General features: G+C 50.4%; 1 protein-coding gene, 2 long non-coding RNA genes and 4 pseudogenes across 3 annotated transcripts in view; 5 read left to right on the forward strand and 2 right to left on the reverse strand.

Moving 5' to 3' along the window:
* Nucleotides 1-2,691: 2,691 nt before the first annotated feature.
* LOC137160091 (olfactory receptor 10AG1-like) lies at nt 2,692-3,655 on the forward strand (annotated as a pseudogene).
* Nucleotides 3,656-19,749: 16,094 nt separating this feature from the next.
* On the forward strand, nt 19,750-20,682 carry LOC137160079 (olfactory receptor 4N2-like; annotated as a pseudogene).
* Nucleotides 20,683-34,847: 14,165 nt separating this feature from the next.
* LOC137160080 (immunoglobulin lambda-1 light chain-like) lies at nt 34,848-37,004 on the forward strand (annotated as a pseudogene).
* Nucleotides 37,005-37,106: 102 nt separating this feature from the next.
* Nucleotides 37,107-45,744, forward strand: LOC137160092 (lysophospholipid acyltransferase LPCAT4-like; annotated as a pseudogene).
* A 4,407-nt stretch (nt 45,745-50,151) lies between these two features.
* Nucleotides 50,152-52,257, reverse strand: LOC137160081 (uncharacterized). The gene is made up of 2 exons (XR_010921780.1): nt 51,248-52,257; nt 50,152-50,828 (listed from the first exon to the last, which is right to left on the reverse strand). It is a non-coding gene; the product is annotated as an uncharacterized lncRNA (long non-coding RNA).
* A 749-nt stretch (nt 52,258-53,006) lies between these two features.
* On the forward strand, nt 53,007-54,506 carry LOC137160082 (uncharacterized). Its single transcript, XR_010921781.1, has 2 exons — nt 53,007-53,250; nt 53,494-54,506. It is a non-coding gene; the product is annotated as an uncharacterized lncRNA (long non-coding RNA).
* A 15,421-nt stretch (nt 54,507-69,927) lies between these two features.
* LOC137160083 (duodenase-1-like) overlaps nt 69,928-71,290 on the reverse strand; it is a 2,393-nt gene continuing 1,030 nt past the window's right edge. The window contains exons 3-5 of the mRNA XM_067558534.1: nt 70,839-70,974; nt 70,336-70,608; nt 69,928-70,077 (exon numbers count right to left, since the gene is read on the reverse strand). Coding sequence (XP_067414635.1) covers nt 69,928-70,077; nt 70,336-70,608; nt 70,839-70,974 — 559 coding nt within the window. The remainder of the gene's footprint in view (nt 70,078-70,335; nt 70,609-70,838; nt 70,975-71,290) is intronic.

The raw sequence follows: 71,290 nt of genomic DNA on the forward strand, positions 1-71,290 counted from the left end.
GCCTCTGTTTGCATGGAAAGTGCAACGTCTTCTCCCCAGAATTGCAGCATACGCGCTCTTAAAAGAAGTCCAGCACCTGATTCCTAGCTTAGCTCCGTCTCAGTCCACGGCCCAATCCCCAACCGGTATAAACTAGCATCACTCCATCAGAGTCAGGGGCCAGATCCGCCCCTGGTGTGAAGCAGCATCACTGTCCCGAAGTCAATATAACTATGGTAATTTACCAGAGCAGAGGGTCTGGCTTATAATTTACATTCTGGTGAACGTTCAAAGCTGTGTCAAGGGTTTTGAGGCCCACTTTCCATTAAAATTGTTCTCTACAGCTATTTTCCTTCTTTATTTAATTAGCTTTGGAATTATGCGAGCTCAAATAGCTAGATATAATTATACAATGTAATTAGGACTTGGATTAATTCATTTATTAATAATAGATCAGGATGAATAGTGTAAACGGTTTCCCAGAAATATTTTCTCAGATATTGAACTGAGTTCCCAGCCTCACTGCCTGAATAAAGACTCATTTGGAATGAATTATTGTTGTTTTCCTTTACTATTGTGGACGCTAACAATGGTGCAGCCAGAACTGGGGCCTCGTCCTACTAAGTGTCACCCATGGACCCTGCCCCAGAAGAGCATATTCTCAGCAATGACTTGAATTTGCCTCTAAACAGCTGGCTGGAAGGATGGTGCAATGGTTACCGTCCTACCTTCAGAAGTGGGACATCCAGGTTGAGTGCACTGCTCTACCGTGGATTTTGCAATGGGGCAAATTGCTCTGTCTCTGTGGGACAGATTTTCATGGGTATTTAGGGGCATGGACTGTGTAGATGATTTTTTAAATCCCGCAAGGAGCTATATTCACAAAAGGGTTTAAGCACCTAACTGACACCTTAGGGATCTACTTCAGAAACCAACATTTAACAAGGGCCTCTTCAGTCTAGCAGAGAAAGGCCCAACACCATCCAGTGGCTGGAAGTTGAAGCTGGACAGATTCAGACTGGAAACAAGGCGTACATTTGTAACTGTGAGCATAATAAACCATTGGACCAATTTACCAAGGGGCGTGGAGGATGCTTCATCACTGACAATTTATAAACCCAGATAGAAAAATCCAAACAGCTCTGCTGTAGGCATTGTTTTGGGGCAGTTCCTTGGCGCGTGTCTCACAGGAGGTCAGCCTCAGACCGGGGGTCAGGAGAGGTTGTTACAGGGGGGTCGCGAACTGTCAGCCCCTCACATGCCATGGCTGTGGCTCTCAGCCCTGCGCGTGGCTGACAGCCAGAGCCCGTCAGAGCCGGGTGGTCGGAAAGCATCATCACAGCCTGAAGTATTTTCAAAGGAGGTCCCAGAAAGAAAAGTTTGAGAACATTGGACTAGACGATCACAGTGGTCCCTTCAGGCCTTGGGATCTAGGAATCTGTGAAAGCAGAGAGGTGGCAGATTGCTGTTGAAATCACTGCTCCCCCTGAGGCAGACTTGAACCAGAGTATCCCACACCCCAACTCCAGATCCTAACCACTGGGCTGAAAGTCACGAGGGAGGACGTCCTCTTCCCCCTCTCCAGCCCAGCCTCACTTTGTGTAAGTTCATCTACAAGGGCCCAGTCTGATAGGTGAGCTCTGAGCACGCTTACCAAATTGGGCCCCGCCGGGAGGTTAGGTGGACGAATGGCTATCTCCCCCGGCCTGTGCGTGGCTCTGGGGCTGGCTGGTGTGGGGCTGCAGAGCACATGTCCCGATGCACAAACAGAGGCACCTGGGGAACTTTTACTGCAAAAACGTAGGAGCCCCCTGCTAAGCCCCACCCTATACTGCAGAGTTAGGTTGACATAAGATATCTTACCTCAACCTAACTGTGTAACCAGACACACGACAGTGTTCCTCCCGCTGCTGTAACTCACTGCAGGATGGGTGGCTGTCCCTCCCTATCAGTTTCGGAGGGAGGCCACACCCACTCCCTACTCTGCTCCAGCAGGGGTTGGCCCAACCCAGGGCAGGGGAACAGTCTCCAGGCTCAGGCCAGGCAGCCCAAAGGCGATAGCCCAGGTTCCAATGGGGAGCAAATAGTCCAGCGCCCCAATGGGCAGCGAAGAGTTCAGAGGGCCCAGGCGGGGCAGTACACAGTTCAGAGGCCCCAGGCGGGGCAGTACACAGTGCAGAGGCCCCAGGCGGGGCAGTACACAGTGCAGAGGGCCCAGGCGGGGCAGCAAACAGCCTACACTGTGCAAACGCCTCTGTGAGGAATGTGCCCAGGGGACTGTCTGAAACAACCGAGGCACACCTGTGATGAGGTGGTTGCCAGCAGAGCCCAGCCAGGTGAAAGGTGTGGCTAATATACATTTCTGTTGGACTTTGGGTGAAGGACTGTAAAAAGTAAAAGGCCGGGGCACTCCCATGGCTGGAGGCTCAAGCACAATGGGAGAAATTGAGGCAAAAGTCGCCACAGTGCCACAGCCAGTCAGGAACGAGCGTGTTGAGTCAGCAGCTTCCCCACCCTCCCATACACACAGAAGCCAGAATATACGACTATCACAGTCACAACCATGTGGGTATGTCAGCAGGTTTCTATTGCTGACAGATGAGATGCATGATTTCATGTCTGTGAGAGACAGTTACGTGCCAACATGCTAAGTAAGTGACACGCCCATGTCCTCTGTCTTTATCATCTTTGCAGAGTCAATGTACTCATCCAATGGCGAATGGAAATCACACCACAACACCTGGCTTCAACCTCCTGGGATTCTCCAGCCTCATGAACTTGCAGGGTTTGCTCTTCATGGTCTTCTTGGTCACTTACGTGGTGATCCTGCTAGGGAACGGTGACATCATCTTCGTCACGGTGCTGGACTCTGCCCTGCACACCCCCATGTACTTCTTCCTGAGCAACCTGTCCTTTGTGGAGATCTGCTACTCTTCTGTCACCCTGCCCAAGATGCTGGCGGAGGATGGAAGTATCTCATTCACCGGCTGTGCTGCACAGATGTATTTCTTCCTTTTACTAGCTGGCACAGAGTGTTTCCTTCTGGCGGCCATGGCCTATGACCATTACGTGGCCATATGTTACCCCCTGTGTTACACACTCACCATGACCAGGGGGTCTGTGCTAGGATGGTAGCCGGGTCCTGGCTTGTCAGCATCCTGCTGCATTTCGGGCAGATGTATTTGGTGTTTTCATTGCCCTTCTGTGTGTCTCATGAAATTAACCATTTCTTCTGTGACAATCCCCTTCTGCTGGAGCTGTCCTACATGGACACCTACAGGAATAAAATGGTCATGTTTATGGCAGCCCTCCTATTCCTAATCACCCCTTTTTTTTAACCGTTACTTCTTATATTAAAATTGCTAGCATGATTTTGAAGATGCCGTCAGTCCAGGGCAGACATAAAGCCTTCTCCACCTGCTTCTCCCACCTCGCTGTGGTGACTCTATTCTATTAATCTGGCATGATTGTGTATTTGAGACCCAAGTCAAGGGATTCCATGGACACTGATAAACTGCTCTTGCTGTTCTACACCATCATGACTCCAATGTTTAACTCCTTCATATATAGTCTGAGGAACAAAGACGTGAAAGCTGCCCCAATGAAATTGGTAGGTAGAAAATGTTTCCACAAATTACACCACATGTTCCTCAGAAAATGTTCTAGATTCCTCTAAAGGCAACGCAGAACCCACAAGTTACATTTCTGGTTCCTTAAGGGATGCTCAAGATTTCTGACAATATAATCTAGACTATATGGAGAGTCCGCCAGACATATTACTAATTATTTTTCATTCCAGATTACTCAAGATACATTCTAGATATCCAAACACCCTGAAAAGATTCATTCTGACATTCAATGTGATACATTTCATATTCCTCAAGAAAATGTATCAGTTACAGGCTGGAGGGTCCTGAAAATTTGCACCATGTGTTCTGCTGCCATTGACAGGCAACTGCTCAGCATTGTGAAGAGGGACCGGGGGTCTAGTGGCTGAGAAAATAGTGGCTATACCGTATAATGGGCCCTGGGGGTGGCGAGGGTGGGGCAGGGAAGGGGCGGCTATACTGTATAATGGGCACTAGGGGCAGCAGAGGGTGAGTGGGTGGGAAAATGGAGCTATACAGTAGTGGATGCCGGTTATATAAAGGGTGAGGAAGTGAACTAATTTATTGTGGTTTACACCTGTTTGAGTTCTGGTACTATATATTTAAAATATGTGAATTTACCCTCCTTTGCCAGACCCAGGATGAATTCTATCGATGCACATCTATTTACAATGGTGAAGTCTACTACATTAATGTGAATGGAAAATGAAATCGTAAGAATGATGTGGACTAGTGTGAATGGCTGGGTGGGAAGATGAAAAGCTTCACACGACTGAGTGAAAGCACAGGTGAAATGCATCGTATGAGCCGGTGAATGATTGTTTAGTTGCTGATGTATGTGAAAGGCCCTTTCTTTTCCGTTTTTATTTTGTTAAAAATTTTCCCCGGAATTTATCAGTGTTGACTGGAAAAATTAAAAATCAGGGAGAAAATGTATGCAAAATAATTCACCTTCCATTTCTGGATTGCAAGGACAGAAAAAAGCAACAAATGGGGGGAAATAAGAATCCTGAAAGTAAAAGCAGTTTACTGCCTTGATTTCTTTCATGAAATAGAGATTAACAGGACATACACCTGTGTGCATACATGCGTGCGTGCACATATTCCATTACGGTGCCTTACTTTAAGAGACCTTCTCACTTTTAGGATGTATTTACCTAGGTATAAAATACCCACAGCTGGCCCAGATCAGCTAACATTGACTCACAGGTCTCAGGCTTCAGGACTGAAGAATTGCTGTGTAGAGTTTCAGGCTCAGGCAGGAGCCTCCATCTTCACAGGGATCCAGAGCGCAGCCTCTAACCCCAGCCTGAACGTCTACACAGCAATTTTTAGCTACTGACCCATGAACCCGTCAATTGACCAGGGTCAATAGCAGCCAGGCCTGGGTTTTAATCTCTGTGTAGACACACCTTCTCACTTAGACTCATTTGTTATGAACATAATCTAATCTCCCTAACGTTATGTATGAGAATTTCTTAAGGATCAGTATTTCCATGTACCTGAGTGGATCAAAATAAGGGTGAACATTGGCTAAAAATCCAATAGCTTTTGGAAAAATCTGGGAAATTTTTGGTTAAAAACTCATAAAAAACTGCAGGGGAGCCTTTGTATGCGTCAGCGTGATCGTGTTTGTATATGTGCATGTCTTGTGGTTATCTCTATCTTTGTGTGTGCATATCGTGTGTGTGGATCTTATGTGCGCACCTCCTTATGTAGAATGTGCATGTCTTAATGTGTGTGTGCATATGTCTTCTTTATGTGTATTTTTCTGCACGTGTGTGTATCTGTGTCAGTCTTCCTGTACTTGCATGTGTATCAGTGTGCATGTTGGGAAATGAATGCTTGGTTACTATTGTGTGTGACTGCTCTGGGTGTGCGAGTTGTGATTTGCTGGGTGACAGCCAGCTGAAACCAAATCCTCAGCTCATATTAATACATGAATGGGTCTCTTCTGAAGCCAGCTGAGTCCAAATTTCTCCCTGCAATTGCAATTGACTGATGCTCAATGCACCCCTGCCTGTTATATCTCTGGGGTCATCCGCACCACTGGCAGCAATTGTGCATTGCCAGTTTCCAGGTCTCTGTGAATTGTTTGGTGGTCCCAATTTAATTGATAGCCGCAATGGGCCTGAATGAAGCTACCTGGACTTCAGGACATGAGAAAAAAAATCAGATCCAAACACTGCCAATAAAGTTGGTGAGTCCCAGGAGTAGGACTGAATTTCACAGCTCTAAGCAGGACCAACTCCAACTAAATTATCCCAGCCAGGGCTTGGTCAAGCTGGGCCTTAAAATCCCTAAGGATGGAGATTCCACCACTCTCTAGATAACCCATTCCAGTGCTTCACCACCGTCCTAGTAAACCCTCCTTCTGTATAATAATCTGTCCAGACACCTAATAGTCTTTTTTGTTGTCTCTGTCCATCAGGATGTCTGTCCATTTTTTCCTCCTTCTGCTGTTTGTCCATGCTACCCGTTGGTCTGCCTATCTGCCTGTCCCTGTGTGAATCTGCCTTACAAACTGTTCATCTATCCAAACATCTCTTTGTCCACCTGGCTAAATGTGTTTACACTCCCCTTAGCTACCCATCATAACACTCCCGTCTCTGTGGCAAGTGGACATCAGTGGGCAGGGGCTGCTGCTTGACAACATGTCACAGTCACAGGTGTTACATTCAATGTAAAGCTATAGCCTGACTTTGGGTAACTGAGGAATATTCCTTCTCACTCTGTGTGCAGCTAATTTCACAGGTGAAGCCGATGGGAATTGAAGCCGATAAAGGTATTGCAATGTGAGTGTAACACGCTGCTACCTGCAGCCATGACAAGGGGATAAACTTTAACAAGATCTGTCTGTGTCCCTGGTGGCTGAGCAGAGAAGCGGCAATGAACCATCTGTCCATAACGCGGGAGGTGCTGGACCTTAAGGATGCAGCTGTTTCTATGTGTCTGACCACAGATCTGCAGTGACAGATCCCCAGCGGGGAGGAGCCCTGATCAGTTTCATCTGGAACATGTTCATTTCACTGATGCTTTGCTTAGGAGAAAATAATTTAAAAAACTGAAACAAAACCCTGCTTCATTATGTGCTGGTTAAAACCATCCCATTAGCAACACAGCTAGTACAATGAAATCTCTCCAATCAGCCCCTGTGACACTGTAGAGATTTACAGTAGCAAACACAAAGAGTTATAATGTCATAGGTCTTAATGAGACGCTGCAAAGTCTTCAACCCAGCAGAGACCTGGGCGTTGCCTGGAGATCTGACAAACTTCTCCAGGAATTACCAGGCCAGTGGCAGAAACAAAGTTGCTCTTCATTGTAATGGGTCCCGCGAGGGCCATTAGACTGTAAATGTTGTCTGGAAACGCAGGGCTCAATGGCAGTCCCATCCGGGCTGCTTAGAAAGGAAAGGAAGAGGTACTGATTCAAATTAGACAGAGGAGGGGCTGGGCTTGTCCCTGTCATATACTCCCCTGATGGGGGACGTGAAAGGGGTCAACCAATTCATTCCCAGCCCTGTGAAAGGTCGTCCCTGCCTTCAGACATTCCATCAGAGTCACACCTCTGGAGGCAAGGCCAGGGGGAGAAGGGGCTGCAGTAAAACTGACATGTAAACAAACCTCAGGGTCCCACTTGCTTAGCAGAGGCTGCACATCCCTGGGCAGGGAGCAAAAGGCAGTTCCAAGTTTGTGGGCCTGAGGGACAGTGCTGAGCCAGGGAACCTGGCTTGTGACAGGCTCTGATTTCCTGCTCACACACCTCAGCTCTGCCCACGTCCTGTCCTGCCCCCTAACTCACAGCCCCGTCCATTATTCCATCTCTGGATTCACACCACTTACCTCTGATGATGCCCCTCCAGCCTGACCCACAATCCCGCTGCTGTCCCAGGCTTGGCTCCCTTCCCAGCGCTGCCGGTATATTAATAGGTTCCCAGTCTTTCTGTGGTGTCATATTAATATTCAGAAATACTCACTCCCTTTGCCAACTTGAGATTTCCTAAAACTATTGAGGTGAAGGATTGGAGGTCCCTTCAACTGCAAGACTATTCAGTGCTATTTCTTCTTTGGAAGCTGAGCTTTCTCTTGAACTATTCAGAACTTCTGTTATAACATCGATCCTATCGCTTTGGGGAGCTGAGTCATAGTCTATCTTCCTCTGAGTACATTGGCAGGCAGTGTCTTCCTTTACTTTTAAAATAGACTTTTCCTCTACTAGATTCCTGCCTTCGGACACTGCTTCCTTTTCCTCTTGGCGTTTCGTGCAGCAGCAATTCCTCACCTCGCACCCAAAACTGATAATGACAATAAGCAATAGCAGGCCAAGTCCAAACATGTTTTTTTTTTTTTTAAATGATATGTTAAAACTTATTTGTACCGGACTTTTTCCTTAGGACTCTTCCATATGCCACCAGAAGGGTCTAGAGCAGGGGTGGCCAAACCATGGATTGTGAGCCCCATGCGGCAATTTTACAGTTAAAGTATGGCTCGCGGAGCCCTCTGTGCCTCACCCCTCTTCATTTTTCACCTACCGCACTGGGATTGGGAGCTCAGAGCTTCTGCCCTGCAGCAGGATGGCCAGGCTAGAGGATTCTGCCCAGCAAGGAGGGAGGTCTCAGAGGATCAAAACGTTTGGATATCCCTGGTCTAGACGGTAAGTCCTTTTATTTATATCTAGTTACAATGATCATTATAGAGTTTAGGCCAGAAGGGACCATTGAGTCATCTAGTCTGCCCTCCCCTGTCACCTGCATAAATCGTGGCATCTCAAGTACAAATAGAAAGCCTCTCTATGTAGCACCGGTGTGACAACTCCTATTATATTATGTCCCATTCTGGTGTCCAGAATTCATGAAGGATGTTGATAATTTGAAGTGGGTTCAGAGAAAAGCCACAAAAATGATTAAGGGATTGGAAAACTTGCCTTCTAGTGAAAGAGTCCAGGATCTCCATCTATTTAGATGATCAAAGATAAGGTTAAGGTGTGACTTGATCACACCTTTAAGTACCTATACAGGGAACAACTATTTGATAATGGACTCTTCAATATATCATAGAATCATAGAAGATGAGGGTTGGAAGGGACCTCAGGAAGTTATCTAGTCCAACCACCTACTCAAAGCAGGACCAACCCCAACTAAACCATCCCAGCCAGGGCTTTGTCAAGGTGCACCTTTAAAACCTCTAAGGATGGAGATTCCACCACCTCCCTAGGTAACCCATTCCAGTGCTTCACCACCCGCCTAGGGAAAAACTTTTTCCTAATGTCCAACCTAGACCTTCCCCCTGCAACTTGCGACCGTTGCTCCTTGTTCTGTCATCTGCCACCACCGAGAACAGCCTAGCCCCATCCTCCCTGGAACCCCCCTTCAGGTAGTCAAATTCCCCCTCATTCTTTTATTCTGCAGACTAAAAAAGCCCAGTTCCCTCAGCCTCTCCTCATAAGTCCTGTGCTCCAGCCCCCTAATCATTTTTGTTGCCCTCTTCTGGACTCTCTCCAATTTGTTCACATCCTACCTGTAGTGTGTGTGTGGGGGGGGAAACTGAACACAGTACTCCACATATGGCCTCACCAGTGCCGAATAGTGGGGAATAATCACTTCCCTTGATCTGCTGCCAATGCTCCAGGCAAAGGTGTAACAAGATGCAAAGGCTGGAAATTGAAGCTAGACAAATACACATTGGAAATAAGGCATTGTAACTCCCCTGGAATATGCAAACAGGAGCTGGGCTACAGAGATCTGAGGAAGAGCTCAGCATGATCTTGAACGCTTGGCTCTTTCACCAACAAAAGTTGAACCAATAAAAGACATTACCTCACCCACCTTGCCTTTTCGGGAATCTGGACCTACATTACGTTAAGGTCTCAAACATTTGGGATTGCCCCAGGAGAGGAAAACACACTCTCTTCCCTTTATTAATAGAGACTTTTCCCATCCAGGCAAGAAAAGGAAACCAGTGAAAAAGAATGTTGTATATTTTGTGATACCAGTGAAATGAATTTGGAGAATTCCACTCATTGTCTAGTTTCCACCTCTCAGACACCCCTTAACAATCCTGGCATAAGTACTCTTACGTATATTGTTATTCCATGTCTGAGTTCTACACTCAAGGATGGACATCCTTTTACAAAGGGGAAGAAATAATGAAACCTCAGCTCACACTGTGTAACAACCGGTGGCAGATCCTGGCTTCCTCTAATTTTTTAATACAAACTCTTTTTTTGTGCTGAATATAAAACACAAAAGGCCAAATTCTATCTCAAGTCCAGAAAACAGGATGGAGGGGCAGCAATTTCTAGCAGGCCCTGGTTTTCTCTAATTTTTAATAGAAACAATTTTTCCTGCTGAATTTAAAGCACAAGTAGCAAAATTCTAGAGCAACTCAAGAAAACTGACTGGGTGAATGCAAAATGATTTCATCTCTTAAGGCAGGTAAATCTTACCTGGGAAATCTGATAAAAGTATGTTAATTGGTGTGGTTTTTCTTCTGTGATGTTCCCCTTAAATGATTTATACGGGCACTCAATATATCTTCCATCCAGAAGAAGGACCACTATCCACAACAGAGCAGGTAAAACAACCTTTAAACAACAGTGAATATCACACTTGATGCTGTCTTTACAGGAAGCAAAACATTTGCAGCATGACTCAGAACCGTAGAATTCCTTTGTTTTCTCAGAACAATGTCCATAGTCTATCTGGAAAATTATGCCTAGCATAAACAAAATCAGAGCTGGTATAAAGAGATAGAAGAAGGTGTAAATATGTTTCATCTTCGGCTCTTCTGGGCACTTAAACTCAGATTCTCTTATCTTTTCAATCACTACCAAAACAAGGGAGTATAACGAGGCCAACATAAAAGTATGATTTTCCTGTATTTCACGAAATGTGCTGGCAATTGGTATTTTCATCTGCGATGAGATCGTTGCTAGCTAAAAGGGCTTAGTGAAGTCTTGAGACTCAGTCGTTACGTTCAGATACATGATCGACTACGGACCATGAATACAAATGAAAGAGGAAGTAGTGCTTTCCCAAAATAGCGCATGTTAAGCTCTGCTACTGTGATATCACCTTAGATACACAGTTGTGGGTATATATGTTGAAAAACTGCATAGCTTCAATTTCCAAAGCAGCCTGTTTCAGACAATTCATAGAATCATAGAAGATGGGGTTGGAAGGGACCTCAGAACATCATCTAGTCCAACCTCCTTTAGCCTTCTTGGCAACCAGGGCACACTGATGACTCATATCCAACTTCTTATCCACTGTAACCCCCAGGTCCTTTTCTGCAGAACTGCTGCCTAGCCCGTCGGTCCCCAGTCTGTAGCTGTGCATGGGATTCTTCCATCCTAAGTGCAGGACTCTGCACTTGTCCTTGTTGAACCTCATCTTATTTCTTTTGGCCAATCCTCCAATTTGTCTAGGTCACTCTGTATCCTATCCCTACCCTCCAGTGTATCTACCACTCTCCCCAGCTTAGTGTCATCTGCAAACTTGCTGAGTCCATCCCCATCCTCAGATCATTAATGAAGATGTTGAACAAAACTGGCCCCAGGACTGACCCGGGGGACACTAAGGTCAAGCAATTGGTTCTTGCTTTGCCTTTCTCCACTATATCCGAGGGACCTATTTGCATAAAACCATCTTGACTGACATTAATTATATTGTGATTCTTTATCAATTGAACACTGTATCATCTTTTACATTGTAATACCAGGGATCGATCAGCCTATTTAACTACTTAACTCCTTTAACTACTTCATCTCACTTGTCATTTTGGCATATTGGCACAATACTAGCACTCTTCCAGTCTTTTGGAATGTCCCTTTGTAGGAGAATAAAGAGTTGAAAGCTGGACAAGTAACCAGGCCTAAATTACAGGAAACAGAGTCAAGGCAAGGGCAAACTTTGTTTCTGTGGATTTTAGTTACAATCTGTTATTTCGTTTCTTCTCCTCCCTTCCTGGCCCTCTGCGAAGGGATAAGTTTATCGCCATTCCTGTGCAAGGTCTTTTGGTGGGAAGGAAGTATTATCTTTCTTCTCCCCTGGCATGCCTTTCCTTCAAAGAACGGTAGTGTAAAATGTATAGGTTTTAGGGTGAAGTGACTGACCTCTGTATGGTAATCCTGTAAACAACAAACAGGGGCGGATATAATAATATTCATTATGTGGTTATTAATATTCATTTTATAGTTGTCAATGTAACCAAATAAGGGTCTATGGGGAGTTGCTGAAAATGTATACATTTACAGACTGTTATGGATAAAAGCATTGTAAAGTAACTCCTCGTTGCTCACTCGTGGCGTGGAGGTGGAATGAGCAGGCAATAAAGGGTTCTGTCTCCTCAATCCGCCCCCGGGACAACTTGTTTGATTATTTCTAACACCTTTGTGTTCCAGGATTTATTAATAATTAACATAACTGAGTCAGAGACCTCCTTATCCAATTATTTTAGGACAATGGGTTGCAAGTAATACAAGCCTGCTGATTTAAAAATATTTATCTCTATTAGATATCGTTTAGCATCTCCTTAGTTACTAAAAGATTGGAAAATGTTTCAGCACCCCCACAGAAACATTATCCTCCTTCTTTCCAAGTTCAGAACAGAAATATTGAACATTTCTGCCTTTTCTGCATTATCATTAAGAATTTTACCATCTCCTCTCTAGTAATTATCCTATCCCTGGCTGGGATTATTCAGTTGTTGTTGGTCCTGCTTTGAGCAGAAGTTTGGACTAGATGACCGCCTGAGGTCCTTTCCAACTCTCATCTTCTATGATTCTAGGATTCAGAGGACAACGCCCCAGCATGCCTCCTCGCCCAGGGTCTGGAGCACTCAGCTGCAATGTAGGAGAACCTTGTCCACTTAACTGCTTCCTGGGGGTCTTCCAGACAGCAGTGGTGGAAGAAAAGTCATCTTAAAAAGATCGGTGACTGATGCAATGGCAGAAAGGGGGACTACCTGGGGATGCAAGCCAAACTTGGAACTTTACACGGAGTTGATTTCCAGCTGCCAACGTCCCTTTAAACATTCACATGGCCTGCTTTGTTCTGAGCCCAGCTGGCAAATGTTATAATCGATGAGAAAGACAGAGAAAAGGTGCTCCTGAGATTGTCAACCTTTTGGTGGGGGGACTTTCTCGGAGTTCTGTGTTTGTGCAATGACCAGCACAATGAGATCCTAGGATGCTGAGATGCTACCCCGGAACACACAATAAGCCATAATAAAAGGCCTGAGAAAATACAACACATACAGCAAAAAAATCCCTCGCAAATCACCTTTCATTAGAAGATATCAAAGTTGTTATACAATATAAATGAAGTCTCAGCTGCCAAGCGAAAGCCCCATTTTACAGTTGGAGAAAAGGAGGTACAGAAAAGCAAAAAGGTAGGAATGGAACCAGACGTCACGTGGCATGCTCTAACAACTAGACCATACCATCTAAACCCTGTGCACAAACTGTTGGGAAGTCATTTTAACCAAACACAACATATTTAAGACCTACCCTACCCTCCAGTATGGGACGGCTGAGCAGAACGGTTTTCTTTTCACCGGGGCTAGTAAATTTTCACGCAAAATCCTTGCACTGAAATTTCTCGCCTGGATGAGATCAGTTCCCACCTGACAATACCATGGCTCTGCTTCGTAAAGCCAAACTTTCTGTCAAAAACAATATCGCAATTGCCTAGTGTTGCCGTTCTGAAAACAACGCAACATGAGCAAGGAAATGAAAAGTTACAGGGATCAGCTACTTCTGTCACAAACTTCATCCTCTTCTACACACTGTGCATGTCCTGACATAATTATACTAGTGGGGATGTGATTTTTTTTCCCTGATATAGATATATCAGTACAAACCCTTCATGAGAAGTCAGTTTTACTGGTCTAAAGGAGACTTTCCAGTATGGGAATAGTCTTGGAAAAAATCAATTTTGATTGGTAAATGTTGTTAAAAGTTTATTTTCACCCTGCGCACACACATCTGTGAAAACCTATTTCCATTGACATGAAGCAAAATTGCCAGCTAGGCAAAGAAAGAAAAATGCTGCTTGCAAATGTGTTACACTCCCATGTTCATGTCTGTAAAACCTGTGGCAATGGTCTCTTGCATAAAGCATATATTTACTGCTCTGCTAAAACAGCTGGCTTAGAAGGCTTTATCTTTTTGAATCTCAGCGTCATTACATATTTTTTGTCTCACGTCCCCCATAATTCCCTGGTGATTTAACGAGACAGGGAATTTAAAAATGCTTAAAAGCCATAACTTCACCTGACTGTGAAAATATAAAGTGATAAACATTAAAAGATGCTGACAAAAGCCCATCAATATTATCTGTCAAAGCTATCAAAGAAGAAAAGGAAACCAAATGCTGTCAAGCCTATCACTGTATAACTGCATCCATGCTAGGCAGGCTGTATTGCTTGAACTAACCCAAGATACCTATACACAATGCCCTTAGCGTCACATCAGAGATGCCAGTAGCTGAAAAAGCACCTCAGATTGCTTAAAAATCTGTTATTGTGAGTAAAGTTTCCTAAAACGACAGGGAGAAGGGGGTGAGAAAATGTTAAGTATATTTTACTTTGTGCACTTTCATCACACAGGGAGAAACAGTGTCACTGGCTGAATGGTTAGTCCATTTCCTGTGGTTGTCTGAATCTACTCTCAGGGGAAAAAAGCGGAGTGCTCTGAAAACAACAGGAAATATGGTTGCTAAAGCAAAAAAACTGGCAAGGGGGGCACTCAGGTTTGCAACTTATTTTTTCACTCTTCTTGCTTTTAAACTGCCTGGATCTTAAGTGTGGCATCCGAGGGGCAGGAGCTGATTGGGGTGGGGGGAAAATTGAGACAGTTTTGCTGCACTAGCTGTAAAAAATGAGAAAGATTTTGAGAATAAAGATAAAAGCCAAGCCTCCCTGCGGCCCCCAAACCTCATATTTTAGCTAAAAGGCCTTCCCTTCTCAGAGCCACGGCATCTCTGCATCAACCCACCACCATGCCGGTCCATCATCAAGAGCCAATGGCTTTTATCTTTCCAAGTCCAGCTGAAATGCTTGGTCCAAAGACAGGAACCTGCTTCACCAGCCACAGATCAACCAGAGGAGAGAAACCAAGCGACTCAAGCCTTAGTGGAAAAGTAGCCAGGATAATATAGAGGGACCGGACACAGAGTGGGGATGGGAGGGACAGGACCCAGGGGGAGACCAGGACACACAAGACAGATGGGGTTGGATTCAGGATGCAGTGAGGGTGGGAAAATGGTGGGGGGATTAGGACATGGGGCAGGTGAGAGGGCTAGAAAAATGTGTCAGGGATCAGATAGAGTGAGGTGATAGGACCTGGGGGCAGATGGGGCAGAATACAAGTGAAAGAGGCTGATAACATGGGGTGGGGCAGATGTGGGGAGGGGCAACACCCTAGGGAATGGATCGGAGAACTGAGGAATGAGGCATCAGAGGCTGGTGAAGTTTTCCATGATGGAGCAAGAAGGGTGATTCATAGAAGGCAAGGGTTGGAAGACGAGGGTTGGAAGGGACCTCAGTAGGTATATAGTTCAGACCCCTGCTCAAAGCAGGACTAACCTCAGCTAAATCATCTCATCCAGGGATTTGTCAATCTGCAGCCTAAAAACCTCTAAAGATGGAGATTCCACCACCTCCCTAGGTAACCCATTCCAGTGCTTCACCACCCTCCTAGTGAAAAACTTTTTCCTAATGTCCAACCTAGACCTTCCCAACTGCAACTTGAGACCATTGCTCCTTGTTCTGTCATCTGCCACCACCGAGAACAGCCTAGCCCCATCCTCCCTGGAACCCCCTTGCAGGTAGTTAAAGGCCGCTATCAAATCCCCCCTCATTCTTCTCTTCTGCAGAGTAAACAAGCCTAGTTCCCTCAGCCTCTCCTCATAAGTCCTGTGCTCCAGCCCCCTAATCATTTTGGTTGCCCTCCGCTGGACTCTCTCCAATTTGTCCACATCCTTTCTGTAGTAGGGGGCCCAAAACTGGACACAATACTCCAAATGCGGCCTCACCAATGCCGAATAGAGGGGAATAATCACTTCCCTCTATCTGCTGGCAATGCTCCTACTAATGCAGCCCAATATGCCATTAGCCTTCTTGACAACCAGGGCACACTGCCGACTCATATCCAGCGTCTTATCCACTGTTACCCCCAGGTCCTTTTCTGCAGAGCTGCTGCCTAGCCCGTCGGTCCCCAGTCTGTAACTGTGCATGGGATTCTTCCATCGTAACTGCAGGGACTCTGCACTTGTCCTTGTTGAACCTCATCAGATTTCTTTTGACCCAGTCCTCCAATTTGTCTAGGTCACTCTGTCTCCCATCCCTGCCCTTCAGCGTATCTACCACTGACTGCCCCCAGCTTAGTGTTATCTGCAAACTTGCTGAGGGTGCAATCCACCCCATCCTTAGATCATTAATGAAGATGTTGAACAAAACCGGCCCTAGCACTGGCCCCTGGGGTACTCCGCTTGTGACTGGCTGCCACCAAGACCTGGAGCCATTGATCACTACCTGTTAAGTCCGATGATCTAGCCATCTTTCTGTCCACCTTACAGTCCATTCATCCCACCCTTACGTCTGTAACTTGCTGATAAAAATACTGTGGGAGACCATATCAAAAGCTCTGGACATTGCAGGTGTCTCCTGACCTGCTCTTGTGTTAGACGTTTTTCGGTTGAGTTTTGTTAAGCCTGCCGGCAGAGAGACGGAATCTCCTTTCCCAGGGGGGTCTCACCACAAATGTCCTCCCCAGCTTGAGGGCCGGGGTGTCCCTGCTGATATCTTAGGAACCTGCTTCTCACCTTGAAGCCCAGTGAGATCCTGAGAACCCCTGCTCGGCTGGCACCTAATCTGGGAGACACCTGAACCCCCTCAGCACCCAGGTGTCCACCAGCGACGTCCCCCAAGGGGCTGACATTTCTGCCAGTGAGGGTATGTGGAAGGATCTTGGCCCTGATGCAGGTAGAGGGTGTCCCTGCTGAGCTCTGCTGGTGACAGCATGTGTCTGTCTGGGCCGTGGGAAACCCTCAATTCCGATCCTTCCTCAGCTTGATTTGGGGCAATGACCCAAACCTGGTTAATGGCCGTAATAGGGAGGAGGGGGAATCTCTCCGTGGGGGATTCAGGACTCCTGCATCCCACTCCTGGGGCACTGTGAGCTCCCTCCCTTGCTCTGTGCCTCAGTTTCCCCTCTCTGTGGACAGCAGGACTCGGTCCCTGTCTGAGCCAACAAGAGGAGTGTGAAATGAACGACTCTGCAGCATGGCGAAGTATTTCCAGGCGCAGCTAAGGAGGCCCCTGGGTCCCTCCGTCTCCTCCCAGAGCCTCCATGGGCCCTCCATAAGGGATATAGCAGGGGGTTATCTGTGGGAAGGGGCCCGTGCAACAGGAAGGGATAGAAATGGGACCTGGCCACCAGTGGCAGCTCAGGGTGAGTGTCAGCCTGCCCCCCCCTTTTGTTCCCGACCCACAGCCCCCTGCTAGCCCAGCCCTGGGCTCCCGCTGGCCCTGCCGGTGCCCCTCACTCCCGAACTGCAGCCCTCCTGGCTTCCCAGTTGCCAGCAGACATGTATGCTGCTTGCGGAGGAGAGCATTCGGGTGTCACAGTGTGTGTGACAGGGGACATTGGGACATTTCTGGTGTCTCTGTGCCTATTGCACGGCCACTGTGTGCATGTCTCGCTTCGATCAGTGCAGGCGATGAGTAACAGGGGAAGGGGTGAGTGAATGGAGGGATAAATACGGGAGTGCATTTATTAATATGAACCTAAAGCAGAAGAGAACAAAGCACCAGTGACGCCTGGAGGAACGTGCGTGCTAAACTTCTCATCACTGAGCGGTTAAACGAACACAGGGAGGGAGGAACAAATAAATTACTGGGGAAAGAAAGAAAGAAAGAAAGAAAGAAAGAAAGAAAGAAAGTTAGTTATTCAGTGCATGAATAGGAGAAGGTATACATTAAAAGGGAAGGAAGGATTTAATCAAGAAACGAAACAATGAATCAGTGACTGAAAGAACAAATTCATGGCAGAATCCATGAACGCCTGAATGAGGAAATGAACGAATGTCTAGCCATCAATCTGACTGCAACTAGATGGGGTGGCTGTCAGGAATAAATGAGAGAGTAACAGAAATCAATGGACAGGTAAATAAATGAAGGATTGTACAGAGAAATAAGGGATGGGACAAATACACGAATACAGACATAAATGAATTGATAAATAAGCAAACAATATCCTGTATAGATAAAGGAGGGCGGGGGCTGATCTCGGTCAGGGTATATGCAGCGCCCGGCACAACAGGAGCTCTGCTAGATTCATAGATTCACTGAATCATAAATTCATAGATTTAAAGGCCAGAAACAGCCTCCAGCCCATCCATTCCGACCTCCTCTATAACCCAGCCCAGAGGATTTCCCCCAGCTCCCCCTGTATTGCATCCCATAACGTGTGTTGGACTAAAACGTTTCACAGAAAGGCATCTGCTAAATTAACGCGCCCTTTAGTGTCTGGAATTTTCTCCCCAGGAAGGTCCCTATACACTGTGAGCAATTTACTCTCAGTTGTCTTTCTGAGAAGCAAACCAGATCAAGCCCTTTAAATCTCTTGCTGTCAGGTATTTTCCCCAGCCCTTGGATCGTTTTTCTGGCTCTTTCTGCTTCCCTACCACCACCACCAATTTGACAGCATCCTTTTTAAAACATGCACCCCAGAACTGTTTATACAGCCAGGGAGCTCGCGTTGAGTTGCTCCTTTGCTCCGAGCTGTCCTTGTTCTGTAGCCATGCTGTACAACTTTGCATTTGGCTGTATTCAAACACATATTTGTTTGACTGGGGCCCAGTTTACCAAGCAATCCAGCTCCCTCCGTACGATGTCAGTGATTTTTCCTGCTCTGCCAATCTTGGTGTCACCTGCAAATTTGATCGGCAGGGATTTTATATTTACTTCCATATCACTGAGGACCATATTGAATAGCATCAGACCTAGAACTGATCCCTGAAGAGCCCCACTAGAGGAGGAAGAACCATAATTAATGACGACATTCAGATCTGTCCATTAACCATCAATCCATTTGACAGGGGGGCTCTCAATTCTGCTAGTGCAAATTTTTTGTCCGAATGTTTTGCGGCACCAAGTCAAACACCTGCACCCAATACACCTATAATTATGTTGTGGGTTAGGTTAAATCTTGTTGGGTTGTGACAGATTCTCCATCGGGGTGATTTTTAAATCCAGATGGGCTGTTTTCCCTCAAAGATCTGCGCTGATTCAAACCAGAATGAATTCAAGGGACTCCAATTCATTTTTTATTTTGTTATAGTCTAGCTAATATCAATGTTTATTTTTAAGCACCTTTCTGGATGTTTAGCCATTTAAATTTTCACACAGGAAATTATGGGGGAATCAAACAACAGTTGAAGGGGCTGAGACAATATTTATTTCATGAAAGCAGCGATTCAAAACGTTAAAGCTTTATAACCATTAAAAGACAAATGGTCAACATCATAGGTCAAAACATACAAAGTAGATATCCTTCAGCCAAACTCTAACAAGTTCTCACACAGCGTTGTTCTCTCTTTGCTGTTGTACATCTCAAATATTATTGATGGAAATGTTTTTTTCGCCAGGTTGTGTGTGTGTCCTCCGTGAAATCGATGTCGGCTGACATTGGCCAATAAAAAACCTCATCCTTCCAAACCTAGTGATACAAGAGATCCAACTAGATTATCACAAGGGTCCTTCTTCTGGCCGGGAATCTAAGAATCGATGTTTGTTGGGCATAATTCCCACCCGGGAATGTGACTTATGTGAGTGGATGGCTTTGCTGGGTAAGGGTGCATGTGTGTGAGGATCAGGACAAAGACATTGAAGGAGAGAGAAGCTGAGAGGCTGTGTGTCGGCTGAAAGAAATGGCTGGATGTCGGCCGAAAGAGAGCTAGAGCGGTGATCCAAGACACTCTCTTCTGTTCTTTGGTTCCTCCTGTGTTCAGGGAAACAGGACTTTGTATCTTTTCCGTGAACATGCAGAATTGCGTCAAAGACATTCCTGACTTAGCTGCCTAGACCCTGAATTTTTGGCCAACTCTCAGGTCAGCAATTGTAGTGATGATAGTGTCCCATGGGGGTGTGTTACAGGGATGGAGCGGGGGAATTGCATGGGGGTGACAGAATTTGTCCCTCTGGGGCTATCTCAGACCTGGGAGATCCAGCTCTTCCTCTTCGCCTCCTTCTTTGTCTTCTACTCCATGATCCTCCCGGCCAACATCCTCATCATCCTCACCATCCGGGGCAACCCCCACCTGGGCTCCCCCATGTACTTCTTCCTGGCCAACTTGGCCTTCCCGGACATTTGTTACTGCTCCATCACCCCCCCGAAGATGCTGGTTGACTTCTGCTCCTGCCACAAGACCATCTCCTACGGGGGCTGCATGGCCCAGCTCTTCTTCCTCCACTTCCTGGGGACCGCTGAGGTCTTCCTGCTGGTGGCCATGGCCTTTGATAGGTACCATGGCCATCTGCCACCCCCTGTGCTATGCCAGAGTGATGAGCAGGGACATCTGCTGTGCTTGGTGGAGGCTTCCCAGACTGGGGGGCCTCATGCACTCCATTTTCTAGCTGTCTCTGATTGCCCGGCTCCCGTTCTGCGGCCCCAACGAGCTGGACAATTTCTTCTGCGACATCCCCCAGGTGATCAAACTGGCTGGCACTGACATCTACGTGCTGGAATACCTCATGTTCTTCAACAGCGGTCTGTCTACCTTGATGTGTTTCCTCCTCTTGCTCATCTCCTACGGGGCCTTGCCAGTCCGGCTGCGGGCAGGCAGGCCCTCAAATGGGATGAGCAAAGAGGCCTCCACCTGCATCCCCCACATCATCCTCATCTTCAACATGCTGAGCCCGGCCATCTACATCTATGGCCAGCCCTTCCGCAGCTTCCCCCTGGACAAGGTGGTGTCTGTGTTCCACACTTCCCGCTCACGAATCCTATGATCTACACACTCAGGAACAAGGATATCATCAGTGCCATGAAGAGGCTGATGGGCAGGCACGGGCTCTGGAGAGAGAAATAGAAGAAAGTCAAAATAAAGAAGTGCAGGGTTTGGAATTATTTTAGGGAATTTCTCCAGCTTGTATTATACAGGAGGTCAGACTAGATTATCAAAACGGTCTCCTTTGGCCTCTGAATTGATGAATCTATACATGCTTATCCATGTGAGCACTGAATTACACCAGAGTAATGCTGAAGTAATGCAGTAGGATCCATGGAGTAACAATGGAACAATCTAAAGTATCTATGGAGTAATTCTGTAATATCTGCGGAGTAATTCTGTGATATCTATGGAGCAATGTTGTGGTCACTCTTTGATGTCTCTGTACTAATGCTGTGATACCTATGAACTAATTTTCCATGTCAATGGAGTAACTTTCTAGTAACTGTATAGTATATGTGAACTAACACTGTGGTAACTGTTGTATATATGGAGTAACTCTACTGTATCTGTGGAGAAACTCAATAGTAAGTCTATACTATCTATGGAGTAATTATATTATAACTCTGTATACTCCATGGAGTAATTCTGTAGTAAATGTGGAGTAAGTCTATAGTATTTGTGGGGTAACTGTAATACCTACAGAGTAATTCTGCAGTACCTATATAGAAAATACAGTAGTAGCTATGGATTTATTCTTTCATATCCATGGAGTAAACCTGTAATATCCACGGAGTAACATTGTAATGACTGTATCTCATCTATGGAGAAACTTTATATTATATGTAGAGCAACTTAATAGTAACTCTTTAATGTCTATGGAATAACTATATACTAATCCTGTAGGATACATGGAGTAATTATTTAGTATCTGTGAAGCAATTCTATAGCAAATAAGTAGTGGCTCTGGAAAAAGTGTGTAATCATTATATAGAATCTATGTAGTAAATGTATAAAGTCTGTTTAATAACAATGTAGCAAATCAGTATTATCTACATAGTAACTTTGTTGTAATTCTGTAGTATCTATAGAGTAATAACAATGTAATATTGTTGTCATATCTATTGAGTAGCTCTGAAATATCTATGGAGTAACCGTGTACTGATTGTTTATTAATGTGAAGAAACTCTAGATTATCTCTGAAATATCTTGTGAGTAATTCCAGCATTTACCTCAAGTGTGACTGAGAGCAAAATTGGGCTTTGTGTCTCTGATTAGCTGTATGATACCATGCTCATTGTATAGTACTTAACAGCACCAGGAGGCTTTTGTTAGTAGTGTTTCTCTTGTTAAAATGATGACAGAAATGTGCACCATGGACTACACTTGAATGTCGGTGCATGAGATCTTCATCAAGATCCTTTCAAATGTAACCTTTATTCTGTCCCGTGCGCCAATTTCTAGCATGGTTTCAAAGCCCCAGAGAGCAACGTTGCTTCTTTTTATATTTTTCCTTCTCAAATCTCCCTGCTTAAAAACACAGGACGCGCCAACCCACAAGATTGGGTCCTTTAAACGGTCCTTTAAATGGCTTTCAATCTACCACCAACAGATACAATAGATCAGTGATGTTCAACTTACGATCCACGGACCTATGTCTAAGGGGTCCACGAAAGGTTGTTATTACTATACAACAGTGGTTTGCTACCTGTGGTCCACAGGCCCCTGGGGGTCCATAGACTATGGCTAAGATTTCCACAGAGGTCCACGCTGCCCTTCGAAGTTTTTTAGAGGGTCTGAAGATGAACAAAGACTGAAAATCACTGCAATAGATACAGGATCAGATACTTAGCTGGAGTAAACTGTCCCAAGGTTATTTCTATGAGAGTACCAGCTAAAGAAGCAACCAAAGATCAGCACCACCGTTGTGCCGGGCGCTGCCCGTACCCAGATCAATGCTTGTGGTGGGCACTGCACAGGCATGGAGGGTGAGCAGGGCCGAAGCATAATTTTTTCAGGCCCGGTACAAACATGTAACACGGGCCCCCTCCCACACATATACCCATGGGGGTTGCAGCCTGGGCTGGGCCCCCCAAGGCCTCCGGGCCCCGGTAAAGTGTACCCTTTTCCCCCCCATGTGGGGTCCCTGATGGTGAGTGACATCAGCTCGTAGCTGTGGGTGAAGCATGGATTTTTCTGTTGGCTGGAAAAAGCAGGATGGGGGACAGAAATTGGTTCAACCCGCACCAAGTTGAAAAAATTCCCCCCCAAAATTAAGTGAAATGGAAAAATTGTGGGGGGAAGAACCCATGTGGGGGGGGGGAAATATTTGGATGGAAATATTTCATTCAACCCAAAACGAACAGGTGCAGTTCATTCCTGGGTATTTTTTACTAGTACACCCAAAGCAGGATATTAGCCCAATAGCTAGGGTGCTTGTCTACAGTGTGACAAACACGGCTTCAAGTCCTGCCTCTCCATAGTGGGAATAGGAAGGTGGGGCTTTCAGTTTAGAGTGGCCCTACTGGGTTACAGGTAGGCCAGGTTAGGAACATCTCCTGTTGAAACCGTTCCCGGGTAGACACATCCTTGGAGAAGGGGGACTATAGATGGTCCAATTCCCACCTTCAAGGCATGTCCCTGGACAAACCAGCCGAGGGTGCGAAGCTGTGGCTGTCGTTTTCTCCCCCGGGCCCACGCGTTTTACGTGAAGTGGGACAGTTTGCACAAATTGAAGGACTCCCACAGCAGACTGACACACAGGCTCGTAGCTAAGAGGTTTGCTTTGAAGAGCTGAGGCCCCCGTCCAAATCCGGTCTTCCCGTAAACCAGATGGGGGGATGTGACCCCAGGCTGCCATGTCCCACATGAGTTAATTCTTGGGCTAACCTGGTCAAAAGGAAGATGACGGCCCCTCTGCAGTGGGGCATTTAATAAGCGCCCCGACTGCTACCCAGAAAAATAGTCTGGGCCAAAGATTTCAGGTGAATTCATGGCAAACTTGTGAATCCTTTCACGGCAAAGGGAAGTGCATTTTTTTAATCTCTAGTGATGCCGAGACTTTGATTCAGGACTCCTGGGTTCAATCTTGGCTCTGGGAGGACAGTGGGGTCTAGTGGGTAGAGCGGGGGTTGGGGGCTGGGAGCCTGGATGCCTGGGTTCCATCCCCAAGCCTGGGAGAGGAGTGGGGTCTAATAGTTTAGAGCTGGGGGGAGGGGACTGGGAGATGGGAGCCAGGTTGCCAGGGTTCCATCCCCAGCCCTGGACGTGGGGTCTAGTGGTTAGAGCGGGGGGAGGGGCGGGAGCCAGGACACCTGGGTTCCATCCCCAGCCCTTGGAGGGGAGTGGTGTCTAGTGGTTAGAGCACAGGAGGTGGGGTCTGGGAGTCCAGGCACCCAGGTTTTATTCATTATTGGCCCTGTGTAACTTGAGTCATCTCCCTGCTCTGCCGTGTCCCTGGGTTTCATTCCCAGTCCGCTCCCCCCAGCAGCTGAGATCGTGGCTTGGCGCTCCCACCAGTGTCAGCGAGGATATATCCAGGAGCTGTGCAGCGGGGCCGGGAGGGCTGGAGCTGACACCTGTCTCCACCGCAGGCGTGCAGGGCGAGTCTCCACCACGCACCCCCCTCCCCCGCATTTCTTCTTCATTCCTCCTTTGCTGTCTCTCTCCACCGCCTTGCCACCCATGGCCGCGGCTCTGAGCCTGTCCTGCCCATCACCCTGGCACGCCCGCCCCATGGACACAGCTGGGCAGGAACTCACCAAAACCCCCTGGGATCCGAAAGCCCCCTTTCATCCACTTCCCAACGGCAGTGCCCCCTGCCTGCCGCCCTGCACCGCCCGGCTGCTCTGTGCCCCCATTTCCCCCCCCAGCTTTGCCGGTGCCCCTCACTCCCGACCCGCTGCCCGCCTAGAAGCACTGCCTGGCTGCTCTGCGGCTCCATCTGGGCTCATCAGACCAGCCCGGCCCTCCCAGGACTCGGGCACTTGGCAGAGGGGCAGCGTGGGCAGCCCAGCACCCCGACGCCCTCTCGGAGCTTGGACATTATTCCTGCTCCTCTCTGCCGGCACCCCAGGTGCTGCCGGACCCCAGTGCCAGCTGAAGGGATGTGACCGCGGAGGGGGCTTTCTTCCAGGGACTGATCAGCCAAAGACCCCAAAGCACTGTATGGATATTGATGAACTGAGCAATTAAACCCCCCCAGGAGGTGGGGGAGTGCCATTAGCTCCTTTTATAAATGGGGAAACTGAGGCAGGGAGCGGGGAGTCACATGGAGAGGCAGGGGCAAAGCTGGGATGATTTAGTCGGGGTTGGTCCTGCTTTGAACAGGGGGTTGCGACTCGATGACTTCCTGAGGTCCCTTCCAACCCTCACCTTCTATGAAAATCCTGGAGTCTGGGCTCATTTTCTAACTGCTAGACCCCCCACTCCCCCTCCCAGAGCTAGGGAGAGAACCCAGGCGTCCTGGCTCCCAACCCGCCCTGCTCTAACCACTGGACCCCACTCCCCTCCCAGAGCTGGGGATCGTAGAACCCAGGCATCCTGGCTCCCTTGTGGCTCTATTAATGCCAGCTGCACAGCACATAAATAAAGGGTGCTCCTGTGCAAGGAAGAGCTGCGTCATTAGCACTCTGAGTCCGAGCTGCTTCTTCTCAAGCGGGCTCCGAACCGTCCCCTGGGCCGTGTAAATGCTCCCTGCCCTGACACCTGCCCGGCCTCTGTCAATGGGTCCATCATCACAGCTAGGCCGTGGCTGGGTTCGCTGGTCCCCAAGGGAAGCGGAGGCGGCAGCTCCCTGGGCCGCCACTAGGGGGCAATAAAGCCCCTCCCCCCGAGGAAAACCTCAGCCGCTCCCATCCTGGACCGGGACCCATGGATTGTCCTCCTACTACCCGCACCTGCCCCCACCCTGTGGCCCTCACATCTCTTGTCCCTCTGTCTGGCTGTCGGCTGTCTGTCTGCTGTTCCCTTCTCTCTTCTCTCCTCTTTCTTTCTTTCTTTCTTTCTTTCTCCGGGTTCCCCCACCCAGACACAGACTTTCACTCTGCATTTCTCTCTGTCACCCCCACTGTCATCACATTCCCTGTGCAATGACCGGCTGGGCATGGCCTGCCCCAGGATTTCGTGGCGGGGAGATGAGAAGGGTCCACAAGTGTCAGAGGGGCCTCGGCCCCCAGTGGGGCAGAGGGACAGTCTGGGGGAACCGGGGATCCAGGGGATCCTCCCACAGCAGAGTGCACAGGTGACATCCTGCCCCATTAGCGTACATGGGACTTTGGCCATTGCCTGCAGTGGGGCCAGGACTGGGGCCCCCATGTCTGTGCTCAGCAGCTCTGCAAATGCCCCCGTCTGAGGGGCTGGGGAGAAGGTTTCCTGGGCCATGGATGGGCCTGAAACAACAGCCCAAAGGAAGAAAGAGACATGGATACCTACCTGCCTACCTATAGATTTATCCCTATACACCCCCTCATCTCTCTATCCCTATACACACCCATCTATCCATCCTTGTACACACCCATCTATCCATCCCTATACACCCCCTCATCTCTCTATCCCTATACACCCCCTCATCTCTCTATCCCTATCTATCTATCTATCTATCTATCCCATATGTCCTTACCCATCTACCTTTATTACCTCTCTCTCTCTCACTCTGCCTGTCTATCTGTCCATCCATCCATCTGTCCTATGTGGAATTATATCCCTAAGTATCTCTCCATCAATCTGTCCATCCTATGTGGTTTTATCTATCTCTCCCATGCACCTATCTATCTCACACATCTCTCTCTCCCGTGTGCTTTATCACTCCCTCATCTTAATCTGATATTCTAGTATCTGAAGGACTATTTCCCTTGAAAAGTTCCTGTTGTTAATACAATTCATTGAAATCCCATATCACTTTTTATTAGCTTTGATCCTGTTCCTGTTGGTTTCATTGAGAGCTTTGTTTTCATGCAGAGAGCTCTGTATGATCATTTTAAAATATCTGTACAGAGCTTTAAATCATAAAAAAAGTGTTCCATATATTTAGTGACCTCGGTAATAATAATACGGAGATCTTTTAAATAAATATTCATTATTAATAACCAGATTTATAAAGCAATCACATACCAATATATTTGAAAATATGTATTAATAATCATGATTATAAAACATCTAAATAATATTGTTAATCTTTTGTAATCATATTTTGAGCATAATAGTTACCAATCATTCAAATACTGTTCTGATTCCTTATACATATTTATTAATAGCAACTCTACTGTTTGCAAATCAATCTAATGTTACTTCAAAGTGGTTCTATACATTTATTTAAAGCAATCCATGTGTTTATAAAGCAGCCTAACCCTTCATTCCTGTTCAAAGTGTTTATTAAAAGCAGTCGTGTTCGCAGGCAAATAGCATTTCATTCGGTTTGTACACATCCAGTAAAAGCAATCAGGCTGTTTAAAAATGCAATCTACCCTTTTTTTGTTCTACTTGTACTCGTTAATTAAGAGCAAATATAAAGTTGAGAAGCAATCCAATGTTGCATAGCTTTATAAACATTTATTACTGATAATGAGAGGAATGGTTAAATACAGATATTTAGTGACCATCTTCTCTTTCTTCTAGCCCTAACCCCAGCTATAGGGGTTTGGCTCCTCACATACAGGACTCATTTAATGGATTTCTTTGGCTAGATTTTACAGCTGGCTGTCAACCTGAGGTCAGCTTTCCTTCTTTTTCCGCCAGGCTTGGGACCAGAACTGAGATTAGCAGTAGTACTACTATTAGTAAATAACAATAACAGAGTGTGTGTATTGGAATACAGACACATATTGGTGCTGCTAGTATATTTACAGAACAATCTAGTGGTGCCTTCATCTGTTTCTGCACATTATTTAATAGTAGCCTCCCTTTTCTAGCTCACGTTAGAAATACATGTGGGCCTCTTGACAAACATAGATCGAGAGAGAGACGGTGGACACAGCCATCTCATTGAACGTAGATCTTTACATCAGTAAACATGAATGATAAGGATGAATAGGTGCCAAAAGGCATCTTAATAACAATGTTTTATTCAATAAAAACCAACATGAATTAAAAATGAATTAAATTGAAACTAGGACAGTTTCAGCTCGCATTATTACCGCTCAGATTGCCGCGTAAATGCATCTCTCCATATTGTTTGATTGTTTACAACCTAGAACAGCAGACAGCAAAGAACATAGAAATGAATATGTCCGCCATTAATAATAATAATCAATAATCATTTCCCATCTGATAGCAAAGGACTATCCGGTGGTATTATTTCAAAGCTAGCTCAGACTAGTTTGCATTCAAGCCCTCTTTGATGCTATTAGAAAAGAGATTTTTATATTTGCAGGAGCCAAATTGTACCATTGATTTGCAAAACCAAACGCGTTCCAGATGAAAGACTGTGGCCCAGCTCGATAAAAAGCAGTCCCCACCCGGCCCATCTCGCCCCACCGTCCATGGCCCCATCTCAGCTGAACGATCAAGCACTCAAAGGCCCAGCTGGTGTTTGTCTCGCTGGGTGTTTTTCTCCTCGCCTCGCTCAGCACCTCAGTTTATTTTCTGCCCCTGTCAGTGTTGCTCTGTGTCTCGGGGACTCCACCCCAGACATCTGGTCCTCCAAAGCAAGGCCGAGGGGACGCCCCAATGCTACAATTAGACCCTATTTTCTTTCGGGAACCGAAATCGAGAGGGGGGTCGGAAAGCAGAGCTGGGACCTGCCGAGATAGCAGGGCGACCGCAAGTGATACACAGGGGCCAGCTGCATCTCCCTTGCTTGGAGGAGCCATGGTCCTTTGCCCTCTGCGTGCCAGGGCGAGCATGTCCCTCCCACAGGAACCTTGGGTTCGGGATCCCAAGGGAAATCTCGGCCCAAAGGGCCGTGCATCTTCCCCAGGGCTTGCAACCACTTTGCCCCTTTGGCTGGGATTTGTAGGGATGGAGGGGCCTGAACCCCAGGGAATTTCAATGGGATTTGGGGGTCCCGACTCCCAGAGACTCCCTTGAAACTCCCAGTCACTGGCTCTAATCTTCTTGGGGACCACCCTGCAGCCCCGCTGGAGCAATTGATCTGCTTCGCACAGCACAAACTGGACTCCGAGGTCCTGGAAGGTTTCACCAGGCACTAGAGCAGCAGCCGCGACTGAGACATTTTGATGGTTCCCCGGGCACGTCTGGGGCAATGAGTGGGGGGTTCCTGCCCCCCACCCCGGGGACATCTGCCGGCCGTATTGTCTCTGACGGCACCAGCAAGAAGCCCGGGTACGTGCCCTGCCGTCCAAACCGGGCTAGACCAGGCTATGGGGACCAGGGACAGGGTCCCCTCCCTGCTGCAGACTCTCAGCTGGGTTTTCATGTGCGCAGAGCAGGTTTCCCGCCCTCATGGTTGGGGAGGAAAGCTTGAAGGTGTGGCCCGATGACACTGACACAGCCCTGAGTTTGCAGAGAGCCTGAACCCGTTGCTGTGACAGGGATAGCAGAAATGTCCCAGCTATGCTAGTGCCTTTAATGCATTATTTTCTCTCTGGTTTTGGGTATTTGGTTTTTAAATTGACAGGCGGGGGGGTGGTAAGGAAGCGGAGAATTGGGTGATAATTTTTGTATCTGGTGTGGATTTAGGATGCCTGTGTTCTCTCCCCAGCGCTGGGAGGGGAGTGGGGTCTAGTGGTTAGAATTGGAGGGAGTGGGGGCTGGGAGCCAGGACTTCACGGTTCTATCCCTGGTTTTCTAAGAGGCGTGAGGTTTAGTGGTGAGAATGGGGGAGGCGGCTGGGAGACTGGACTCTTGGGTTCTCTTCTTGGCTCTGGGAGGGGATTGGGGTTGAGTGGTTAAAGTGGGGGGTGGGGGGCTGGGCACCAGGATACCTGGGTTTTATCCCCAGCTCTGGGAGGGGAGCAATGTCAAGTGGTTAGAGCGGGGAGGGCTGTCTCTTTGTACTGTTCTCTACCATCTGTCTCTGTGACCTGCTACGTGCCCCTCCCCAGTCCTTGTCGTGCCTTGCTCACCCCATATTTATTTCCCCGCCCTACGCATAGGGGGCCCCCGCAGCGCGACCTGCTCTATCCCTGTGGCCTCGCCACTCCCCCATCCCCCGCCTTCCAGCGCCCTAGGGCTGCGATCCCACCTCCCCCACTCCCGGGGCGGGCACACCCACAGCTCCCGGGAACGGAGTTGCTGCTTTGCACCCCACCCCACGTGGCAGGGGCAGGGAGAGATGGGACCTGCCTGAGGCCCCCCCACACTCCGCTTAGCGGCCGGCAGGACCAGCCCATCAGACTAACCCGCAGGGGCTGCGAACTGGGGGACCTTCCTGCAGGGGAGAACACGGGTGACGTCCTGCCCCATTGGCGCCCAGGAGAGCTGGGCCATCGCCTGCCCTGTCTTTGGGCTCCGCAAACGCCCCCGTCTGAAGGGTTGGGGAGAAGGTTTCCTGGGCCCCAGGTGGGCCTGAAACAACAACAAACCTAAGGAAGGAAGAGACGCGGCTCCCTACACCCCTGAGTTATTGTCAATAACAGCCCTGCGCCCTCACCCCACATCCCCATAGCACCTGTCCTGGGCACAGCCCCTCACAGATGGACACAGGACAGAGCGCCAATAGCTGGCCAGCCATCCATCTGTACCTCCTGGGTGCATTTCTCCAGCTCCCTGTTGTTGATTCTGGACACTTAGTGATCAGTGTGATACCAGTGAGACACGGGCGCCCGATTTGCAGATCAATAAGGTTTAATCTAATCTAATGAGGATCAACAAGGACAAGTGCAGAGTCCTCCACCTAGGACAGAAGAATCCCATGCACAGCTATAGACTGGGGCCCGACGAGCTAGGCAGCAGTTCTGCAGAAAAGGACCTGGGGGTAACAGTGGATAAAAAGCTGGATATGAGTCAGCAGTGTGCCCTGGTTGTCAAGAAGGCTAATGGCATATTGGGCTGCATTAGGGGGGGCATTGCCAGCAGGTCACGGGAAGTGATTATTCCCCTCTATTCGGCATTGATGAGGCCGCATTTAGAATATTGTGTCCAGTTTTGGGCCCCCCCACTACAAAAAGGATGTGGACAAGTTGGAGAGAGTGCAGCGGAGGGCAACCAAAATGATTAGGGGGCTGCAGCACAGGACTTATGAGGAGAGGCTGAGGGAACTGGGCTTGTTTAGTCTGCAAAAGAGAAGAATGAGGGGGGATTCGATAGCGGCCTTTAACTACCTGAAAGGGGGTTCCAGGAAGGATGGGGCTAGGCTGTTCTCGGTGGTGGCAGATGACAGAACAAGGAGCAACGGTCTCAAGTTGCAGGGCGGGAGGTCTAGGTTGGACATTAGGAAAAAGTTTTTTACTAGGAGGGTGGTGAAGCACTGGAATGGGTTACCTAGGGAGGTGGTGGAATCTCCATCCTTAGAGGTTTTTAATCTGAGGCTTGACAAAGCCCTGGCTGGGATGATATAGTTGAGGTTAGTCCTGCTTTGAGCAGGGGGTTGGACTAGATACCTCCTGAGGTCCCTTCCAACTCTAATATTCTATATTCTAATGTGCAAAGTTTTCTATCAATGTACTAGTTAGATACAAAGCTTAAAATTAACTACAATATCTCACTCTCACTGAGCCTGGAAAGCTAAGCAGTTACTCAGAAGGCTGTACACAGGAACGGCTTTCTTCAGGGGCCCCGCCAGGGAGTCAGTGGATCCTCTGGTTCAACCGGCAGCACCTCCCGCGGAGTCAGGTGTTGATGGAGCGCCCCCCTTTGTCTAAGCGGTGACTACTTATACCCTTCCATAAACAGCCTTCACCTAATTATCTCTGTCTCATTGTCATATATGCTAATTACCTACATTGGGTTTCCACCCTTTCCATTCTCACCATGATAATTGGGGTCATCAAAACAACATCTGGGGATAGGAGGGGTGCAGTAAACGTGTGCCCCTTGGCAATAAAACAGTGCACCCCAGATGTTCAAGGATAACTTCTTGTTCCCATCACTGTTATATATGTGCAGCTGCAAGCAATACAGTATCTGTATTTTGTCTTGTTATGTGCCATGCTGTGCAGAAAGGGAGACATCTGTAAGGTTATTCAGTCTCTACCAACTGGAAGATGTCATGCTACAGGGGTCAGAATAGCCAAGCAGGCAACTAAATGCTATGCTAAGCCTGTAGGACAGAGGTCAAGCAACTCAAATTGTACTGGGCCTCCAACACCTACCTGTCTGGTGATCCGTCCATCTCTCACACGCCCCTCTATCTCACTACCAATCTATTTCATCAGCTCCGTTCTCTCAATCCCTTGAGCCATCCATCCGTCCTTTGTGGAATTATCTATCCATCTAGCTGTGCCATGTGGCCTTATCTCTGTCCACCCTACGCAGAAATATCTATGCATCCAGCTGTGCTACGTGGCCTTATCTCTGTCCGCCCTACGCAGAAATATCTATCCATCCAGCTGTGCTGTGTGACGTTATCTATCTACCCCTGTTCTGAAACATGTACTTTTAGTATTGACGTGAACATTTACCTTAGAAAGTTCCCGGAGCTAGTATAACTCCTTGAAAACCCGTATCGCTTTTTATTCTTTTTAATCAATTGCTTTCTGCATGACTGAGAGCTTCATTGCGACGGAGAGCTCCATTTAATAATCACCACCTGTTTGTAGAGAAATTTGAGTCTAAATATTTTACTTAGGTATTTTTAAAATGAAGTAAAGGATGATAAATTTTGTGCAGGTCTTGTAAATAAATACGAAGTAATAACGGCTGTTTATAACGCAATTCAGTTCATATCAATCTCTTTGAAATCACATCTTTATAGTTATAACACTTATGTATTTTCATCTCTTATAATCATACATAAACTAATGTCATATTATAAACCAGTCTAATATTGTTCATTTTCTTTATAAATACGTTTCAATAGCAATTGTATTGCTTAAAGTTATTAATAAATTAGTATTAACAATTATAATTGATAATAATCTAATAGTCCAGCAACCTGTTTATATACATTTATTAAAAATACCACAATTGAAACCATTTGCTGTTATTTTAATGTCTTTCTGCAATAATAATAAATAATATTTGATCTGTATTAAACACAAACTGATAAAACGAATTTATTTACAGAGCAATCGGATCTGACTTTTATCTCATTCTACACACCCAATAACATCTCTCGTTTTTTCCTGTATCACCTTCAAAGTCAATATGCACTTCTCTAAAACTATTTAATAATAACTATAACAATGCTGTATATGCGGTAAACGTGTTCATACAGAAACCTCATTGTCCCGAGATCTCTACAAATAAACACCATTTGGTACCATTCGTATTGGTAAAGAGATCTTAATCACATTGAATGAAATAAAAAATACATTCAAAAGAGAAAACTAAAATTTCAGGTTAAGCTAATTCAATTTAGTTGGCTTTTTTTTTCTACCTGCTGCTTTCTTATTGTTGTTTAATCTTTATACATTGTAACAGCAGGAGAGAAAGGAAATTGAGAAAATAAATATTTTATTAGTAATGAAGAAAAAGAAGAAGACGTCACATTACAGCAAGCAGAAGGTCATGTTTTTTTTGAAACCTCTCTCTCTAAATTGCATTCAGGCCAAGAAAGACTCTATTAGAAAACAGATTTGACCGTTATATTCTCAACACCTCCATGGTGTTATTTACTTTCAACATCAAATTCTGAGCGATTAGGCTGCAGAGAGCCAGACTCTGATCATTTTTAACGAATGTCAACCCTTTAAATTCCTTTCCCATGAGACTGGGGTCAAACTGATACATTGGGGTCTCAGACCATCGTTAATATTATTTGGTTTGTGACCAGTCGTTATTAATAGTTAATTATGAGTTTTAACCACAAATTACAAGTTTCTTAAAGAAAGACGAGGCATTTCCCATCAGGAATTCCTAAGTGATACACAATCATTTCATTTGATAATCCAAGTTAGTAATTCATGACTAGATATATGGCATTATTAATAAGACAGTAACATATCTCTGGCCAGATTGTTCTATCCCCTATCCTAGAGGTGTCCTTCATAAAAGACATTGAAAGGGATTAAATAATAATGATCAATGTATGTTTAGGAACTAACAATAAGTAATTAATCAATTCCTAATTTAATTAACATGGTATGGGTCATTAATTATTTGGTTCCTGTCCCCTTGATGTATATGGATAAACAGTATCATTTTATTATGTGTGTATATGATGTCTTAGCTATTAACGATTAGCCAATAATTACCTATTAGTGGCTATTTATTTATTTATTTATTAGCTGTTAATGTCATGAGCCTTTGTAGGTCTGGTCCCACTTGCAAGAGCCAAGGCGGCTTTGAGCAGACACACACTCGACATCCGTTTAACTGGGAACCAGTCCAGGTCTTTCAAGGGGAGAGCATTCCCCCCTCACCTGGAGCAGGACTTTCACATTAATCTGGGTCTCACACGCCTTTCGGGGGTGCAGACCTAGCGGGGGGCGAAGCGTGGTTTGAAACGTAATCGCCCGGCAGGGTTCACAGACAGAGATGAGGCTTTCTGCATTTCTTCATGCGCTCTGGGCCCGGTGCTAAGGGGTCATTAAAATCGCATGAGCGCGAAGGGCCTCCACACAGCCGTGCCCACCGTCCTTTTGTCAAACGACACAAATACTTCGTGGGCCAGGTCCCCCAGCTGGTGGGAAGCGGCCATCGCCGCGTTGGTGTCAATAGGTCGGATCCCTGGTGGGTGTCAAGCGAAAGCTCTGCCAAGTTCCATGCTGGGAGAAGCTGATTTTACACGGCACTGTTTGCCCCGCGCACGCACGGCGGGGACAGGGAGGCAGCAAAGAAGCCCTGCTCAAAGCAGCTTTGAAAGCCAACCCAGAGCTCCTGCCTTTCAATATCCCCTTCCCTATGGCATAGAGCCACCCTGCTTCCTTCCTGGCCTGGAGCCCAGCCAGCCAGCCGACCGGGACCGAATTTCCCTCCAGTTTGTACCTTCAGGATCTCCTAAGCCGAAGTCCTCGAGCAAGGCTGCTACCCCAGGGAACTATCGTAGCGATAAGACTCTCAGCTCAAAGACACCCAGGGGCAGTAACAGGTTGTATGCAGGACCCAACAGACGCCAAGCCTAGGCAAATGCCCCAGCCCAACGCCAACACCCATTGGTCCAGCCGCTGCACGGGCGACACGGCCAATCCAATGTGGTGCTGCCTCGTTGCCCGGCGGCGGTGAGATTTGAATACGCAGCCCTCATAAGACGCAGCTTGGCTCTGACCCGTCTCATCTCTGCCTTGGGGACAGCATGAAGGTTGGCCATGCATCTGCTCCAGGGACTCCTCCTGCTGCTCTCACTGGCTGGTGAGTAACCCCCACCGGCGCGTCTGCTCCTTCCCTGGCCCAGGGCACAGGTTGATCTCCCTCTCCAGAGCAGCCTGACATAAACGGGTTAAAACGCCCACGGAAATCTAGCTAAGTACCTGATCAATGTATCTATCTCTGTGCCTACCTAGCCGTCTGTCCATCCATCCTGATACATGTCCACCCATCTATCTATCTGTCTATCTATCCATCCGTCCGTCCATCCCTATACACACCCGTCTATCTATCCATTCTCCATGTCGTACACCCCAACTATCTGTCTATCTATCCATCCATCCTTCCATCCCTATACACACCCACTATCTATCTGTCTATCTCTGTGCATATCTAGCCGTCTGTCCATTCTGATACCCACCCACTCACCCATCATCTGTCTATCTATCGATGTGCAGTATTTATTTTCCATCTCTAGCTACCCACTGAACTTTTCCTTGGTGCTATCTCCAGATCCCCCTCCGTGTAACCACGCATCTACAGTATCTGTTTGGCTCTTTGTCTGTCTACCAAGCTCCGGCTCAGTGCCAGGGCCACAGGCGCGGAGGTGACTTTCTGGTTTCTCTCCTGCAGGTGGACGGTGCCAACACGCTTCTTTCAGCCAAAGCCCCGCGGAGGTGACAGTGTCTCCTGGGCAGGCGGTGACTCTGGAGTGTGCCGTGGCTAACGTCGGTGTGAACCAGGTCCATATGAATTGGATCCGGCAGAGCCCTGGACAGAAGCCTGAAGGCGTGCTGTTCTTCAAAACGGATCTATCCGTCTACCGAGCTCCAGGGATCCCAGACCGATTCGTCCCCTCTAGAGACGCCTCCAACAAGACGCTCCTGCTCACCATCCGCGACGCCCAGGAAGGAGACGATTCTGTCTATTTCTGCTTTGCCTATTATACAGCTGGAGCCCAGATGTGGGGAGAGGGGACCCGCATGCGTGTGCGGAGTGAGTACGGCTCCACTTGTGGTCGGGAGAACAGAGGGACGCCCCAGGGGGTTAGGGCGTGTAGCTGGGAGACCTGAATTCAGTTCCTTCGTCTGCCACGGCTGCTGGGTCTCTAGCCTTGGGCCAGCATCTGTGCACCTCGGTTCCCCCCTCTGCAAGAGGGAACCCGCCCTTCCCCAGGGGTAGTGTCAATTGGGGAGACTCAGATACTAGGGTGAGGGTGGCCTGTCAGGGACCTGTCCATTACATGGTGGGGTGCTGATATTGGTGGTTGGGGGCTGGGAGCCAGGACTCCTGGGTTCTATCCCCAGCTCAGGGAGAGGAGAGGGGTCTAGTGGTTATAGTGGGGGGGCTGGGAGCCAGGACTCCTGGGTTCTATCCCCAGCTCAGGGAGAGGAGAGGGGTCTAGTGGTTATAGTGGGGGGGCTGGGAGCCAGGACTCCTGGGTTCTTCCCTGGCTCAGGGAGGGGAGTGGGGTCTAGTGGTTAGAGCAGAGGACCCCCGGCACCGTCTCCAACGACTCTCCCCCTGCCTTTCCAGGGACCAACCTCCCCCAGCCCCGAATGCAGCTGTTCCCGCCCGCCCGAGAGGAACTGGCACCGGCTCCGCCACCCTGACCTGCCTGGTGAGCGGCTTTTTCCCCGGCTACATCAAGGTGCAGTGGAGGAAAGACGGCAGAGCCCGGAGCAGGGCGTGCACACGGGGCAGGCGGCGTTGGCGGAGGACCAGACCTACGTGATCAGCAGCTACCTGACGGTGCCGGCCAGCAAGTGGAACTCGGGTGCCTGCTACACTGCGTGGCGCAGCATGAATCGCTGCCGCACCCGCTGGAGAGGGACGTCAGCGCCAAGGACTGCAAAGCGGAGTAGCCCAGCCAGTGCTCCCCGGCGGTCCTGGCACGACCCGAGCTGCTGCCCACCCGCGTTCTCAGTGGCCCCGCTTCCTTGTGGCTCTGGCGGGGGGGCCACAAGATGCAAAGCTGCTCTCCCGATCCCACAAATCGGGCCTGGTTCCTTCTCCAAACCGGCCTGTTCCCCTGCTCGGGGCTCTCCCATTAACCCTGCCCAACGCTGCCAGCTTCACCCGTCTGTGCCTCCGGCCTGCCGACGGCCACGTCCGGCCAGCCAGTCTCCGGCCACGCTCACCTCTCAGCACCAGGCCATCCAGCACCCACCCGCCCTTGAAAGGCCGATGGGAAAGGCAGGCACCAACCTCCTGAAAAAGCAAAAAAAACCCAAAAACAATAAAAGAAAAGTCGACGCCCGATGAATTCGCTGGCCTCTGTCATTGAGTTTTGGCGCAAGAGAAACGTGAGCGCCCCGCGGCTGGGAACAGCGCGGCTTCACAGCGTGTCACCTGTGGGGCGGCCTTGCTGTGTGGGGCAGAGAGTGGGTGCTAGTGGTTAGAGCGAGGTGGGGGCTGGGAGCTAGGACGCCTGGGTTCTGCCCAGCGCTGGGTGGGGAGTGGGGCCTAGTGGTTAGAGCAGGGCAGGACAGATGGGAGCCAGGACGCCTGGGTTCTGTCCTAGATCAGGGGGCAGTGGGGTCTAGTGGTTAAATAAGGGGGGGCTGGAAGCCAGGACTCCTGGGTTCTCTCCCCGGCTCCGGGACGGGGGGGGGCTAGTGGTTCCCCCCCAGCGGCCTTTGTCCTGTACAAGGTGGAAACTAGGGCAGGGGAGCCCTGGGGCGGGCAGGGAAGCCCTGGGGCGGGCGGGGGGGGGGGTGAGGAGCACGAGGCGGGATTATGGAGGGGGGGTGAGGGGGGCGGTGAACGCCCCTGCAGCAGTGTCGGTGGGTGACCCGTCGGAGGGGAGGGGAGGGGAGCACACGGGGGCTGCGGGTCGGGAGTGAGGGGCACCTGCAGAGCTGGGGGGGAGGGGAGGGTCTCGCTCCCTTCTTCCAGACAGACAGACGGACTGACGGGCTGGAGGGGGGAAACAGACGCCCCGCCCGGCCCCGCCCCCTGTGCCGCAATCCCCCCCCGGTCCCTGCAGCCGCGGCTGGCGGGGGCAGGACAGGACAGGACAGGACAGGACAGGACCCCCCTCCCCTCCCCTCCCCCGCGGCTGCTGCGGGGCCCTGCCCAGGCCGGCTCCTTGCGGCAGCGGCGCGGGGGGGTCGCTGTGGGGGGAGGGGCCGGGTGGCCGCCTCCGTTTCCTTCCCCGCTTCCGGGCTGGCATCCGGTCTCCGCCCCTCCCCCCCGCCGCCGTGCTCCGCACTCCCGACCCGTAGCCCTGTGCCCCCCCCCCCCCGCACACAACACGCGCACACACACACACACAACACAACACACACACAGCTCCGCCGGGGTCGGGCCTTGGGCAAAGCTCCGCGGGCCGGATCCCCGCCCGGTCTGTGAGCTGATCCAGGCAGCTGTGTGCGCCCCATAGCGAGCACCCTATCCCCCTAGACCCCCATCGTCTGTCCGTCTGTCTGTGTGTGTGTCTGTCTGTGTGTCTGTGGGGGGATGCGGAGGAGCAACTTCCCAGGACTCTGCATTGGGCGTTATCAGCCTTCATATCTAGGGCTGGGAGTGTCACTCTGGTGCCCAAGGGGTTTAGGCGCCACGGGAGCCTGGGTTATATCTGCAGGAGTCACCGGCCCCTATTCCGGAGAAATCCCGACGGGCAATCAATCATCGTAGAGTGTTACCAGCAATGGATCAAGGCAGCTCCCGAAAAAATAGTTCAGCGAAGAAATTCGTTCCTTTTCTGACAGCCAGGCCGGAACCGTTTGGGTTTCCCCAGGACCCTCAGGGCACGGCCTGCGACGCACCCTGGCCAAAAGCCTCCGTTAATAACAGTCGCCTTCGTCCTCCGTTTTCTGACACCAGTTCGCAGCCGTTGGGAACAAAGCACCTCCCAGAGTGTCCCTATGAATGGTCGTCCCAGGCCGTGTTCCTTCCATTTGCTGTTAGTTGGGAATTCCCTGTGATTAATAAATAGGTTTAATATTCGTGCAATCTTTTCGTTTCATGCACACACAATCACACCACATACACACACAGCTACAAAATCAGCCAATGACACCAAAGACACGACATGCACACACAGCAAACAAGCAGCAAGTAGCACACTAGGCACAAAATATACACCACCATGCAACATGTACACACAACAACTAAATAAACAGCAAATAGCGCAGTACATAAAAAATATACACAAACACACGATGATTAAACACAACAAAGAGAGAACAACAGAAAGCATCCGCAAGATGCAAAGACATGCACCGTGCACAAAATAACTAAACACTGCCACAGAAAACAGCATAGGGCACACACAGAGAGGCAGAACAACGTGTGTAGACAAGGGAACATAGCAGAGCTCAGAATCACTGTGGCTGTCTTACGTGCACGCAGATCTGTGGAACTCCCTGCCTCTTGATCTCAATCCCGGCCACTGCTGAGGGGGGCCCTTGGCCACCGTCCTGGACCTGTCTCACCTCCATGGGGCTCCCCCTCTCTGTCCTGTGGGCAGCTGCCCCCAGACTATACTCACAAAGGGCAAGATGCGCTGCATGTTGTGTTGTGGGGAGCCCTCTGGTGGCAATGGGTGTGTGTGTCCCTGCTGCCCCCCACTGGAGGGGACAGGCCCTGCAGTGCTGGCCTGAGTGGATCCCTTGGGGGTCGCTCGGTGCTGGGGGTGGGGGTGACGTCTCTCCCATTGCTTCGCAGTTCTACCTGCTCGGGGCAACGCTGGCTCCACTCCGAGTGGTCCTGGCCTTCGTCATCCTCTGCCTCATCTGGCCCTTCGTGCTGCTCCAGGTGCTGGGGGGGAAGAACTGCGAAGCAATGGGAAGAACTGAAGGAGCCGCTCACAGGGTGGAGGAGGTAAGAGCCGGCTCTGCCAGTGCCCCTCGCTCCCGACCCACAGCCCCCCTGCTGTCGCCACCCCACACCCACCGTCTCCATCTCTCCCATTTCAGCTCCGTCGCCCATCGCTCTGTCTACTTCCTGAGCCGCCCGGTGTTCTTCCTCCCGGGCTTACTGCAGATCTGGGTGCGGGGCCGGCAGGCAGCACGGTTAGAGGCCCCAATCCTGGTGGCTGCCCCCACTCCACCTTCTTCTACCCCATCATCCTGCTGCCGTGTGACCTCCCCACGGTGGTCTCCCGCACGGAGAACCTTCACGTGCCTGTCATCGGCAGTGAGGGACTGACCCTCCCATTGCATGGTCTCCGTGTCGGATGGTGCCCATGTGGGGTGTTGGGCCCATGAAGCGGGATGGGAGATGGATGCTTCCATTGCTTGTTCTGCCCGTTGGATGGTGCCAGTGGTGGGTGTTGGGGTCATCGGATGCACAGGCCCATGGGATGGGGTTGGGTGGGGCGATGGGTCCTTCCATTGCATGGCCTGCCCATTGGATGGTTCCCCTGGTGCAACCCTTCCAGCAGGGGCATCCCAGTTTGAGAGTGCTGGGGTGCAGGGTCCATGGGCCTCTGGCTACAGGGGAAGGGGACAGGAGGTGGGGCACAGAGCCAGGCCCAGGGATGTCCCATCACCCTGTTCTGGTGGTTCTGGCCCCCGACAAGGACAGCGCCCTGAGGATGGGGCAGGAGGGGGAAGGGCCGTGAAAGGAATTTGGGGTGGCGAAAGAAGGATGCATGAGAGGCAGCAGAGTGCAGGAGAGGGGATGGGGAGTGAGGGGCAAGGTGGCCCCAGGTGGAGGAGCCGTGGTGGTGGGTCCATCCTCTGCCACACGGCCTGCCCTCCTCACCCGTTTCTCCCCCTGCCTGCCCCAGCCCTGCTCCGGTTCAACCAAGCCATCCTAGTGTCCCGCCACGACCCCGCCTCCCGCAAGAAGGTGGTGGAGGAAGTGAAGAGATGAGCCACATCCTGGAGGGAAATGGCCACAGGTGAGACTGCCCCCCCACCCCACAATTCGCCTCTGGACCCCCCCCCCCCACTATCTGACTCTCCCTTTGCTCTGCTCCCCTTCCCCGAGGGGACCTGCTCTAACAAGAAAGCCTTACTGAAGTTTAAGCCAGGTACGAGACACGGCCTGGCTCACCCGGGGAGGGGAGGCGGAGGGGCACTAGAGCGACCCCCACACTGGGACCCCTTCCCACTGGGCCTGGGTGTAGAGACTCCTCACTGGGGGGGTTGGGGCCGGGGTACGTGCCAACACAGAGCCGTGGGAAACCCCCATGTATGCAGTGCAGTTGAGCCAGGTGTGGAAAAAATGGGAGGACGCGTCCCTGTGGAAGACGATGTAATTCCCCATATAAATGGTAGAAGTAAACCTGGAATAAACCTGGAGTAACCCACCACATGGATCAGCAGTTCCATTTGAAACACAGAGTAAACTTGTAGTAACACGCTGTGTGTATGGAGAGCAGTTGCTTTAATTGAAGCATGCAGTAGACCTGGAGTAAAGGTGGAGTAACACGCTGTGTGTACTGAAACCAGTTGCTTTAATTGAAGCTTGCAGTAGATCTGGAGCAAACCTGGAGTAACATGTTGTGTGTATTGACAGCAACTGCTCTGTTTGAAATATGGAGTAAATCTGGAGTAACATGCCGTGTGGTTCAAGGGCAGCAGCTCTGTTTGAAGCATTGGGTAAACCTGGAGTAAATCTGAAGTAACACACTGTGTGGACTGAGCGCCTCTGCTTTGATTGAAGCATGCAGCAGACCTGGAGTAAACCTAGAGTAGCATGCTGTGTGTACTGAGAGCAGCTGCTTTGATTGAAGCATGCAGTAGACCTGGAGTAAACCTGGAGTAACATGCTGTGTGTATTGAAGGTAGCGGCTCCATTTGAAGCACAGAGTAAATCCAGTGTAAACCTGGAGTAACACACTGTGTATTGAGAGCAGTGGCTCTGACTGACAGAGTAAACCTCGGGTAAACCTGCAGTAACATGCTGTGTGTTTTGAGAGCAGCGGCTCTCTTTGAAGCATGGAGTAACCTGGAGCAATCCTCTGTGTAAATGAGGCCAATCTCAGTGCAATCCCACACTGGCGGCTTATGTCGAATTAAAGTCCCTTAATTCAAATTAATTACTCCTGTGTCTACACTTGTGCATTCTTAATTCGAATTAAGGAGCCTTTAAAATCGAATTAATAAGACCACCTCTGCAAGTGGTGTAGCCCTAATTCGAAGTTGTTCATTCAAATTAGTGTAAGTGTGGATGCAATAGGACTTAAATCGAATTAATTGGCCTCCGGAATGTGTCCCATGATGCCCCATTTCAGAGTACCCTCCCCCAAAGAGCCCCGGGAAGGTTTGAATCTCCATTTCCTGTACTTGCTGCCAGAGTGGAGAGAGCTTTCCCACTGTTCTCAGCATGGCTACTGCAAAGCCCAAACACGCTCCAGCATGGAGCAGACCAGAAGTCTTAGACCTTATCAGGCTGTGGGGCGAGGAGTCTGTTCTGTCTCAGCTAAGAGCCAGCAAAAGGAATCTGGATATGTATGGGAAGATATCCCAGGGCCTGCTGGAGAAGGGACACAAAAGAGATGCTCAGCAATGCAGAGTGAAGATAAAGGAACTTCGGCAGACTTATCAGAAAGCCAGGGAAGCTAACAGTCGCTCCGGGTCCTCTCCCAAAACATGCAGGTTCTATGATGAGGTGCATGTTGTTCTGGGGGCGATCCCACCACCATGCCCCCATGCAGCATCAATACCTCCGCTGCTTCTCAGTCCATGAACAATGAGGATGAATCCCTGGAAGAGGAGGAGGAAAGTTTGGAAAGCAGGGAGCATGAGAGCAGGGTGTCCGTTCTCCCAGAAACACAGGAGTTGTTCTTGACCCCCGAGCAGTCCACCAGCACACAGGACAGCACAAATGATCCCGTGGAAGGCACATGTGGTGAGTTTTCTTTCTTCTTTGCATTTCTGTCCTTGTACATTGGGGGGGGGGAGGGGGGGCACGAGAGGCATCTCAGGCATTTTGTTGCCTGTACTGGGTGATAACCCAGGTCTCAGTTATTTTGTGTTGAGAAATGCTACGTGTAACATCACTTGTTACAACATGGAAAATGTAATGTATGTAATCTGTTATCCCGCCCTTGATCTTCTCTCCAATCAAGGAAGCCAGAATCATGGCTTCCTGCGTTTTAAGCATTGTCTCCCCCCCCCTCCCCCCCCCCATCACCACGCAGGGTTTGAAATCCAAGCCTTGCTTTCCCCAAAACCCAGGGCAACCCACCCGCAGCTGATCTCTGTAGGGGTTTGTAATACAAGCAGAGAGAGGACATCATCTCCTAGATACATTGTTTCATGGACCACTTTAAATCATTTGCTAGATACAATTTAAATATGTAGCCAATGAAACAATGTAACATTTGGAGCACTTTATTCAGTATGCTACTTGTGGCAACATTGTTTCATTGAGTCCTTTTTTCAAATAGTTACATACATACATACATGCACTGTATTCACTATGCTAACTATGTGTCCCCTGTTATTTTTCTTTCATTCTATAGACACCTCTGCACTGGACCGACCCTTAAGAAATGCAACGGGCAGACTGTCTCAGATTAGAAAAAGGAAAAAAACAAACAAATAAACAGATGACATGTTTTCTGAGCTCATGACCGCCTCAACATCAGCAGAGACAGAGCAAAGACCGTGGAGGCTGACCTTGTCCCAGAGCATAGACAGGGTCATGGACACACATAGACAAAGGTAGCAGACTGATCGCAGCACCACGCAGGGGGTGCTGAAAGTCCTGTGGTACCAGTCAGACATGCTCGGGCATTTTGTGGCCCTTCATGAGCTGAGGCAGGACACAGTCCCGCTGCAGCCCCTTCACAATGCTCCTGAACCAAGGGCTATGCCGCCCTCCACCTCACCCGCCACCACGAGGTCTCATGGGAGATTGTCCAGGATGCAGCCCCTGCTCTCCTCCACCCCAGCAAGCTGCCACCCTACCCCTGGAGACAGTGAATGAACCCTCACCACCCGCCCTCATTCCCCCATGACTTGAATGTAAAGAAATAAAGTTTTGCAGTATTCAAAAGCATTTTTTAATTAAAACTTCACATATTCAGGAGGCATTTGTCAGGCACAGATATCGAAGGGGGATTGGGTGGGGGGAACATCAAAGCCAAACAACATACTTGAACAGAAATCATTTCTGCATCTCATTGCAGAACCTGGTTTTCAAAGCTTCCCTAATGCAAAGCTCTCCGCGGTTTGCTCTCAGCGTAGTGCTGGCATCTGGCTGCTCATAATTGGCGGCCAGTCTTTCTGCCTCCACAGCCCAACCCTGGGGAAACCTTTCCCCCTTCACTTCACACACATTATGAAGAACACAGCACACAGATATCACAGAAGGGAGGTTCTTCTCACTCACGTCCAGCCTAGTGAGGAGACTCCTCCATCTCCCCTTTAAACGCCCAAAGGCACATTCTACAACCATTCTGCAACTGCTTAACCTCTTATTAAAACACTCCTTGTCGCTGTCAAGGTGGTCGGTGTACGGCTTCATTAGCCAAGGGAGCAAGGGGTAAGCAGGATCCTCCAGGATCACAATGGGCATTTCCACACCCCCGGTGTGAATTTTTTGGTCTGGGAAGAAAGTGCCCACCTGCATCTCAGAGAACAGCCCCGAATTATGAAATACACGAGCATCATGCACTTTCCCAGGCCACCCCACGTAGATGTCTGTGAAATGACTCCTGTGATCCACAAGCCCCTGCAGGACCGTGGAAAAGTACCCCTTGCGGTTTATGTACTCAGTCGCCAGGTGTGCAGGTGCCAAGATGGGGATGTGAGTCCCATCAAAGGCCCCCCCCCCCCCGCAGTTTGGGAAGCCCATCATGGCAAACCCCTCCACTAAGTCCTGCACATTTCCCAAAGTCACTAGCCTTCGTAGCAGAAGTCTATTGATGGCCCTGCCCACTTGAATCACAGCAGTGACCACTGTAGCTTTACCAACTCCAAATTGATTCCCAACGGAGCGGTAACAGTCGGGGGTTGCCAGCTTCCAGAGGGCGATGGCAACTCTCTTCTCCACTGTCATGGCTTGTCTCAAGTGAGTGTTCACGCACTTCAGGGATGGGGCCAGCTCCGAGCACAGTCTGAGGAAAGTTGCCTTTTGCATATGAAAGTTTTGCAGCCACTGATCATCATCCCACAGCTACATAACGATGTGGTCCCACCAGTCTGTGCTTGTTTCCCTGCACCAGAACCTGCGGTCCATAGACTGCTGATGAAATGTTACAGCCTGCAGCAACCGGGAATTGTTCTGCTCGATTGGCTGTATCAGGGCAGCCGCAGAGGCACCGGTGTAGTACCTGCTTCGCCTTCTTGCTCTATTTCTAAAGTACTCCATGATAAGCCTCATTGTATTTGTCAGGATCAGAATTACAGTGCAGAGTTCAGCTGTCTCCATGTCTCTGCAGCAATGGTGATTGGGGGAGGAAAAAAATGGTGTGGAAGTCCTTTTCCTGTTTCTCTGGGGAGGGGGAAGGGTAGGGGAAGCAGCGCTGCATCCTGGGACGAAGGCACTCTTCCAAACAGCCACCGTGGCTAGTTGCACTGTGGGATAGCTACCCATATTGCACTGCTTTGTAATTCGAATTAAGGATGGCCAGTGTGGACGCAAGAAACCAGCACAAACACCATAGTGTGGACAATCTGCTGTGATTTCTATAAATCGGTTTCTGAAAGTCGAATTAAGCTAATTCGAATTAGTGCTGCAGTGTAGACATAGCCTAAACAAGCCCAGTTCCCTCAGCCTCTCCACATAAGTCTTGTGCTCCAGCCCCCTCATCATTTTTGTTGCCTCTGTTAACATTTAATTTCTAATACAAGATCCAGCTCTTTGCCCAGTTACGTTTCCGTTGAGCTGATAATGGAGGAAAGATTTATTTCCTCTCCAGGGTTGTATGGCGACAAACACAGATTGGACATTGGGGAGAATATAGGCTTCATTCCCATTTCTACTGAAAATTGAATATTTATTCTATTGAATAAATTATCTTCTGTATGTACAGCCTGACATTCAGAGGTACAGAACAATGAATCAAAGTGCAACTGAATTAGATTTCCAAAAGTGCTTAAGTGACTTCGGAACAAAAGTCCCATTCATTTACTCTCTTGCCCTTTTCAAAATCATGTCACCGTGACTAGAGAATGTTTGCTGGGCACATTCATTTCTTCTTCTTCTTCTTCAGAAATACTACTGATTTTCATAGGGATGAATCCAATAAGATACTATAGATATTAGATTGCATTTTAACAAAACAGACTGAAACAATAGAGAGAAATTAAGAGACAAAGATAAAATTTACCAGATCCCCAGTATTGGTAAATCATCCATAGTTCTCTTGGTGTCAAGGAGCCAGATCTCCCGCTGGTGTAAATCTGCTGTGGCTCTATAAAGCCACTGGTATGAAGCAAGATATTAAGCAGCCTGAGGTCTCTGCATACCAAACTCCACACCTAGTTTAAAACTGTTTTATGTTAGACAGTGAATGTGTGAGGTCTCTCCTGCTCTGTCTCTCCCACTTCCTAGATACAGTTCACCAGAAAGCAACACTCCAGAGCCCAACCTGCAGGTAAAGCAATGGTTTTATTTGGGACTAAAGAAGCAAGCATAAAACCATAGACCTTCACACCAGTCGGGCTTCCTTTCCCATAACCATATCTCTATATGCCGATAGAGTTTCCGCCCCACCCCCGCAACACCATGAGCATTTCCTCTTGTCTTTAAACAGATATTGAACTTTATAAATCATTGAGGGACCCAAAGGATTAAATGCTTAATAACAAAGCCAAGGAACACTAGCTGTCTGTATCTAGCAAAAAGGGTTTATAATATTTGCAACTTTGAATGAAAAATTCCAACACACCAGTAGTGGAATATCCATTTTAAACATAGAAAATAGGGTTCCAGAAACCAGAAGTCATGTCCCGTTTTGGAGGGTCTTGAGTCTGGGGGCTTTTGTACTTCAAGGGAGAGGCAGGGAATGAGGTTACATTTTGGCCATGGTCACCTTATGGCCCTTTAGTATTTCATTCTCACACCTCCATTTGTCTCCCTGCTCCTCCCAATCAGTTCTTGACCTTGCTCTGCTGTCGGTCTTGAAGAGGAGTCAGAATTTTCCTTCATTTGTACATTCATAATTCAACCCCCCACTACACCTCGAAACATTTTATCTACATCCCTTATCTCTTAAAGAATAAAGAATAGTCATCTTTTTGTGGTGAGGCAAGAGCAACATGCAATGTCTTTGTTTACATGTGTAGCTTGAAGACCTGTGTTTTCGGGAGGGCAAGCAGGCCCAAAAGCAGGCCCAGAATACCATCTCAGGCAGATACACAGGCCTAAAATACTTATACAATCCTAAACTTTATACTGCTAATCCGAACACTGACTGTGTTATGTGGACTCTTTCGGCCTATATATGGATCCAAATTAATACATACCAAGTTATTTGAGATCTTTGTGGATCACGGATGCTGATGAAGAAAACTGCTCAATTCTACCATTGTCTCTGTGATAGAAACATGAAAATTGCCATAGTGAATCCAGCATGAGGGACATATATAGTCCAGTGTCCTGTTCCGGACAGTGACCAGAACCAGATGTTCAGAGGAAGTTTCACAGTAGACAGACGTGGGATAATCGGCCCCCACAGTAGAATTGCTTATAGTTATATATTGGCTTAATCCCTGAAACATGATGTTTAATATCCCTTCAAAATATATTATCATAATTCATTATAATAACCCTGAATATTTTTCTTATCTTAACTTTTAAATAATTTTGATACGTTTTTGGTCTCAATGTCTTTCAAGTGGCAAGAAATGCCACAATCTGATTACGTGTCTTCTTCATGCCACGAGCACATGTGTAGAACACCCTCCCAATATTGGTTCACCAAAATCATCATGCTCACCTTATGATAGTCCTATCGGAAGATAGAGAGGCGGCCTCTGCTGAATGGGCTTTTTCATTCGTCCGTTGTGTTTATGTGCATCTCTTCTTTTCTATAGACATGATACTGCACACACTTGAATGTTTAGATTAAATGGACATTTTCCTACAGCCTGTCTGCAGTCAGAACTCCAGTGGATGCTTACAAGACTTCAATTTATAGACAATCTACATTATTAAGCCTAATCAACAATATGCACCATCCCGATCCTGCAGACAGGTTCATATTCATGCTAGTAATTTGTACACGCAACACTTAATTTCAATAAGGTTATTCATGTGTTCAACCTAGTCATAGGAGTGAAGCTTTTGCTGGATGGGCACTATTTGCCTATTTATATGAGCATTTGTATTCTCACTAAACCTGTAAAATTGAAAAGTGAGATCTACAAGATATTAATTAGGACTGAAATTTCACAGGGTTCCAAATACTGGACACTGACAAAGAGACAGGAGCATATCTTGAATAGCAAGGGACGTTAAGGGGAACAAGAAGGGTTTCTACAGACATGTTGCCAACAAGAGGAAGATTAGGGAAAGTGTGGGCCCCTTAGAGAATGATGGAGGCGACCTAGTGACGGAGGATGTGGAGAAAGCTGAGGTACTCAATGCCTTTTTTGCCTCTGTCTTCACAGACAAGATCAGCTCCCAGACTACTGTGCTACTGTACTGGGTGGCACAGAATGGGAAGGAGGCGAACATCCCGCAGTCCTGAAGAAACAGGTCCAAGACCTAAACAAACTGGAGGATTGGGCGAAAAGAAATATCATGAGGTTCAACAAAGAAAAGTGCAGAGTCTTCCACTTAGGAAGGAAGAATCCCATGCACAGCTATAGACTGGGGACCGACGAGCTAGGCAGCAGCTCTGCAGAAAAGGACCTGGGGGTAACAGTGGATAAAAAGCTGGATATGAGTCAGCAGTGTGCCCTGGTTGTCAAGAAGGCTAATAGCATATTGGGCTGCATTAGGAGGGGCATTGCCAGCAGGTCACGGGAAGTGATTATTCCCCTTTATTCAGCATTGGTGAGCCCGCACTTAGAATATTGTGTCCAGTTTTGGGCCCCCCACTATAAAAAAGATGTGGACAAGTTGGAGAGAGTACAGCAGAGGGCAACAAAAATTATTAGGGGGGTGGAGCACAGGACTTATGAGGAGAGGCTAAGGGAACTGGGCTTGTTTAGTCTGCAAAAGAGAAGAATGAGGGGGGATTTGATATCAGCCTTTAACTACCTGAAAGGGGGTTCCAGGGAGAATGGAGCTAGGCTGTTCTCGGTGGTGGCAGATGACAGAACAAGGAGCAATGGTCTCAAGTTGCAGGGCGGGAGGTTTAGGTTGGAAAAACTTTTTCACTAGGAGGGTGGTGAAGCACCGGAATGGGTTACCTAGGGAGTGGTGGAATCTCCATCTTTAGAGGTTTTTAAGCTGAGGCTTGACAAAGCCCTGGCTGGGATGATATAGATGAGGTTAGTCCTGCTTTGAGCAGGGGGTTGGACTAGATGACCTCCTGAGGTCCCTTCCAACTCTAATATTCTATGATTCTATGATTCTATGTGGAAAAGGAAAAAGTAAAGATGGATGCTAGGAGTTACATTGATAGACCATGTTTAGAATGAATGAACTAGGGGAAATGTGAAGGTGGTATCAGTTATAGAAAAGCTGAGGGAATCCAGTCATAGATGGTTTGACCATGTGAAAAGGATATGGGAAGAATAGATACAAAACAGGCAGTTTCTCCTAGAAATGGAGGGTAAGAGTAGGGATGGGAGACCCAAACTAGATGGATGAGTATCATACTACAAGATCTGATTCACCGCAGAGTCTCTGAGGAATTGCATTCAAGACAGACTGGAAGGGATAAGAAGGACAAAAAAAGGTGGAAGTGAGGTGAGAGGAAGATTTGAATTGAGTAAGTGCAGCAAGGGGTTGAGACATTATATTGCAGGAGTGTCATTGTGACAGATAGGACAGTGTCCCGTAATATACATGACAAACCTTATGGAATTAAGTTTCACATCTTTGGAGTTCATTGTATTAAAAATTCAGATGTTTATGTACTACTGTAGGATGGGATATACTGGGGACTTGAAAGGACTTTGGGCATAATATGTATGAAGTGGATTTTCAAGGACATTGGTGGGAGTGAAGATGATGCAAATGACCCAACTGTACCCCATCCTTTTAGAGCTTCACTTTAGGCAGAGACTCCATGTCTGGCTGATTTCCTAGTCAAATAATCAGGACCTAACTGATCGACAACTAGCTAAGAACATAACAACTAACAACAACAAAAAATGATTAAATATATCAGAAGCAGGAAGCCTGAGAAACCATCAGTGGGGTCATTGGATGATCAAGGTGCTAAGGGGGCACTCAAGGAAGACATTGCTGTTGCATAGAAGCTAAAAGAATTCTTTGCATTGCTCTTCACTGCAGAAGGTGGGAGGGAGATTCCTTCAACTTAGGTGACAAATCAGAGGAACCAGACTGACAAATCATAGAGGGGGTGTTTACTCCATTTTCCCATTCCCAAGCCTGTATTCATTTATTAGTGAAGTTTAAATCTAGCTGACCATGTTGCTGCCTTGTGGTAATTATAAATTATGGCTGGGAGCTTTAAAGGAGTGTAGAGATTAAATCATTTGCCATTAAGGTATCTAGCTCCTTCGGCTGTTTTGAAAACCTGAGCCTAAACACATGCCTTTTTCACTGACTTTTGCTGGGATTGGGTACCTAAATCCTGTGATAATCCAACCCTCCTTGCTCTCATTCTTACTCCCTACAGAGCATTGTTTAAGGGTTGACCCAGCCCAGGTTTAGTGGTAGCTCATTACAGAGAGTGAACTTCAGGGATCTTATCCCAGGGGGAACAAAACAGCATTTAGACAATTCTCAGGAAATCAGCTCTTCAGCTTGGAGTCAGATGAGGAAAGGCACTTTGCGCCACTCCGACAGAGAGCACGACACATGTCGAGTGGTTTCACTGCTGCGAGTCAAAGGTCAAAGGGTCACATCCATAGACCTACTGGATGTCCTGAGATGCTGAATTCCAGATGCAAATAGACAGACTAGATAGCCAAATCCATACGCAGGTCAGTAAACTAAGAAAACAGAGAAAATTGCAGGTCAGAATGATTTTGTCATATTTATGATCCATGTTTAAAGGGCAGGTGAGTTGATTCATAATTTTATTCCTTTTTAATCTTTATTTGATTTCAGTTTCAAAGGCCCAGATTCGGCCCCACTGATCTAGGGGTGGGTCTCTGTGCAGAGTCCCACTGACTTCTGCTCCCCCAGAGTCAGTCACAGCTCACGGGGCAGCGCTGAAAACTCAGCTCTGGTGAAGCACACAACTCTCTTGCTCACTCACGCTCCCTCTCTCATGACAGCACTGAAACACAGGAGATCAGCTGTTGCATGCTAGCAGTAACTTCTATGTGTGCTCTGGGTGTGTGTGGGGGGGATGGCGCGGCTAGGGGCAGGGAATTCTCTGGAGAAGGTGATTAGCCCTGGAACTCACTTTGCAAAGAATCTGCCTGGCTTGACATTCACATTGTAGCGGAAGATCTGTTTGACTGGGCAGTTGTGTGATGAGCTGAAAAGGGAGAAAAGATTTAGTTTCCCCCTGGGAGACATACTGGATTGAATATAGGTTTGACATTGGACAGAACACCGGCTTCATTCCCATTTCTTCAAAAAATCAATGTAAAAATAACCGCTCACTTCCAGGAGGGCAGGTGAGGTTCTTATGTATGAGCAGCCGGATATTCTGACTTGGGAGACGCTCAGTCAAAAGACCCATGGGTCAGATTTTCAAAGGGACTAAAGTGATTTTTGGCACAACAGCCCCTTTAACTTTCACGCAGACCCTTCTTTTTAAAATCATGTCAGCATGCCCGGGGACAGTTTGCTGGGCACATTCATTGATGATGATGATGATGAAGTCTCTCAGTATTAGGTAAGGTGGATTTTTTACAAAGAAACAGCTGTCACACCGTACTGACTCATGGCGTTTTAACAGAACAAAGCTGTTCTCTAACACGTAACGCCACAGACAGCAATAAATCGTGACTGGATGGATTCCGTAGGTTTGGGTATCAGGAGTTTGGTAAATCCTCGGCAGAATTCCTGTCTTTTAGGGGCTCAGAGTCATTCCTTCTGCTTCCACTTTCCTGCACGTTCTCACAGAGACGAAGGGCGTTGTCTGCGAGAAGTCATTGACCGTGACACCATGCAGTCCGAACCCGGGGGGGCCGAGCCCGGTCCCGGGGTGCTCGGAGCTCAGGGTCCCCGCGCCGCTCACCGGCCCCCGCCGGCCGGGCCGCCCAGCTCGGTCGCTCACTTGAAGCGCCGGGGAGAGGCAGGGATGGAGCAGGGGACCCAGGCGTCCGGCCCCGTTCCCACTCCACCGGGAGGCCCTGGCGTCCGGCCCCGCCCCTACGCGCCGAGGGGACCCAGGCGTCCGGCCCCGCTCACCCGGCCGACACTCCCAACCAGCCTCACGCCGCGCCTAGAAACAAACCAACCAACTTCCCGTGAAAGGCAGCGACTTCCGCCTCGGTGCCCTACGTCACTTCCTGTCGCGGGTGGAGGGGGAGCAGAGGCTGCTCCGCTCCCGAGGGGCGGGGCCGGGAGCACAGCTGAGGAGTCTGGAGCCGCCCCGCCCCCAGCCAAAGGCCTTAAAGGGGAATACTGGACGGATTAAAGGGGAGGTTGGGGAATTAAAGGGGAATACTGGAGGGATTAAAGGGGAGGTTGGGGAATATCACTATCCCTGCACCCGTCCCCCAGCTCCCCGCCCTGCCCCTAACGCCCCACACGTTGCGCTTGGCTCTCACAGCGAGATCGCGGTGTGTCTGGGGGCCCACAACTTAAAAAAACGGGAACAGAGACAAGTGATCCCCGTGCGCCGCCAGATCCCGCACCCGCAACACAACAAAAGACTTGAAACAATGACCTCACACTGCTGCAGGTACCGCCCCATCCCATCCCCCACCCCCTGTGTCATCACACTGCTGCAGGCACCGCCCACTCTCCATCACCCCGCCCCCAGTGACCTCACACTGCTGCAGGCACCGCCCCATCCCATCCCCCACCCCCGTGACCTCACACTGCTGCAGGCACCGCCCACAACCCATCCCCTGCCCCCAGTGACGTCCTGGCCATGGGTTGGTTGTATTTTCTCTCTCCTGGGATTGGGAAGTCTCTGCCCAGCATCGATTCTGACCTTTATCCTGGCCTTGGTGCTTGTGTCTTCTCCTGTGCACAGCTGGAGAAAAAGGCAAAGCTCAACGAAAACGTCAGCCTCATCAGCCTGCCCCCGGCCCGTCACCGAGTGCGTCCAAGGGCCAAGTGCAGCGTCGCCGGCTGGGGCCAGACTAGCCCACGCTTTAAACTGCCTTCGGATACGCTGCAGAAGTGGACGTGATGGTGATGTCGGATGCCAACTGTACACATCTTCACTGTAACCCCTCCACGATGCTGTGTGCGGGGGACCCAAAGACGGGCAAAAACCCTTTCGAGGTGATTCTCCTCCTGGTTTCAAGCCTCTTTGACCAATGGTTGTGATTTACGAGTCTGTCGGGGTCGCAGTCAGGCCACAAAGCACAGATCAAAGTTCAGGCCCCTCCTTGTGCTTGGTGCTGTACAAAAGAATGGGAAAATAGCTGCTCTTTTGCCAGAGGAGGCTGAGAATGGGCAGATGCAAAGCTCAGACCGGCTGAGCTGGGGGGATGGTGCTGAGACTTGTTCTTTATCTGTTTCTAGGTTCATTTCTCAGGGCGACTGGGGGGCCCCTGGTGTGCAGGGGAATGGCCCACGGCATCGTCTCTGTGGTACGCAGTAATGGGACCCTCCCCCCCGCGCGGTGTACACAAAGTCTCCACCTTCATCCCCTGGATTGAAAAGACGATGAAGAAGCTGCAGCCCTGAGCCCCGCCAGTAATCGCTGAAGGGGCTGGAGCTGCGCCGCGTCTGTCCTTTGGCGAGGCCCAGCCATGGGGCCTGGTTTGCAGAGGGGCTCAGCCCGCTCCCACCTTTCGCTTCGCTCAGGCAGTGCCCAAACCATGAACCTCAAGGCAGGGAGCCTGGGGAGTTAGGAGTCGGGTTCAAGGCCCATCAGCTCCCTTGGAAATCCCAGCCTTCAGCCTGTCCCTTCGCTAGGAAAACAGCTGGTTTATTTCCCTGGGAGTGAGGGACAGAGCCCAGTGCTGGGGAAGATGTGGGGGTTTGCAGCTCTCCCCCGTGTCAGCCGGTCAAGGGGCTGTTCATGGGATATCCTTGTCTGTCCCTGCCCTGCTAACTCGTGTGAAAACCCCGTCCTCACCGGGCCTGTCCCACGTGTTAGTCACCCCGGGGTTCCCCCTCCCGCTGCAAACACCCTGTCCCAGCGCCGGCCAGGCCACTGGGCGTTCGCTCGTGGAAAGGGAACTCCGTGAAGGCTGCACTGAGGGCAGATCAGTTGACGACGCTGATCTTCTCCGTCCCGCCTCCCCTTCCCCGTGCTGCTGAGTGGCCTGGTGCATCTCGCTCGCGGCTTTGTAGCCAGGAATGAATAAAAATGAAGATAAAAAAACAATCAAGATTCCGGGAATGAGCGACCGACCTGAGCTGTGAATCCAGTGCAGCCGCTGCATCCGCTGGGCACGGGGGGGAATCGGCTACACAGACAAAGGCTGGGCTGGTGCATAATGCGCTAGGCTGGGCCCTGGGAATGGGGAGCTGGGGGGTGGCAGTGGGGAATGAACCCGCGCAGGGCTGGAGGAGTCCCCGCTGTCCAGAGCTGAGCTGCAAAGGGAACCGCAAGGAGAAAAGCTGCCTGGGCAAGCAGCTGGTCCGGCACAGTCTATTAATTTCACGAGGCGCTGGTGTGGGGTTTCCTCGCGGGTGTGCTGTGGTGCAAACCTCTCTCCCCACTGAAGCGCCCGGCCCCCAGCAGAGTCCATGAGGCGAGAACGGACTCTGACTGCAGCAGGAAAAGGCGCTGGGGGGGGGGGGGGGGGTGGCACTGGCTGGCTCACAGGGTGGGGAATGGGACATGGGGCCTTTCCAACTCTGGGACGTGGTTTCTAGCTGCAGGGATTACTGCCTCTGTCTAAGGGCGCTGGGAGGGGAGCGGAGACCAGTGGTTAGAGCATGGGGGGATCCAGGACTCCTGGGTTCTGCCCCTGGCTCTGGGAGGGTGGGAGGGGCGTAGGCTCCAGTGGGTAGAGTGGGGGACAGGGAGCCAGAACCCAGGAGTCCTGGGAGGGGAGTGGGATGTGAGGGGTTAAATGGGAGAGGGCCTGGAAGCCTGGACTCCTGAGTTTGCGCCCCATCTCTGGGAAGAGGGTGTCAAGTGGTTAGAGCATGGGAGCGCCAGGACTCCTGGATTCTCTCCCTGGCTCTGTGAGGGAATTGGGCTGGGACAGTTCTTGGGGTACCCAGGGCTGTGAGTGACCTTGTTACATCCAGGTTAACAGCAGCTGCCCCCAAGCCCGCTTGCCCCGCTCCCATCTGACAACCAGTCCCAGGCGCTGATTACTCACAGAAATCCCAGCTTCTCAGCCCCCACGGGAGGCGCCTGTCCCTGCTTTCCCCAACCCTCGTGTCCCCAATCACACACCACCAGCTAGGGACGATGTTTCCTGATAGTTCCACAAGACGCTCCCCGAATTTGGCCATTGCTGGCTGGCCCCGCAAGATCAGTGCTTTCCTGAAACCCCCCATGCACGAAGACGTCTCCTTGAGGGTTCGCCTCCGCCCTGGGTTATACCGCATCCACCGTCCATCTCCTCCCTTAGCTGGCTCTGGGATGGGGCAAGGGTGGCCAACCGGCCCTTGCAGCACGGAGATGGGGGTGCCGACCCCAAGGGGGGGATGGTCAAAACGGGGCCGATGCCCGAAACCAGCGGCATGTCCTGTGATCTGATTTCCCCCCTCCCACACTGAGTGTGAACGTCTGCAGCTCTCCACCTGCCTTCCCACGGCGTCCCCCATTGTCCCCTTATGCTCTCTGCTCTTTCTCACATTCAGACTTGGCGATACAGTCACTGATCCCTCAAATAACCCCCCCAGCACTGGAGCAAATCCAGGGCAAAAGATCTCTGGCATCCGTGCTGCGTTTCCAGCCCGTTTAGATGCCAAACCGCACGGAAGACAAAAACTTGTCCTGGGGCTTTGTCGTCTTTCCTTCATTCAGCCTCCCCGGAACACATTTCCTCGCATAGCGCACGCCCGTCGCCAGCCCTTCATCCTGAGATGCGCAACGGTCGGATTTTGATGGTCCTTCCTTCTGGCAGTGGTTGCTCCTTGTTCTGTCATCTGCCACCACCGAGAACAGCCTAGCCCCATCCTCCCTGGAACCCCCTTGCAGGTAGTTAAAGGTCACTATCAAATCCCCCCTCATTCTTCTCTTTTGCAGACTAAACAAGCCCAGTTCCCTCAGCCTCTCCTCATAAGTCCTGTGCTCCAGCCCGCTCATCATTTTTGTTGCCCTCCGCTGGACTCTCTCCAACTTGTCCACATCCTTTCAGTAGTGGGGGGCCCAAAACTGGACACAATTCTCCAAATGCGGCCACACCAATGCCGAATAGAGGGGCATAATCACTTCCCTCGATCTGCTGGCAATGCCCCTCCTAATGCAGCCTAATGTGCCATTAGACTTCTTGACAACCAGGGCACACTGCTGACTCATATCCAGCTTCTTATCCACTGTTACCCCCAGGTCCTTTTCTGCCTAATCCTTCAATTTGTCTAGGTCACTCTGTATCCTATCCCTACCTTCCAGGGTATCTACCACTCTCCCAAGCTTAGTGTCATCTGCAAACGTGCTGAGGGTGCAATCCATCCCATGTAGCCACTGCTCTATGTGCAGCTCCGAGCGTGTATTTCGTCCTGTTATGCGCTGTGCTCTGCAGAAACGCAGACATCTGCAAGGTTACTCAGTCCTGCTCATCTCTGCCAGCCAGAAAATATCGTGCCACCAGGGTCAGAATAGCCACGTGAGCAACTCCAGCTAGGCGGAGCCTGCAGCACAGTGGTCATGCAACTCGAATTGCACCGGGCCTCCAACAGGAAACACTTTACAACACCCGCAGCACATTTCCCACATCTTTGTCGACTTCAAGAAGGTGTTGACAGAGCCTGGCACGAAGCTCTCCGGGCAACCATGAAGTAGACCAGCGTTGGTCGTCGGCTTATTTTTACCATTAAACGACCGTGTGCCCAGGCTGGTAGTGCAGTCCTCGTCTGGGGCACAAGAGGGGAATGGTTTTACAGCAGGGTTGGAGTCCGGCAAAGCTGCCTCCTTTCGCCCACATTGTTTGCCATCTACATGGCGCGTGTAACAATGGATGCCCTGGAGAAGATCACGTTTGCGGCATCGGTATCGGGGGGCGAACAGTCTCAAAGCTTCGATTGGCTGATGACACTGACGGCCGGGCAGGCCGGGACGAGGAATTTGCGAACCTGGCGAAACGATTGGCTGAAACCTCGGCAAAGCAGGGCCTGGAAACGGACGCAGAGAAAGCCGGGCTGAGACAAGCCGACGTGCTGGGATCAACCCACTCATGACGAGCTGCAGCCAGTGGAACAGGGCAAGGAGCTGGGGGCAGTCCCCACCGATGATGGGTCGAAGGCAGAAAGTCTGGCAAGAAAGGCACAAACAGCAGCAGGGCCGGTGAAGCTAAAGCCGGTTACAGCAGGTGCTGGCGGTCTCCGATTTTCGGTCTGCGCACGAGACGTGGACCTGCTGGCAGAAATGGAACGGCCAATACGGGCCGTGGAGCTGAGCTACGTCCGCAAAATCCCGGCATCTCCCACCTCAGCCGTGTCCCAAATGACGGGGTTTGGAACAGCATCGCCCCGTGTGCTGGGGCGCGGGAAGACGTCCCGACAAGCGCGAAGGAGCGGCTGTGGTCTGGCCGTGTAACAAGATCATCCGGCCTCTCCAAGCTCATCCGCCCAGGGACAGGCGAGGGAGGAGACGGAGAGACAGGCAGAAGCAGGGTGAGGACATACAACAGGTGCCAGGAATGGACATCGTGGAGACTCAGGGAACTGGGGGAATAAAAGGGGAGGTTGGGGGAATGAAAGGGAAATACTGTGGGGATTAAAGGGGGGGCTGGAGGCTTTTCAGGGAGTTCAGTGGGATGAGAGGGGATGCCGGGAAGCTGACAGGAATTAAAGGGGTGTGCAGGGAGAGTTACAGCACTGCAGGATGGTGAGGGTGTGGTGAGGGGGCCTGGGTTTGTGGTGACCACTGAGGCAGGGCTGTGAGCATGCCTAGTGGTTAGAGCAGGGTTGGGTTGGGAGCCAGGACACCTGGGTTCTCTCTGTATCTGCTCTGTCATTTCCTGGGAGCCAGCACTCCTGGGTTATATCCCAGGCTTGGGGAGGGCAGTGGGGTCTAGTGTTTAGAGCCAGGGGGGTGGGGGCCAGACACCTGGGGTCTCTCTGTATCTGTACTGTGTCATTTCCCCTCTGGCCCTGCACGGGCACAGCTCCTGGCCCTACGGCCTCACACATGCTGCCACATCCCCTTCGCGTGGTCACAGACTCTCCGGGGCGCTTCTCAGAATCTCTCTTGCTGCAGTCACTGTGATTGGGGCCGGTGGCAGGTCTGCTCAGCCCCGCCCCTGACTACGGCTGGGACGCGGTGAAAAAAATCAAAGAGCTGCATTCCTGCCCACCACTGATATACGGGGCTGTCACACACAGCCCCAGGCACGGAGAGATGGGCAGGGAGCTGAGATAGACTGGGTGTAGGTGAGGAAGGCCCCCAGATGTGCCCAGCCATGAGCCGGCTCCCTTGATCGTGTTAGACATGGCCCCACCGGGGTGTTCTCCTTCCAGGGGTGCTTTCATCCCTCACTGTGCAGTGACCCAGCTGTGCATCATCCATCCAGCTGTGCCGTAGCTCCAGCTGTGCAAGACCTGCCCATCCTGCCCTCCCCAGCTCGTGTGGTCAGCTGTGGCTGGAAACTGAGACACCTGAGCCCTGCATTGGGAGGAGCGTGTGGGTGACCCTGAGGTTTCCTGCCCACCAGCTCCCACCCAGCTCAGTCTATAAAGCCTTCCAGCCCCAGGCAGAGGCATTATCCCTGCACTGACTCTGAGCATGCAGATCTATGTTTCGCTGCTGCTCCCCGCGGTCCTTCTCCGGGGCTTGGTCTGGTGAGTGGGGCTGGGATTGGGACCCTCTCGGGTTTTGGGCTGAATAGAGGGTCTGCGAGATGTCGGCTCTCTGGCTGGTATCTCAGAGACCCCTGGGGCTTTGGGGTGAATGAGGTGTGTGTCTAGTGGCCCACAGGGGTGAATGGGGGATTCTTAACATCTGGATTGGTGCAGAGCGGGAGAGCGGCTGCATCCAGGGGTCTGCAGCTGTGCACATCTGGGGCGTGGGGCTCACCAGGCCAGGGGGTGACAAAGCTGGTCCCTCTGGGGTGTCCCATGGGCACCTGAGCTGATCCCTCCCCTCCTCTCTGCCCGCGGTGCCAGGAGAGATCATCGGGGGCTGGGCCGCCAAGCCCCATTCTCGACCCTACATGGCCTTTCTCAGCAGAGAGACTTCCACGGATACAAAGATGTGCGGGGGCTTCCTGGTGCGGAAGGATTTTCTGCTGACAGCTGCCCACTGCGCTGAGGGGTAAGAGCCTGTTTGTCTCTGCGTCCCAGTGTCTCCCCGAACCCAGGACCCAGTTGTGCAGGGATCGAGCTGTGCCAAGCCCTCCTCATTTCACTGGTGTCCTGTGGGAAAGGCAAAGAGAAGCCTAAGGGCGTCAGAGCCAGCATTAGGCCATTCGTATTCATGGTGTAAACACATTACGACGTAATTCATTCATTAGGGGCCGGTTGTGTGCTTATTTAGGGTTGTTTAGAACCGAGATCTGGGCCCTGCTCCATCGTTCCAGGCACTGCCCAGACCCTGACTGAGCCTGAGCCCCAATCCCTGAAGCCGGCGCCCTTTGGCTGCGGGTCTTCCCCTAGGTCCCAGCCCCAGAAGAGCTGGGCAGAGGTCTGGGATGGGGGAGCCAGGCACAGACGCTGTCTGGATCTAGCAGGAGGGTTCCCAGGGTGCAGGGACCTGAGCCCCAGGGGCTGGGAGGACACAGGGCAGCGAAGGGGATCAGGGGAACAGCACAGGGGGCTGGGGGAGACACCGGCTGGGACCCCAACGCCACGGGGCAGGGGCTCTGTGCTGCAGCCAGTGCCCCCTAGAGGTGAAAGACCCCTTAAGCCCCGTTTCAACCCACGCAGCCAGCCGGTGCTTAGCCCCGGGGCCGGATGGCAGCCAGCATGTGTGCAGTGGGGTGAGGATTTTCAGGCTGGGAGCTGAGTCTGAGATCTCGGCCTGAGAGCCCCAGGCTGCCCCGTCCCCCATATCACTGTCCCTGCGCCCCTCCCCGAGCTCCCTGCCCTGCCCCTAAGGCCCCATGTGTCAGTCTTGGCTCTCACAGCGACATCACGGTGTTTCTGGGGGCCCACAACATTAGCGAACCGGAACAGAGCCAACAGGTGATTGACGTGGATGTCAAGATCTCCCGCCTGCAATATGATGAAGAAATTTATTACAACGACATCATGCTGCTGCAGGTGCTGCGCCATCCCATCACTGCGCCCCCTGTGACCTCACACTGCTGCAGGTTCCACCCGCATCTCATCACCCCACCCACAATGACCTCCTCGCAATGTGTTTTCCTGGGTGTGGGGTGTGTCTCTATGTCCTTGAGTGCAACCCTCACTCTGATCGTCATCGGTCTTATCATGTCTCAGCTGAAGAGGAAAGTGAAGCTGACACGATGGGTGAAAACCATCCGCCTGCCCCGTGCCAACAAGACAGTACAGCCCGGGGCAAAATGCAGCGTCACCGGCTGGGGCTGCAGTAGTGCAGACAGTGAGATGGATATGCTGCAGGAGGTGGATGTGGTGGTGATGCCGGAGGCTGCATGTTGGAGTACTTCTCACGGGCCAGATGAGAACTATGACCCCTCCACGATGCTGTGATGCATGGCTGTTGGATTTTGATGGTCCTACTGGCCGGTGGTGGGTTCATAGAATCCTAGAAGATGAGGGTTGGCAGGGACCTCAGGAGGTATCTAGTCCAACCCCTGCTCAAAGGAGGACTAACCTCAGCTAAATCATCTCAGCCAGGGCTTTGTCAAGCCGGGCCTTGAAAACCTCTAAGGATGCAGATTCCACCACCTCCCTAGGTAACCCATTCCAGTGCTTTACCACCCTCCTAGGGGAAAACTTTTTCCTAATGTCCAACCTAGACCTCTCCCACTGCAACTTGAGACCATTGCTCCTTGTTCTGTCATCTGCCACCACTGAGAACAGCCTAGCCCCATCCTCCCTGGAACCCCCTTTCAGGTAGTTAAAGGCCGCTATCAAATCCCCCCTCATTCTTCTCTTTTGCAGACTAAACAAGCCCAGTTCCCTCAGCCTCTCCTCATAAGTCATGTGCTCCAGCCATCTAATCATTTTTGTTGCCCTCCGCTGGACTCTCTCTGACTTGTCCATATCCTTTCTGTGGGGGGGCAAAACTGGACCCAATACACCAAAGGCAGCCTGTGTCTGTTGGGGGTAATGATTTGCCCATGGGGGAAGATGCCCCGGTCCCCAGAAATTTGTCTGGGAACAGCTAGGTGGGCTGGGACAAAAGAAGGGGAGGGAATTCCAGATAGTTTGGATGTTAAGAAAGGCAGGTTACCTGCTGAGAAAGAGTTCATCTCCCAGGTTCTGTCTAAAGAGCAGACAGGGTTTGCCGCTTCCCTTATGCTAATTGAGGGGGTGCGAGTGATCTCAGATTTGGCTTTGGACTTAACTGAAACCCCAAAAGAGTCTGTGAGGGCTCAGGGAAAGGTCTCTGTACAGCAACCTCTAGCTGAAGGGGGAAGAGACGTTTCTGTGAAGAGTGGCTTGTTGCCTAAAACTGCTCCTGAGGAAATAAAACTCCTGAGAGCCCTTGCAAGCAGTTTTCTGGGAGGGAAGGGTGTGAAAGGAAGTGATTAAGTTAGCTCAGGATGAGTCACTGCCTGTGGCAAGCAACAGTTCACATGTTGAGAAACTTGGTTCAGTTTCTAACGGCCAGAACTTTTCACAGCTGGATGGATCCACTGACTGTGTTTTAGAAAGGGCCAGTTGGATATTTTGGAGAAGGCTCCAGGTGAAGTGAAAATTGTTTGGGAGCTTAACCAGCCCTACAATCCAATGGCCGTGCTCGGTCATTACAGCGGGGAGACAAAGATGTTGGAACCTGAGGCTGGTGGCTCTGTAATGACCAGAGAGTGTCTCAGTTTCAAAAGAAGGATTCGGCAGCTATAGTTACACAGCAGGACAGATGTGGAATTGGTCCCTTGGAAGAAGAGAGGGGGAAAGGCAAACTCTCCCCTCTGAATGCTGTGGGTGTATGGTGCAGTCTCTTAGGAGACCCAGGTACATCTGGTGCTAGGTGGAGTCAGAGATTGGCAGAGAAAAAACACCAGAAACCTGTGTGTGAGAGGCTAGGGAAGATGGTTGATGTCTCTTTAAAACCAAGCCCAGACTGGAGTCAGATAACAGTTAAGACTTTGGAAACTCCTGAACTAGCTAGTGTGTGTGTGTGTGTGTGCGTGTGTGCGTGCGCGCGCGCGCGCGCGAAAGGGGGGGATGGCAAAATCAAATTACCTGCCTGACAGGAGGGAGGAGAATCTACCCCAAGCTGTTAGGAAGAAACTAACGGCAGACCTGAAGAGTTACCAGGATTGGCCCATTTAATTTCTTCCTGGGCCCCTTGCATCCGTGAGTGTCTTAATGGCCATTAAGCAGGCTATTGTCCTGCTGCCATCCTATCTGGGGTGTTGCCCAGGCAGCACAATTTGAAATACAGATACATCAAATACATCTATAACTTCCATTTCACATATTACACATGAACATAAGCACATTACAACCTTCCTAACAGTACCAGACACGGCATATCTCCATGAATTATTATGATTATGACACACTGGTGTTAACCAATATGACAAATGCTCCCCGCCCCCATCTACTCAGCATGACACCCCTAACACGAGACTGGTGTAGAAAGGAATAATCGGAGCGCCTGAATACACCTCAAGGCCCCCCTCATTCAGCTTTCAACATACTTCAAGGGTTTTACAAAGTATCAGGCACATGGTACATTTTTGCAATTCTTGCATTAACAACAAATTGACTACGAGACTTAACAATGACAAATGTTAACAGCAAGATCATGTTTAGCTAAAACAGGCTTTTCTTTTTAAGGTTCACTATGGAGGTAACAACATTACTCAATTTTTTACAAACATTTGTAAGGGTTCAGATAGCTCAATACTGGGTTCTTGGTGCATAATCTATGCTCCTCTTATGTGATCTTGCCAGCTTTCTTTGAACTGTGACACATGCTCCCCCACTGGTTGTTCTGTCACCTCTGCATTACCCTCCCAGGAATCACAAATCAGATCCAGGGGTCCCTGGACCTGCCTCCCATAAAGCAGCTCAAAAGGAGCAAACCCTGTAGGCTCTTGGGGTACACTTCTATACGCATACAACACATAAGGTAATCGGACACCCCAGTTATTCTGGTGTCTGTCCACATACATTTCAGCATGGCCTTCAATGTCCCATTAAATCTCTCTACCCAGCCATTGGTCTCTGTATGGTAAGGGGCAGCTTTCAGATGACGTATTTCACACCTTTCCCATAGCTGCTCACAAACAACTGACGTACAATTGGCACCAGGGCCTGACAAGGTTCCCTTCGGAAACTGCACCCGGCTAAAAATACTAAACAGAGCTGAGGCCACTATCTCAGCCTTAACATCAGATAAAGCCACAGCCTCAGGGTACCTGGTGGCAAAATCCACCCACCCCGGAATATACTCCTTCCACTTTCTGGAAGGGTTGGGACTGACCCCCAATATCCACAGACATTCTGGCAAACAGCCCCACAAGAATGGGCAATGGCTGCAGAGATACCTTCCTAGGACCCTTCAAACTCCTGTGCTCCTGGCACAAATCACAGCTTGTGCAATAACCCCGCACTGTGTCAGACAGGTAAGGCCAATACAAGTTTTGTTTCAGCCTGTCACAGTTTTCCTATGCCCAGATGTCCTGCAAAGGGATCATTGTGAGCAAACTTTAACAGCTCAGTTTCACATCCCTCAGGCACTATAGGTTGATGGCAGTTTTTTCCAGGAGGCTGCTTTTCCCCTGGATGGAATTCTCTGTATAGCAAGCCCTCATGCATGAAAAATCTGCCTGCTCCCCCTGCTGGGGCTAGGCTTTGGACCCCCATTCTGGCCTCCTCCAAAGAAACATCTCCTCTGTGAGCCCTAACAAATTCATTCTGAATTTCACTCAAATTCAGAGCCATCCCAGGCACATCCAACCCACCTTCAGCTGGCCACCGCTGAGATGAGTTCTCTGTGCTAACAGCCATGGGTGGATTCCCCTCCCCCGCCGGGCAGGTAATTTGCATTACCCCCCCCACACACACACACAGACACACACACTAGCTACTTTACAAGTTTCCTAAGTGTTAACAGTTATCTGACTCCAGTCTGCACTTGGTTTTAAAGAGACATCAACCATTTTCACTAGCCTTTCACACACAGGGTTCTGGTGTTTTTTCACTGCCAAATCTGATTCCACCTAGCACCAGATGTACCTGGGTCCCCTAAGAGACTGCACCATACACACACAGCATTCAGAGGGGAGAGTCTGCCTGCCCCTCACCCCTTCTTCCAAGAGATCCATTTCACATCTGTCCTGCTGTGTAACTATAACTGCCCAATCCTTCCTTTGAAACTGAGACACTCTCTGGTCATTACAGAGCCACCAGCCTGGAGCCATTCAGGTTCCAACATCTTTGTCTCCCCGCTGTAATGATCAAACACAGCCACTTGGTTACAGGCTGGTTAAGGTTTTTAATAATTTTCACCCCATCTGGAACCTTTTCCAAGGTATCCAAATTGGACCTTTCTAAAAAAAAAGTCAGTGGATCCATCCAGCTGTGGAAAGCTCTGACCGTTAGAAACTGAACCAAGTCTCTTAACATGTGAACTGTTGCTTGCCACAGGCAGTGACTCATCCTGACCTAACTTAATCACTTCCTTTCACACCCTTCGGTGGCAGAAAACTGCTTGCAAAAACTACCAGGAGGTTTTATTCCTCAGGAGCAGTTTTAGGCAACAAACCACCTTCCACAGAAACATCTCTTCCCTCTTCAGCTAGAGGTTTCTTTAAAGAGACATTTCCCTGAGCCCTCACAGATTCTTTCTGGGTTTCAGTTAAGTCCAAGACCAAATCCGAGATCACTAGCAAACCCTCAATTAGCACAAGCGGAGAGGCACACGCTGTCTGCTCTTCAGACAGAAGATGGGCTATAAACCCTTTCTCAGCAGAGAAACTGCTATTCTCAAAATCCCAATTGTTTGACATTTCCCCTTTTTTTGTCCCAGCCCACGTGGCTGTCTCCGGACAAACCTTTGGAGACCGGGGTAGCTTCCCTCATGGGCAAGTCATTACCCCCAACAGACACAGGTTTAGGAACCTTTCCTTCCTGCGTCTTCAACTCTTCCCCAGCAGATAAACTGCTAGTCTTAACACTCAAACAATTTGAGAATTCCTCCCCTTTGTCCCAGCCCACATGGCTGCTTACAGACAAGCTCTGGGAGACAGTTTTTCTTTCCACAGAAAAACTGCTTTTCCAAACATACAAGCTGCCATCTTCCACAATCCCCAGGCTAGAGACATTCTCTTCCTTGTCACAGCCTACCTGGCTAAATACAGACAACTGCTCACATTCATGCACCTCCCTCCCCTTCACACCTTTCCCCATTGCTTACTAGTAACACAGGAGACTTACATCCATACTCCCTCTGGGACTGGGGACATTAACCTGGTTGTATATATTTACCACATCAGCATTAAACACAGCAACATCGCTACAAACTGGAGAGGTTTTTTCCAATCGCTGTTTAGAGAAGCTCGGCTTCCAGAAGGATGCAGTTTCTGCATTTCCAGGATCTGGAGTTGGATTTTGGCTGCTTCTATCCATTTTTGATATGCCTCCATCTCTCTTTGATGAGCTTTTTTTTCCAGTTCATTTGTCCTTTGGATTTTGGAGATCCTTGTCTTATCTTCTAGCCTCAGCCCTCTGAGTTCCTCCTCATGCTGCAGACCCTGTCTCTCTCTCTCTCACGGCTTGCAGCTTGATTGCTTTGTCTGATTGTGAATCACTCATCCTGACTAACTTTAGTCTTGAACACTCTCAATATCAAATTTCAAAATTTGGAATAGCACGAGGTTCTGATCCAAAACCCAAATGTTCTGATTCTGTGGATCCTGTTATGACTACGCCACTGTGACCCGTCCGTGCCCAGGGCAGCCGCCTGAAAATGCCAAGGTCAGGGCAGGCTGCAAACAGAGAGCAGGTTCTCCCAGCACTGGTGGGTGACACTGAAGCCAGACTTCCCAACCAGCCACAAACTGTACTTCTGAATCCCCACAGAAGCAAGTCCACAAATGCCCACAGCCCCCTTTACTGCATTTCAGCTCCAGGCTCCCAAATCAGCTCCAGGTCCAGTAAAGAGACCAGTTATTTACACTCTATGCTCTTTACTAAAAAGGTTCCCTCCAACCCCAAAGGGTCAGCCACAGCACCAGAGCAATATACGTTTGGATCTTACCCAGAATCCCACGCTGCCAGCCAATCCTTTAGTAAATAAAACTAAAGGCTTATTGCAAAAAGAAAGAAATCATAAGAGAAATGTTAAAGGATTAGAGCAAATCAGATACGTACAAAGACTGTAAGTTTGTATACATCAGTTTTCTAGAAGAATTGTGGAGTTGCAGCTTGTATGGTTCCTCTGAGATACATCCAGTACCTGGATGGGTCTCAGTCCTTTGTTCACAGCTTCAGTTACAGGTGACTGGATTCAGAGGTAGGTAGGTGTTTGAAGCTGAGTCCCAACTGAAAGACTGGTGACCGACGACAAAATGGATTCCCCAGGCCTCTGCCTTATAGACCCTCTGGCCCTGGCCATGCAGTTTGTAGAGTTTTACAGGAACCAAAATGGAGTCCAGAGTCAACATGGGCCAGTCCTGGTGCCTCATCACGTACCGCTCTGGTTTCTCCCCCTGTGCCCCTTGCACCTGGGGATGTCTTAACCGGCCATTAAGCAGGCTCTTGTCCTGCCGCCATCCGGTATGAGTCGTTACCCAGACAGCACCATTAGAAATACAGATACACCAAATATATCCAGAATTTCCATTACACGTATTACACATGGACATAAACATCATCATCTGATTTAGCACATTACAGCCTTTCTAACAGTGCCTGACATGGCCTGTCCCACGTGAATGAATCTGATTTTGACACACTGATGTCAAACAACATAACAAATGCTCTCCCCTCCATCTACCCAGTGTCACACACCCAACGCGAGACTGGTGTAGAAGGGAGTAATCAGAGCTCCTGAATACCCCTCAAGGCCCCCCTTATTCAGACAGTGTGACACCCACCGGCTGAGGCAGACCCTGGAGGAGACGTCGTGGTGCATGGGGGGTTTCAGGAAAGCCCCGATCGTGTGGGGTCAGCCAGCAATGGCTGAATTCGGGGGAGGGTCTTGTGGAACTATCAGGAAACGTTGCCCCTACCTGGCAGCGTGCAATTAGGGGCATGAGGGGTGGGCGTGACATGAGGGTTGGGGAAAGCAGGGACAGGTGCCTCCTGTGGGGGCTGAGAAGCTGGGATTTCTGTGCGTATTCAGCTCCCGGGACTGGTTGTCAGATGGGAGCAGGGCAAGTGGGCTTGGGGGCAGCTGCTGTTAACCTGGATGTAACAAGGTCACTCACCGTCCTGGGTACCCCAAGAACCGTCCCAGCCCAATTCCCTCCCAGACTCAGGGACAGAATCCAGGAGTCCTGGTGCCCCCATGCTCTGACCAGAGATGGGGAGAGAACCAAGGAGTCCTTGCTTCCGGCCCCCCCACTTTTAATCCCTCAGATGCAACTGCCCTCCCAGGACACCTGGGTTCTGGCTCCCTACTCCCCGCTCTAACCACTAAACCCTATTCCCCTCCCAGAGCCAGAACCTTGGAGTCGTGACGCCCCCATGCTGTAACCACTATAACCCACTCCCCTCCCAGAGACGGGGAGAGAACCCAGGAGTCCTGGCTCCCATCTCCCCTGTTCTAACCACTAGTCCCTGCTCCCCTCCCAGTGCCCTGAGACAGAGGCAGTAATCCCTGCAGCTAGAAACCACGTCCCAGAGTTGGAAAGGCACCGTGTCCCATTCCCCAGCCTGTGAGCCAGCCAGTGCCACCACCGGGGCCTTTCCCTGCTGCAGTCAGGGTCCGTTCCTGCCTCATGGGCTCTGCCAGGGGCCGGGCGCTTCAGTGGGGAGAGAGGAGAGAGGTTTCCAGTGGAGCAGACCAGCGAGGAAACCCCACACCAGCGCCTCATGAAATGAATAGACTGCCCTCCCTCTCCCCGCCGGGCACGGGCCCACTCTCGCCAGACCCCCAAACAAGGAGAGAACTAACCCTGGGGGCGCAGGCGGGATTCGGGTGCCAGCTGTCCCGATTTTATAGGGACAGTCCCGCTATAGGTGACTTTTCTTATATAGGCACCTGTGGTGAGTGGGTGTGGCCTCCCTCTGAAACTGACAGGGAGAAACAGGCCGGGCCTGTGGAGGCGACGCCAGAGACTGCCCGTCCGTCCACCCAGAAGCGAGGGAGCGGGATGCGAAGTATAAAAGAGAGGCCCAGAAGCTCTGTCGGTTGCCAGTTGGACTTCCCTCCCCGCCCTCCAGAGTTGCCTGTGGCCTGGTACCCAGGGGAGCAGACCGGGACCCGGGTACGTGGAGCCGGGCCTGGGTCCAGAGACCGGTGAACGAGCAGCGCGCGGCCTGGGGCCCAGAGGTAGCCCCAGATGTGACCACCCTGCCGGACCCCCTGATCCAGAGAGGCCAAGACTTGGAGGAGCTGCCGGACGCAGACAAGGAGGCAGTGACCCTACTAGGGCCAGACTTGGAGGAGTTGCCCTTGGAGGTGCCAGAGGATGAGGATGAGGCACAGGCCTTGACAGGGCCGGACCTAGAGGAACTGCCCCCCACCGACCTCTCCGCCGAGCTGCCCGACCTACCGCCCCCCAACGATATCGAGGGGTTCTGCAGCCTGCCCCTGGGCGCCTACCCTGAGGAGGTCGACTGGATGGTGGCACAGCAGATACCCAAGAGACAGGGGGAAGGCAGTAGCCCAGGGGAGGGGCCACCCGGTCAGGGGACTGGGGAATCGGACCGTGAATCAGCGTGTTGCGGTTGGGACCCCGCTTTCTGCGTGCGTGACAAACCCCTCTGCCACGGCTAGGGACCTGGGCTGGGACGCAGTGGAGTCGGGTGGCCCTGCGTCCCTCTCCCCTGACCACAACAGTGGTCTCTGAACTGTGTGCTGCCCCGTTTCGAACTTCTGGACTACTTGCTGCCCACTGGGGCAAGGGCCTATTGTTTGCCACCCCTCAGCTCCCCATTGCCAGGGCCCAGCCTAGCGCATGACGCACCAGCCCAGCCTTTGTCTGTGGAGCAGATTCCCCCATGCCCGGCGGATGCAGCGGCTACACTGGATTCACGGCTCGGGTTGGTCACTCATTCCCGGAATCTCGCTTGTTTTTTAACTTCGTTTTTATTCATTGCTGGCTCCAAAGCACTTCGCGGTGTTCCCTTCCCATGAGCGAAAGCCCGCTGGCCTGGCCGGCTCTGGGACAGGGTGTTTGCAGAGGAAGGGGCCACCCCGGGGTGACTAACACGTGGGACAGGCCCGGGGAGGACAGGGTTTTCACACGAGTTAGCAGGGCAGGGACAGACGAGGATCTCCCATGAACAGCCCCTCGACTGGCTGACACGGGGGAGAGCTGCAAACACCTGTGCCTTTCCCAGCACTGGGCTCTGTCCCTCACTCCCAGGGAAAGAAACCAGCCGTTTGCCTAGTGAAGAGACAAGCTGAGGGCTGGGATTTCCAAAGGAGCTGATGGGAGCCAGCCTTGAACCCGGCTCCTAACTCCCCTGGGCTGCCTGCCTTGAGGCCCACGGGTTGGGCGCTGCCTGAGCGAAGCGATAGCTGGCAAGGCTCGGTCTGGGCGGGGCTCATGGCTGAGACTCTGCAAAGGACAGACAAGGCGCAGCTCCGGCCCCTGCAGCGATTCCCGGCAGGGCTCAGGGCTGCAGCTTCTTCATCGTCCCGTGAATCCAGGGGATGAAGGTGGAGACTCTTGTGTACACCGCAAGAGGGGTCCCATTACCGAATCCACAGGAGACGATGCCCTGGGCCGTTCGCCCGCACACCAGGGGGCCCCCAGAGTCACCCTGAGAAATGGAACAAGAAACAGATAAAGAACATCCAGCCATGGGGCTGCCAGTCTCTGCCTCACACCCTACCTGCAGCCTGCCTGGTCTCTGCCTCCTCCCTGCAAAAGAGCAGCTGTTTTCCCATTAATTTGTACAGCACCGAGCACAGGGGGGGACCTGCATTCCATCTGTACTTTGTGGCCTGACTGCAACCCCTACAGACTCGTAAATCACAACCATTGGTCAAAGGGGGCTTGAAGCCAGGAGGAGAATCACCTTGGAAGGGTTTTTGCCCTCGTCTGGGTCCCCCGCACACAGCATCGTGGAGGGGTCATAGTTCTCATGTGGCCCATTAGGAGTACTCCAACACACGTCATCTCGCATCACCTTCACGTCCACCTCCTGCAGCGTATCCGAGGTCTCCTCACTGTCTGCACTTGTCCAGCCCCAGCCGGCGACGCTGCATTTTGCCCCGGGCTGTACTGTCTCGTCGGCGCAGGGCAGAGGGATGGTTTTCACCCATCGGGTCAGCTTTGCTTTCCTCCTCAGCTGAGACATGATAAGACCGATGACGATCAGAGCAAGGGTCCCACTCAAGGACACAGAGACAAACCCCACACCCAGGAAAACACATGGTGAGGCGGTCACAGGGGGCGGGGTGATGGGATGGGGCGGTACCTGCACCAGTGTCAGGTCACAGGGGGCGCGGTGATGTGATGGGTGAGGGGCCTGCAGCAGTGTGAGGTCACTGGGGGTGGGGTGATGGGATGGGGCGGTACCTGCAACAGCATGATGTCGTTGTTATCAGTTTCCTCGTCATATTCTGGGTGGGGGATCTTGGTGCGTGCGGGGATCACCTGTTGGCTACGTTCCCATTTGCTAATGTTGTGGGCTCCCAGAAACACCGTGATGTCGCTGTGAGAGCCAAGATCAACGTGTGGGGCGTTAGGGGCAGGGTGGGGAGTTGGGGGAGGGGTGCAGGGACAGTGATATGTGGGGACGGGGCAGCCTGGGGCTCTCAGGCTGACATCTCAGACTCAGCTCCCAGCCTGTAAACCCTCTCTCCACTGCACACATGCTGGCTGCCATCCAGCCCCGGGGCTAAGCACCGGCTGGCTGCGGGGGTGGGAACGGGGCACAAGAGGCCTTTCCCCTGTAGGTGGCGCCGGCTGCAGTACAGAGCCCCTGCCCGTGGGGTTGGGGTCCCAGCCAGTGTCTCTCCATCAACCTG

This window comes from Emydura macquarii, unplaced genomic scaffold, assembly GCF_026122565.2.
Source record: "Emydura macquarii macquarii isolate MOO-44397 ecotype Brisbane River unplaced genomic scaffold, CSIRO-AGI_Emac_v2 contig_2129, whole genome shotgun sequence".
Lineage (NCBI taxonomy): Eukaryota > Metazoa > Chordata > Testudines > Chelidae > Emydura > Emydura macquarii.